This window comes from Manihot esculenta, chromosome 12, assembly GCF_001659605.2.
Source record: "Manihot esculenta cultivar AM560-2 chromosome 12, M.esculenta_v8, whole genome shotgun sequence".
NCBI lineage: Eukaryota > Viridiplantae > Streptophyta > Magnoliopsida > Malpighiales > Euphorbiaceae > Manihot > Manihot esculenta.
This window is the reverse complement of record NC_035172.2, coordinates 35,621,314-35,688,989: the sequence shown is the minus strand read 5'-3', so window position 1 is coordinate 35,688,989 and position 67,676 is coordinate 35,621,314. Positions and strand designations below refer to the sequence as shown.

The following is a 67,676-nucleotide window of genomic DNA, read 5'->3' as shown; positions in this document are numbered from 1 at the left end:
ACACCTGGTCTTTCCATCTCATGCCATATCATCTCATATCATGTCATCTCATCTCATATTGAGGGCTAAGGATCATCCAATATCCATCCACATCAACAACATATTATGCAATGCATCATATTCGTGGATTCTAATGCAAAACAACCTAATCATGGCATTCATGATGCATGAACATGCTTAAAACATTTACTTTACTTTGAAACAAAAAGTTCAGTCCTACTCACCTCTGGCTAGCCTTGGACTAACTCTGAAGCAGCTAATTTACTGCTGAACACCTCGGTTCCTCGGGTCCGATCCTACACAGGTGGACTCAAATGAGGGACCAAACACACTCTAAACAACTCCCCAAAAACCCCCTAAAACATCACCAAAGCATGCATAGAAAATACCCAAGAAAAGGCTGGACAGGGCACTTTCGGCGGCAGGTTCGGCGGCCGAAAATCCCTCCAGAGTCGAAACTCAGCCACTTTCGGCGGCACCTTCGGCGGCCGAAAGTCCTTCCCAGAGACGAAACTCATGCATGTTCGGCGGCACCTTCGGCGGCCGAATCTCCCCTCCAGAGCCGAAAGTCCAACTTTCAGGGGTAAGGTTCGGTAGCCAAAAGTTGCCTCCACAGGCAGGTTCGGCGGCCGAAAGTCCCTTCGGCTGCCGAACCTGAGTTCATCCAGAACTCAACCTCATGCACAAACAAGTCTCCAACCATCCTAAACATGCATTCAACTTCCCACATGCATATAGGACATAAACACTAGTCCAAGCCCCCAACAATCAGCATATAAACATACATTGGGCACAAAACCCACAAAAACCTTAACATGCATATCTACCTATACTCAACCATTCAAACCTCTTAAAACTTCATTAAACACAAAGGGAAGCAAGGATCTACACTTACCTCTTGAAGATCGAGGGTTGGTGCGATCCCTAACTCGGAGGTATGGAGGATCCAAGCTCCAAAAGCCTCCAAGCTCCAAAACTTCTATTTAAGCTTCAAAACTTCAAAACAAGGGTAGAACTCATGAAAACTTGAGGGATGGGTAGGAAAAGCATGAAAACGACCAAAGGAGGACAAAAACTCACCTGAGCTCGATAATGGGGAGAAAACTCGCCCATTTCCGATCTGAGGGCTCTTTATAGGTGGCCTGGTCAACCACCTTCGGCAGCCTAACGTGCCCCCCTAAACGCATACATGTTCGGCGGCCGAACCTTGGTTCGTTCAAACAAAGCTTTCGGAGGCCAAAAGTGCTCCCGAAACCTTCCCATGTTCGGCGGCCGAACTTCACTTTCGGCGGCCGAACCTGGCAAATGCCTCATTGGCCTAATCTTTTAAAAACTCATTTCTTTTCCATTAAAAACCATAAAATCGTGTGAAAACATTTTAGAAACACCTTTTACCCCTCTAGAAGACTCTGGCATCGTCAGAATTCCAGATTCCAATGGAGATTCCGCCGGAAGGCAGGGATTCCGATGCCGGAATCTAGCCGGGTATTACAATAGCTCAGATGAAAAGTTACAAGGAGCGAAAGGCAAGAAAGTCCAAGGCAAAGGCCTATTTGTTTGATATAGTTTCACCTACAATTTTTACCAGAATCATGACCTTGAAGACAATCTTTGAGATATAGAATTTTTTTAAAGAGAAGTATGAAAGAAATTTTAAAATCAAAGGAATGCAAGTGATGAACCTAGTCAGAGAATTTGAAATGTAGAAGATGAAGGAATCTAAAACTATCAAAGAGTATTCAGATAGACTTCTCAATATTGTAAACAAGGTATGATTGCTTGGCATTAAGCTTACTGATGATATAAGAATAGTTCAAAAAATTCTTATTACTATACTTGAAAGGTTTAAGGCTACTATTTCCTCCTTGGAGAATGCTAAAGATCTCTCAAAAATCAGCTTAGCATAATTGATACATGCCTTGTAGGCACAAGAACAGAGAAGGCTTATGAGGTCTAAAGGATCTGTTGAGGGTGCACTACCTGTAATATTTCAATCAAATTAGAGAGTTAAAGGAAAGAAGAAAAAGAAGAGCAAGAAGGACAAGTCAAGTTTTGATTCTCCTAGGATCAATGGGGAATCAAAATATGATTTTCCTCCTTGCAAGCATTATGAAAAGAGAAGGCCAGATCAATAGTGTGAGAAATGTCAAAAGATGGGACATCATCAAAAGATTTGCAAAAACAACAGTCAGCAAAAAAATATTGCACAGATAGCTGACCAAGAAGAGGAGGAACTCTTTGTAGCAACTTGTTTTGCAATTAGTAGCTCAAGTGACAAGTGACTTATTGATAATGGTTGCACTAACCACATGACATTTTATTGTGATGTCTTTAAGGAGCTGGACACAATAGTGACTTCCAAAGTAAAGATTGGTAATAGAGAGTACATTGTTGTGAATGGCAAAGGCACAGTTGTAGTTGAAAGCTTCTCAAGTACAAAACTTATTAGAGAATTATTTATACTTAATATCAGCTAAAATCTATTGAATGTTGGCTAGTTGCTTGAAAATGAATTCAAAGTAATCTTTGAGGGCAATCAATGCTTAATTAAGGACTCAAAAGATGAAGATGTGTTCAGAGTGAAGATGAAGGGAAAGAGCTTTGCACTGGATCCTTTGGAGGAGGAGCAAACAACTTTTTCTGCAACAAAAGTTAATACAGAAATCTAGCACAAGAGGCTTGGTCACTTCCACCATAAAGTTGTGTTGAATATGCAGAAGAAAGGGTTAGTTCAAGGCTTACCTGACCTTGAAGTTGATCTACCAGATTTCAAAACTTGTTAGTATGGAAAACAAATTAGACTTTTCTTCAAGCAAGCAACCTGGAAAGCAACTGAGAAGCTGAAATTAATTCACAAAGACTTGGCTGAACCTCACAGAACTCCATCTCTAAATGGGAGTAAGTATTATTTGCTTTTCATTGATGATTACAATAGAATATGTTGGATTTATTTTTTCAGGTTCAAGTCAGAAGTGGCTTGTGTGTTTTGAAAGTTTAAGAAATAGATTGAAACACAAAGTGGCTGCAAAATTCAAACTCTAAGGTTTGACAATGGGAAGGAAGATACACAAAAAACATTTAACCAGTTTTGTGAAGAAGTTGGAATTGATCATCAACTACTGCTCCATACACTCCTCAACAAAATGGAGTTAGTAAAAGAAAGAATCATACTATAATGGAGATGGTTAGATATTTGCTCCATGAAAAAGACTTGCCAAAAGAGTATTGGGTAGAGGCTGCAAACACATTAGTGTTTTTGCTTAATAGACTTCCCACTAAATCAATAGATGGAAAGACTCCTTTTGAAGTTTGGTATGAATACAAATCTTCCTTAAAAAATCTTAAAGTGTTTGGTTGTCTATATTTCACTTATGTGCCACAAATCAAAAGAGACAAGCTAGACAGACGAGCTGAAACTAGAATCTTTATGGGATACAACTTAGTTTCAAAAGCTTATAGAGTTTTCCAACCACATTCAAGCAAAATTCTGATAAGTAGGGATGTGTACTTTATGGAGAATGACAAATGGAACCGAAAACGAGAACATTTAGTTTTGTTTCCAGATCAAACTTCAAAATTGCAGTAGAAGGAGCCAACAGAAGATGATATGGTTGATGATGCACTTATTAGAGGCACATACCAAGCTCTTAGAGCTTGTTTCAGCACATATAAGGCCTTATGAGTCTTTAAAACTCGATCACCTTCAACTTTGGTGGGAAAACCTAGAGGAATTTCAACATACATATCCTTTTTTAAATCACCATTTAGAAATGCAGATTTAACATTTAAATGGTATAGTTTCCAAATAAACTTTGCTGACAATGCCACGAGCAACCTGACTGTGTCTTGTCTTACTATAGGAGCAAATGTTTCACCATAGTCCAAGCCAACTATTTAAGCATAACCTTTGATGACCAGCCTAGCTTTTAGCTTGTTAATAGAACCATCAGGATTTCTTTTTACCTTGTAAACTCATTTTAGACTGATAGGTTTTCTTTATTTAGGTCTATTAATAATACTCCAAGTTTTGTTCTCGTTAATCAGGAAGAATTTCTCCTCCATAGCTTGAATCCAATTTGGATCTTGAGATGCCTCGTCATATGAATTTGGTTCAGATTCAACCAAATTACAATTTTTATATATATCAACAAGACTTTTAAACCTTGGATTCAAAGGTTCATCCTAATCTTCATCATTCACATCTTCATCTTGTAATTGATCATGTACGTCCTAAATGGGTTTAACAAAAACACTGTTTTGCTGCATCAATTTACCCTCATCAAAATTCTAATAAGAACCTTCATCAATTGCCACAATCCTGTTAATAAGGATCTTCCCTTGTTGCACATCATAGACTTTATAACCCTTGGTCATTGCAGCATATCCTAGAAAAATTTCAGGTTGAGATTTATAATCCAACTTGAATATTTTGGCTGCTAGAATATGCACATAACATCCAGAACTAAAAATCCTAATATGCTTTGCTGAAGGTTTATGACCTGTCCATGCTTCAATGGGAGTTAATTCTTTCAAGGCTAAAGTAAGAAGCCTATTTAAAAGATAGACAACAGTGTTAGTCGCTTCTGCCCAAAAAATATTAGGTAGCTTCTTCTCAGCCAACACGCATCTAATCATTTCCATGACTACTTTGTTCTTCCTTTCCCCAACACCATTTTATTGAGGTGTGTATGGAGATAAAAGTTGATGAAAAATTTCATGCTTGTCACAAAAAACTTTTAATTCTGTAGAATTGAACTCAGACCATTATCCGTCATGAGACTTTTGATTCTACTTCATGTTTGTTCTTCAACTATATTTTTAAAACTCTTACAAATAGAGAAAACTTATGACTTACTTTTGATGAAATAGATCCAAGTCATCCTTGTATGATCATCTACAAACAGAGCAAAGTATTTGTTCTTATTTAAAGATTCTTCTTTCATAGGTCCACATGAATCACTGTGAATGAGTTCAAGCCTACTTTTAGCTCTCCATGATGCTTCAAATGGAAATGAAAGTCGATGTTACTTCCCGATTTGACATACCCCACATACTTCATTTGGAATCATCATTTTGGGCATATTTCTTGCCATATCTTCCTTACATAGTTTAGACAAGGCATTCTAGTGATAAATACCAAATCTAAAATGCCACAATTTAGAGTCATTAAGATTTGCAACAAAAATATTTTCATTTTTAGCATCAACCTTTAACACAAAGGAGTTATTATGCATAGGTACCTTTGCTGTTAAAGTTCTTCTATTATCTATATGAAATATGAATTTCCTTTAAAGAAAATAGAATAATCATTCAACATCATCTGTGGCATAATTAGAAGATTATGAGAAAGAGAAGGAATATAGAGAACCTGATCAATAAGCCTTGGTCCAATCTTGGTTTGAACTAAAACAGATCCTCTACCACCAGCTTCAACCACATGACCATTTCCAAGTCTGACCTTGATCTTTACATATTTATCAAGTGTTTGAAATAAGCTTTTCTCCTTAGCCATATGACAAGTGCATCTACTATCAATCAGCCACGAATGTGAATCATTTTTCAGGCAAATGATAGGCAAGAAATACTCTTTCTTCGGGCTCCTTTTCTTTCTCTTCTTCAATGATATTTGCTTGTTGAATATTTATACCATTCTCTTGAGCATTTTTCTGCTTGAAATTTCTTTTAAAATGGCCCATATTTTTACAGAATTTGCATTAAATGGGAGGCTTACCTTTATATCTACAATCATCTTCCTTATGTTTTGTTCTGGTGCAATGTTTGCATGGTGGAAAAGTTTATTTCTGTCCAGAATTTTCAAAAAATTGCACAACTTTTTCTTTGGTCGAGTCTTCCTTTGTAGCCTTCTTTCCAACTCTGTTGTTCTTCTTATTCTTATGTCTTGCATGAAATGCTCCTTCAATATCTTCTTCATCTCTAATGTTGAGCTTTTTTTCAAATAAATAAAGCCTACTAGTCAATTCTGAAATTCCAAGAGTCCTAAGATCAACATACTCTTCAATGGCTGAAATTTTTTATTCATACTTTGATGGTAGACTAGTAAAGACCTCCTCAATAATATTTTCATCAGAAAATTCTTGATCCAAAAATCTAATCTTTTTAGCCACATCTAGAAGTCTCGAAGTGTAGTCTTTGACACTTTCTCCATCCTTCATCTTCATGAGATCAAACTCTCGTTTTAGAGTTCTTAAATTTACAGACTTGACCTTATTATTGCCTTCAATTTCCAGCTTTAATTTGTCCCACACCTCTTTTGGAGACTTGATATTGATAATCCTGGAGAAGACAGCTTTCGTGACAACTTGGTGAATAGAGGTCAAGGTTTTAGGCTTCTTTTGCTTTACTTCTTCATGAATTTTAATTTAATTGAGTGTAGGATTTGCAGGTAGAGGAGGATGATCCATATCCTTCTTAGTTACTTCCCACAAACCTAGAGCTTCAAGATAGGCTTGCATCTTGAAAGCCCATACATGATAATTACTTCCATTAAACTTTGGAGGACCAGAACCGAATTACCCATTTGAAGACATGATTGGTGAAGGCCACCAACAGATATCATGGGCCAATATTTATTGTATTTCTTAGCTTATAGATGTTTGTGTAGTTCCTGAAATGTTTCATGTTCTGAAAAAAAAAATTCATGAGAATGAAATTAAAAACATGTTCGTGTTCTAAAAGAAAATTTCATGAGGAGGAGATTAAAAACATCTTGGCAATTCCTTTGAATCTCTGGGGGAGAACAAAATATCTTGGCGATTCTCGGCTTTCAATTTTCATTGGTGCGCTGTATGGCAATGATTTATCAATGAAGCAAAACCAGTTTCTGCCTACTCATTTAAAAAGTGATACTTTAGTAAAAAAAAAACTTGCGGCACAAGTCCTGCCCCATTTGCTATTAAAATGATATTAAATCTTAAAATTTCTCCATTCATTATAAATTTAATCACCAAATAATAATTAGTGATTTACATTATAAATATTTTTTGATGAAATAAAAGAGACTATTTTTAATTATTTTTTCTCTATTTGAATCATAAGTATTTTTCTTGCTATTAAATCCATTAATTAAGAATTTATGAGAATGATATACAATTATGATTTACCCTTCTAGCAAAAAATAAAAATTTCCAAATAGAAATAGAGATAACTAAAGAACAACAGCCAATTCCTTTATGACAGTGACAAATACATTATAGTTAAAGTTATAAGAAGGAAAACATTTCCATCTAGACAACCTTGTTTAGACAGGGAATAGGTTGAACAAGTAGTGATAAAACTCGGTCCTTAGTCTCACGGTCTTCGATTCAATGACCGTCTCCATGTTGGTACATGCATTGCGCCATTCTAGCTAAGTTAAATGCTATACTAATAAAAGTTTCTGAAAATGGAGAATATGTGGATTTTTCTTCATTCATTTCCTTCCATGTCTCGCTAATTAGAAAGCGTATGTGGTCCCGAGCTTCTTTTTCTGAAGCTCCAGTTTCATGCATGTAGCATTGAATTGATTTTGGAACATCACCTCTCTTTAATTCATCCTACATAAGAATGAGATAAAAAAAATAAAGATCCATAAATAAGTGAATGAGACATTTTTTTTTTCAGAAAAAAAGGGATAAAGATAAAGGAGTGCATACCGATGATGTTCCAAGATCATCTGCAAGTCTTAAAATCATCGATGAACATCTAATTATGCTGGAATACTCTTCCAAGCATTTTAAGGCATCATTCGAAATTGGAGAATTTACGAGAAAGAAAGCATGGACTAGGATTACAGGACCTGCTATAGAGATCCATGCATTATCAATATATTCTTGTAAACTTGGTGTATATCCATTGTAATACCATCTCGCTTCCAGTAAATATGATTTGCACAGATTTGCCCACTGGAAAAATTTAAAATGGAATCAGCAAATTATATGAATTGTTATTAATATCATTTCATTTTTAATTAACATGTAAGTGAATAGACAAATTGATATTATGAAAAATTCAAAACCATCATTAAAACTTACAGCTCTTTTCAAGTAGGGGATGATGTGAACTCCTTGTTCCCTAAGGAAATCAAAAGCTATTTCATTTATGGAGTTATGGAGAGAAAGGTAACATATCTTCATGTAGTCTGGAAGTTGCTCCACTGCATTGACATCCCATCTAAAATTGAAAAAAAAAATGATGCAATTTATTCCTATATCAAATAAAATACATTTAAGAATTGATACGTAGTATTGAAGATGACAGTGACATTTTTGCTGCTGTCAGAAAATTATGTCCTTTCTTTTTGGCTTAATATTTTTGCTTTACTTGTAATCTTAGCATGGCATGGTGAAGTATGGCCTAAGTGTTGTTTAGGTGAAATTGTACTAGCTAAGTATGGGAATGTTAATCTTAGCAGCTTTTTGCTTTTGTTTAAATATCTGTAATGTTACAGCAATGAATAAGATTTTCTCTTCACTTCTTTGTCCAAAAACCAACAAATGGTATCAAAGCTCTCTTGTTCTTAGAGGGACAGTGGAGTTGAGAGAAAACAAGTGAGAAAACCCCACCAAAAAACCTGTTTTGAACAGAAAATGGCTTCAAGCAATGCTGGAGCACTTTCACCACCAGTCTTCAATGGTGACAACTATCAACTTTGGGCTGTGAGAATGAAAGCCTTGTTGAAAGGCTTAGATTTATGGGAAGCAGTAGAAACAGGAGCTGATCCTCCTCCATTGAGGACCAATCCCACAGTCACACAAATGAAGCACCATGCTGAAGAAGTGGCAAAGAAATTCAAAGCACTCTCTTATATACACTCAGCTGTGTCTGAGTCAATATTCACACGCATTATGGCATGTGAAACAGGAAAAGAAGCTTAGGACAGACTCAAAGAGGAGTTTCAAGGCAGTGAAAAAACAAGACAAATGCAGGTCTTGAACCTAAGAAGAGAGTTTGAAGCTTTGAAGATGAAAGAAACAGAGAATGTGAAGGAATTCTCTGACAAAGTTTTGAGGGTTGTGAACCAGATCAGGGTCCTTGGTGAAGATCTTCCAGACAAGAGAGTTGTAGAGAAGGTTCTTGTAAGTCTTCCTGAGAGGTTTGATGTAACGCCCCGGAAATCCGGACCGCTACCGGCGCTGGGCAATAGCTCCGATCTACGAAGTCCTGTGGTGCCCATAATAGGGCCGGGCAATACGAAGTCCTGTGGTGCCCATAATAGGGCCGGGCATGGAGCTGAGGGATTTTTGGGTCAGTCCGTCCATGATGTGAAATGTTTGTGCAGTGATGCATTCCATGATAACATGTTTTAAATATTCTTTTCACAGTTCTACTCACTGGGCATCTAGCTCACCCCTCTCCCCTAACCCCCCAGGTTTGCAGGTACGGGATAGATAGAGAAGACAAGAAGAGAAAAAGTCATTTATGTAATAGATAGATTTGTGGACATGACAAATTTGTAAAATGATGTATAGTTGAATTAGTCTTTTTATGTATTAATGTTATTGAGGATAGAGCTGTGCTTGACCATAGTATGTGATAATCCCAATTGTATCTTTACATGATCTTTATGTTATGATGTTTAAGTAAACCAACTCTCCATATGTTGTATAGCCCTTCGAGGCTTGTTGAGATCCCACAGAGGGACTTTATTTATGTAAATGTTCAGAGTATGCACAGGTTGAGTTGGTGATTGATAGCATGTATGCAAGAAGAAGTTTTAATTTTTCTGTATGATGTTGATCATGTATGGGATTATACAGGTATACAGGTTATATGTCAGGCTTGCTACGGGTCCCGGCGGCCTTAAGTCGACCCGGATCCTAGCGCCGGTAGCGGTCCGGATTTCCGGGGCGTTACATTTGAAGCCAAAATTTCATCTCTTGAAGACTCAAAGGATCTTTCACAAATTTCACTAGTAGAGCTTGTTAATGCACTACAAGCAACAGAACAAAGAAGGAATTTGAGGCAAGAAGACAATAATGAGGCAGCTCTTGTCATGAAAAGCAAAGAGAAAGTTCAGTTCAACTCAAAAGGAAAAAAGTTTAATGATAGAAGGAATAAAAAAGAAGGTGACAGCAGAAAGAATGCAGAAAGAAAAGGGAAGTTTCCTCCATGTCCAAATTGCAAACAAACTAATCATTTGGAGAAATTTTGCTGGTACAAACCTGGTGTTCAATGCAGGTCTTGTAAAAAATTTAGACACATTGAAAAAGTTTGCAAGTCAAAGCCAAGCCAAGAAGAATATCAAGCTCAAACTGTAGAAAGTCAAGAGCAAGATGAGGCAAAGCTCTTTGTTGCAACTTGTTGTGCAGCTGGAACCAGCAGTGATTCCTGGCTCATTGACAGTGGCTGCACTCATCATATGACATCTGAGATTGCGACATTCAAGAAGCTTGACAAGTCCTACAATTCTAGAGTAAAGATAGAAAGTGGAGAATTTCTGGAAGTCAAGGGCAAAGGTGAAATCTCAGTTGAAACTCCAGCAGGTACAAAACTAATTTCTGAAGTCTTGTATGTACCTGATATAGACCAGAACTTACTGAGTGTTGGTCAGATGCTTGAGAAATAATATTCCTTATTGTTCAAAAATAAGACATGCACAATCATGGATCCTGCTGGAAATGAATTGATGCAAGTTAAAATGAAAGATAGAAGCTTTTCCTTAAGGTGGAATAAGTTAAATGCACATGCATTCTCTAGTTCTGTTGATGAATCTGCACTTTGGAATAGAAGATTTGGACACTTCAACTTTGATGCACTTAAACACATGTATGACAAGTGTTTAGTTCAAAACATGCCTGTTGTGCTTTCCCCAATTGAAGTGTGTGATGTGTGTCAATTTGGAAAGCAAACCAGAATTCCTTTTCCTATTAATCAATCATGGAGGGCAGTAGAGAAGTTGCAGCTTGTTCACAGTGATGTTTGTGGTCCCATGAGTTCTCCTTCACTCAATGGGAGCAAGTACTTTGTCCTTTTCATTGATGATTTTTCCAGGTTCTGTTGGGTGTATTTCTTGCAACAAAAATCAGAAGTGCTACGGATGTTTCAAAAGTTCAAAGCTGCAGCTGAGAATCAATGCAACTCAAAAATCAAAATACTCAGAACTGATAATGGAACTGAGTATGCTAACAAGAATTTCAGCAAGGTTTATGAAGAGGCAGGAATTCAGCATCAATTTACAACTAGTTACACTCCACAGCAGAATGGAGTAAGTGAGAGAAAAAACAGGACAGTTATGGAGATGGCTAGATGCTTAATGTTTGAGAAAAAATTACCAAAAAAATTATGGGCTGAGGCAGTAAATACATCAGTCTATCTATTGAATAGACTACCAATGAAGGCTTTAAAAGAACAAACTCCTTTTGAAGCCTGGTTTGGAGTTAAACCTTGCATTGAACATTTAAAAGTCTTTGGGAGCATATGCTATGCTCATATTCCAGCTGTGAAAAGAGATAAGTTGGATCACAAGTCTCAGGTTGGGATTTTTCTGGGCTATGGCAGCAATGTAAAAGGATATAGGGTGTTCAACATGGAGACAAAGAGTGTAATAGTTTGTAGAGATCTGAAAGTGGATGAAGAAGCTTACTGGGATTGGGAAAAGGCACAAGTGGAACTTATGAACAATAATCAAATTCAGAGAGTTGATTGTCTCAATCAAGAACCAGCTCATGAACAAGAAGGTGCAGATTATGGAAGTGACTCAGATTCAGATTTTGCAGTCAGAGGTACCAGGTCTCTAGAAGAAATTTATGAGAGGTCTAATATAGCCTTGTTGGAGCCAACAAGTCTAGAAGAGGCAATGCAATCTCCAAATTGGATGAATGCAATGCAAGAAGAGCTGAAAATGATAAATAAAAATGAAACGTGGAACTTGGTTGACAGACCAAAAAACAAGAAGGTAATTGGTGTAAAGTGGGTTTATAGAACCAAACTCAACTCTGATGGTTCTATAAATAAGCACAAAGCAAGATTAGTTGTGAAAGGCTATTCACAACAGTTTGGAGTGGATTACACAGATACCTTTGCTCCAGTAGCAAGGTATGATACAATAAGGCTTCTCATTGCCTTGGCTGCTCAAAAATGTTGGAAGATTTATCAGCTTGATGTGAAATCTGCATTTCTAAATGGTCATCTACAAGAGGAGATTTTTGTGGAGCAACCACCTGGTTTCATTAAGAAGGGACAAGAAGATAAAGTTTTCATCCTCAAGAAAGCTTTATATGGGTTGAAACAGGCCCCTAGAGCCTGGTACAGCAGAATGGATGATCATTTGTTGAAATTGGGTTTTACAAGAAGTCCTAGTGAAGCTACTTTGTATGTTAAAGCTGAGAATGAAGATTTGGTAATTGTTTCCTTGTATGTGGATGACCTTTTGATCACAGGAAGTAGCAATGAGTTGGTACAACAATTCAAGAATGAAATGCAGTCTGTATTTGAGATGACTGATCTTGGAGAAATGACCTTCTTCCTTGGATTGGAGGTTCATCAAACAAGTCATGGAACCTTCATTTGTCAAGAAAAATATGCAAATGAAGTACTCAAGAAGTTTGGGATGGAAAATTGCAGTAGTATCAGCACTCCTTTAGCCCAAAATGAGAAATTGAGCAAGGAAGATGATTTAGAAAAAATAGATTCAGCAATTTACAGAAGTGTAATTGGATGTCTATTGTATTTAGCAACTTCCAGACCTGATATTATGTTTGTAACCAGCCTGCTATCCAGGTTCATGCATAATCCTAGCCAAAGGCACTTCAAGGCTGCAAAAAGGGTTCTCAGGTATGTGAAGGGAACCAGTAATTTGGGCATTTGGTTCAAGGCTGGTCAAGAAGTGAAGATGATTGGGTATACAGACAGTGATTAGGGAGGCTCAGTTGATGACATGAAGAGCACCTCAGGATTCATGTTCTCTATTGGTTCAGGAGCTGTTAGCTGGAGTTCAAGAAAGCAGGAAGTGGTAGCTCAGTCTACAGCAGAAGCAAAATACATTTCTGCTGCTGCTGCTGTGAATCAGGCCATTTGGCTTAGAAAAATTATGAAAGATTTGAAGCAGGAACAAAGGGAAGCAACTGTGATCTTCTGTTATAATCAGTCAGCTATAGCAATGGCAAAAAACCCAGTTTTTCATGGCAGAACCAAGCATATCAAGATCAAATTTCATTTTATTAGAGAAGCAGAGAAAGAAGAAGAAGTGAAGCTCATTCATTGTGATTCTGAAGTTCAAGTTGCTGATCTCTTAACCAAAGGATTGCCTAAAGTCAGATTTGAAACATTGAGGAGGAGCCTTGGTGTTTCCAGCAAAAATGTCAAGGAGGAGTGAAGATGATAGTGACATTTTTGCTGCTGTCAGAAAATTATGTCCTTTCTTTTTGGCTTAATATTTTTGCTTTACTTGTAATCTTAGCATGGCATGGTGAAGTATGGCCTAAGTGTTGTTTAGGTGAAATTGTACTAGCTAAGTATGGGAAAGTTAATCTTAGCAGCTTTTTGCTTTTGTTTAAATATCTGTAATGTTACAGCAATGAATAAGATTTTCTCTTCACTTCTTTGTCCAAAAACCAACAAGTATGTCCATATAAAAATTTGAGGATAAGATATCACCAACACCAACCTTTGAACAGCATCAGTGAAAAGCTCAAGCTCATCCAAGGTTCCATACACATCATATATATCATCAATGGTTGTTATTAGTGCAATGACCTTTGTCAACATTCTCCTACAATAGCTGAACTGTGGCTTGAATATCACCCCAATGGTCCAAAAGAAGTTCTCCATTAGCCTATCTCTCGCAAAGCTCAACTTTTCCCCTAAACCTGTACTCCTCCACCACCTTTATTCAGACCAAAACAAGCCAATAAGGAGCAGCCAGCTGTAAACTATTGACATGAATGAGAAATTATGTGCTTAGTCAACCAGATCAACCATAAATTATACATACCTTGACATGTGTTTTAGATCGTTTTGGTGTATCATCTGCACGTTGTTGAAGTCCAATTTAGCAAGTTCTAGCAGAAGAGGATTCATGCCTTGTTTTCTTTCATATGCATCTATAAACCATCTGGTATCCAACCTTTGCATTCTCCAATGCAATGGGATCTCCAGTGCATGACTTATTAACTTGGATAGGTTTTGGTCTTGGCTCTGTTGAACCAACTTCCTCAGACAAGTGGTTGTAAAATCTCTTGCATTTTGCAAGATATTTTCACCTTCCTCCGAAAGGAATGATGCCTCATACAAAGACAGAATTGCCTCCCAATCCTCACATAGGCACTCTTTGAAGCTTCCCATCTCATCTAGAAAACTATGGAAGATCTCTGGATTTCACTTTCTCGAGTTAAATATTGTTATCGACCTTGAATAAAAATGTTATATCTGGCAAAGGGTGATTACCTTGAGGTATTTTATATCCATGTTGTCTAAGGAGTCTAAATTCAAGAGCTGTAGCATATAAATCCTCCCTCATCCCTGTATTATTATGGCTGTAAATGCTCATCAAGATACTCTTTATTTCATCTTCAAAGTGATAAGCTAATCCAAGTCTTTGCAAGGTGTCAATTAGTTGGAGCTGATCCAGAGGATCCACAGCTTGCTTAAGCAATATCAGCCTCACCTCTTCCTTCAGCTTACTGATTCGGTTAGTGTAAACCTCTCCCTATATCACAGTAATCATGAGCATGAAAATAAAAGGAAAACAAGTAATTTGGAATAATTATAAACATATATGTACCCCATATTCACTCTTCAGTGACTGCACAAAATTAAAATCCCAAATGGGAGGTTGGTAATTTGCAGATCTTCTCACAATAGTTTTCTTGGCAAGTTTTGGAGACACCAAGCATCCAAGAGGACTGAACATATTGCCAATTTTGAGTAATCTAAAGGAACAAGTTCTTGATGGCTGTTTAGTGAAAGAGCAAATAGGATATGAAGCAAATAAATGAAGGGCCATTAGAGGATCTATTTGGTGTGTGTGCATAGTTTTCCAAAAACTTCAAGTCCTTATATAGATGTGCAAACTCCAAAGAGGATATTACCCTTAAAAATTCTTGATTTTAGTAAATTAATAATTTGACCACTTAAGTTTTTTTTTTTTTTGAAATTAAAATTACTTCAATTTTAATTCGAGGGTCATTAAAGTAGTCATGTTTTAAATAAATATAAATGAAAAAAAAATATTTTTATCCTCCTCTTCCTTTTAATATAAATTTCTTTTTTGTTATTTATATTTTAATTATTGTATATATTAAAAACTTTAATTATTAATTTATTATTTTTTTTAGTATTTATTGATAAAGTACTATTTAGAATCCGTCAGAAATTTTAATCAATACCGTTTGGTTAAAACGAAATACGAGAAAAAATAGGTTAAAAAACTAAAAGTCTGAATGAAATTCCTGAAAAATTAAAATTTGAGTTTCTAATAGATAAGAAAGGTTATTTATAATAAAAACAAAATCCTAATAAGTAAAATTATGAAAATATTCAAAATATCTAAAAAAGTAATTAAAATGTAAAATTGAGTCCTAAATGATAGGATTTTTATATTGAACTTTGTGACTAGACCTATGGCCCTCATCACACTTTTGAAAGTCATATATCTTAAAATTTTTTTTCTGAAAAATTATCATATATCTTTATTGGACGTCAACAGTAAAAATTAGTAAAATTAGATACGATTTAAGTTTACCGTAAAATTCAAATTTAATTATTTCGTATTATTCACCTATTTTTATTTAATTTAAAAATTAAATATTAATTAAATGGTAATAATTATGCAAAAAATATTTTTTAATACTATTAATTATTATAAACCACTATTTTGAAAACAATATTAAATTTTTTATCTAATTAAATTTGTTTTAATATTATTTAAATTAGGAATTGCCTTTACATTTTTATAGGCACGTGTCAAATTATTATGAGGCCACAAAGTGACTAAGTTTTCATCAAGAATTGTGGGTACAAGTTGTTTCTTTGCCATTTGTTTTCCTACCTGCAATTTTTGTCGACCACAAATTCCTTATAATTTCTTTCACGTGTTAATTATTTCTCTATCAAGCAAACAGTAATTCAATAAAATTTCCAACAATGCATTATTAAAAACCCTGATTCGATTCAGATCACATTAAATCTCTTTATATATTGACATTTAAATTGCATAAATAATTAATAAAATTTATCAAAACAATCAATATATTTAAAATTTATTAATTTAATTAATTTAAATATATTCAAATCAATTAATTAAGTGATCAAATCAATTAATTAAGTGGATGAAACACTACCACGCTAAATGAAAAAGACAAAATCGTAATGAAGAGATTGTTGATATACATAATGAATCTACTACATGGTTCATATCTTTCAAGGAATTGGTTGAATAAGTAATGATACAACTCTTTCCTTAGTCTCACAATTTCCAATCCCATGCCCATCTCCATGTTGGTACATACATTGTGCCATTCTAGCTAAATTAAATGCTATATTAATAAAAGTTTCTGAAAATGAAGAATTTGAGGTCCTTTCTTTATTCATTTCCTTCCATATCTCATTAATTCGAAATTGAACGTGATTACGAGCACTGATTTTGGGACATCACCTTTTTTCAATTCGCCATGAGTAATAAGATAACAATATCACAAGTTAACGAGATAATTCATAAGAAAAAGAAGATAAAGAAGGAGGTACATACTGATGAAGTTCCAAGATCATTTGCAAGTCTAAGAACCATGGATGCACATCGAATTATATTGGAATACTCTTTCAAGCATTTCGAGGCATCATTCGCAATTGGAGAGTTTATAAGAAAATATGCATGGACTAGCATCACAGGACCTGATATAGAGATCCATGCATTGTCAATATATTCTTGTAAACTTGGTGTATAACCAGTGTGCTACCATCTAGCTTCCACTAAGTATGCTTTGCATAGATCTGCCCACTGGAAATTATATAATTTCGTCTTTTAATTAACATGGAAGTGAATAAACAAATTGGTAGCATCATCAATACTTACAGCTTTCTTCAAGCAGGGGAGAATGTAATCTCCTTGTTGCCTAAGGATATCAAAAGCTATTTCATTTATGGAGTTATGGAGAGAAAGATAACATATCTTCATGTAGTGTGGAAGTTGCTCCATTGCATTCACATCCCATCTGAAATCGCAACATAAAAATTATGCATGTCAGTTATTGATTTAAAAGCTTTATCATACAGATTTATAAGATATTAATTAATAAATATTTAAGAGTTAATTGATGCAGTAAGTCCATGTAAAAAAACTTGTAGGATGTTGATAAATCTGGTCTTCCTCCTGCTCCATTTGATAGATCTGGTTTTCTTTTTGGTCCATCGTATGGGTCCCTCAATACTTGATTCAAAGAGAAAATCTGCAAAATGAAGAAAGATGGTCAGGGGTCTACTGGGATGCCCCGGTGGAGACCCTCCGACGTTCAAGTCAGATTTTATAAACTGGGGCTAGTGCAATCACCCTACTAGAATTATCATGATGCATGAGGCATGCTAAAAGATTCAATAATGAAAACATAGATTAGTTCCACTCACCTCTGGCTCACTCTGAACTGACTCTGAAGCAGTGCTTACTGCTAGTCTCTTTGGTTCATCTGGTCTGTGCCTACACAGATGGACTCAAATTAGGGACCAAACTAATTCAAGAACAACTCTATTCACCTTCCCAAAATCCCCCCTAAAGACCTTCAAACAATCACATAAAGCATGCAAAAGAAGGCTGAACAGGGCACTTTCGGCGGCAGGTTCGGCGGCCGAAAGTCCCTTCCAGAGACGAAACTCAAGCACCTTCGGCGGCCGAACTCCTACCTTCGGCAGCCGAACCCTTTCGGGGGCAAGGTTCGAGGGCCAAAGGACACTCCAGAGACGAAAGTCCCTAACCTTCGGCAGCACCTTCGGCGGCCGAAATCCGCTCCAGAGCCGAAAGTCCAAACTTTCGGGGGCAAGCTTGAGCAAGCTTAGGCAGCCGAAACCACCTCCTTAACATGTTCGGCGGCCGAGACTGGATTTTCCAATTAGGCAGAAACTTGTTCTGCTTCATGCAAACTTCTCTCAAACACACTCCACATGCAACCAACCAAACTACAACTTGCATATACTCATGTACATGCACAAAGGGGTCCCAAACTAACTTAAAACCCCAAACAACAATATCAACACAACACATAAGCATAGTTTTACACAAAACTCACAAAAACCATACTTAACCTAAACACGCATATCTATCCAAACAACTCCATAAAACCTTCAAAAATCAAGAAAGGAAGTTCAGGATCTTTACTTACCTCTTCCAAACAAGAGAATAAACGATCCCAACGTGGAGATATGGAGAAATCCTCTCTCAAATTCTCCAAGCTTCCAAACTTTGCTCTTTTGCTCAAAAACTTCAAAATCACATGAAAATCCATCAAAACCATGAAAGGTGTGAGAAAACACATAAATCACTCAAGGAAGATCAAGTCTCACCTCAGCTCGTGCAAATGGAAAGAAAATCTTATCCATTTGACCGATCTAGGGCCATTTATAGGTGGCTAGCCAGACCACCTTCGGCGGCCAAACGTGAAACCCGAAAGCCATGCAAGTTCGGCGGCCGAAAATCACCTTCGGCGGCCGAACCTTGGCTTTTCTACCTTGATGCTTTTCTTTCAAAACTCATTTTCCTTTCTCCTTAAAACATTAAAACAAGTTAAAATACTTTAGAAAACACGTATAGTACCCTTCTAGAAGGTTCCGACACCCGAGATTCCATCGGACTACAGGAATTCCGATGCCGGACTCTAGCCGGGTATTACAGTATGGATAAGCCAGAATTGCAGAGAAAAAAACAAAGAAAAAATGGAGTCCGGGCATAAGAAAGACCCCCCACAAGTCTATAGTGCTATCTGTCTATGTCACTCAGGCCCGTAAGTACGGACGTGTCAGACCCCTTCTCCACACCAGGTGGCCATTTAATTCTCCCTGTCACGCATGCGAATAGGGTTGGTGAGTGATTGGGCATGCTTCCCTATTGGGCCTGTGCTCGTATCTGATCCGAATTGCCCTGGGTTGCTGGTCCCGGGCTCGTGAAATCGGACCGTCTTTCGAGCGTATGGTCTGACGGGCTTTGGACCTGTGGCCTTCTTTTGGATCCGTCCTTATTCCTGGGCTAGGAAAGCCAGGCGGTTATCAATTGCCCCTTTACCTCCTCGACAGTTATTTCATGACTGGTGAGGGGGTAAATCCTTAAACTCTATTTATGACCGTGTGGCCCGAGAACTACTCTTGTCAAAAGTATCCCTTCCTTGCCTTTTTATTTTTTTGTCTCTCTACTTTGATGTTTGAATGTATGGCGATATGGAGACGTGTATTTGATGATGAATGATATTTCACCTCGGCATGCACCTCATCATTATTTTTAACTTAGACAGTCTTCTGGCTTTATCAATTTTACTTAATTGATGGACCAGGCTAGCTCTACTGAGACTTTGCTAGTCAAACTGATACGGGCTAAGAGCTCGGAGTCTGGTTAAACTTCTGACTTGCCAGTTTTTCTTATTCTTATGAGGGCATTTCTGTTTTTGACTCACGATCCTGTCAGTATTGCGAGCTCGGATATATAATATCTAGAGAAATGTCTTATTTGTATGAGTGCTCCACTTTATACGATTTTAAACCTTGTTCTTGTTACGAGCTCGGACACCTTGTCCCTCTTGAGGTAACCTTCCGGCAGTCAGTGCGGTTTGAGCTGTGTGCTCCACGGGGATAGAGAGCTCGGTCTTTTATCATTTTCCTCTTCCTGGGTTATCCTTGTTAAATGTTTATTTATTGTGAGTTAATCCGAGCTGTGAGCACGGTCCTTCGCCTTCGTTTATCCTTTTATGCATTCCTGCATTTGCGGGCCTTTTCATAGAGGGAGCTCGGTTCTCTATTATTTCTTCTATACTTAACTTTATTCTACTTGAGTGCTTTCATGTCGCGAGTTCACCCGAGCTGGGAGTTCGGTTCTTTGCTTTTTGCTTAGACTTTTATTCTTATAGCCTGTGACGCTGCCTGTATCATGAGCTCAGGAGTTCGAAATTTCACTTTCTTAACTTTGGTGCCCCAAGATCTTTGGTGCCCCAAGCTCTTTTGTGAAGTCGGACTTAATTTCTTGTTTTCTTGTCAATCCTTATATGGGCTATGTCTCAGTCTGACTGCTTGTTTGTTCGGCTTTAACTTTTCTTTTATAGACTTATAGCCTTGCCGGTCCAGATATGAGGCCCCTCCAAGCTTCTGGGTAGATCGACCCTGGATTGAAGAGATTGGACTATCTGTTTTGGATTTGACCATACTATGGTTCGATTCTTTTGTATCCTAATGAGTCAGGGCTTTCTACTGCCCCATTCGGTCGTTCAGAATGGTTTATTTGGCTTTTTACGTTGCTCCTGTCTCCTTGATTCTTTATCTGAGCATTTGGCTCTCGTGTATGTATTGGTCAGTTGGATTTTTTGCCCCCGAGTGTTTTCTGGGCTGTCTACCCTAGAGCGTTTTGCGGGCTCTTTGCTGCTTAGACCTCTCTCTAAGCTAGTTGAGCTGGTTTAGTGCTAGCGGTCAATTCTGAGGTCAATGCCTCTTATGATTGCCCCTGATTCTTTGTTTGGTTCTGTATTTTGGTATGCATTTTGCTTAGGATTCGCCTCGCCTTAATTCGGTCTGCTTATTGGATTTACCAGTATCGAGCTCATTTTCTTGAGATCAATATGGTGCTTTGGCGCTTTGGCGCCGTGAACCTTGCATTGGCCTTTAATAGGTCATATTGCTACATGATACAGGCATTGGGGTGCCTTAGTTTAATTTTGTTATATGCTGGCTATTTTGCGAGATCAGAGTCTTATTAGCTTGTAATCCGAGCTCTTTTGAGAGGCCGAATTCAGATTTTTCATTTCTGTTCCAGTACCCTCTTGAGGTCAGCATGACGCTTTGGCGCTTTTGGCTGTTGTGTGAGATCAAAGTCTCTTTACCTTTTGACTCGAGCTCCTTTGAGAGGTCGGATGTAACGACCCGGAAATCAGACCGCTACCGGCGCTAGGATCCAGATCGGCTTAAGACCGCCGGGACCCATAGCAAGCCTATCCTGAACTCTGTGTACCTGATAAACCCCATACATGATCAAACATAAACATAAAAACTGAAAACTTTTCTTCTATGTACCAAGCTTGACCTGCATGCACTATGTCTGAACACATAGAACCCCTAGGGTCAGCATAACATATATCAGGTTTGGTTCAACACATTTCTCATCAAGAAACGTAAAACATGATCCATGTACAAAGGGATTAATCACACACCAGGGCAAAGCACAACTCTATCCATTACATGACATTACATATCTATACATTCATTACTTTACATAACATTCCTTTAATTTACATCATGTCCACTACTCTATTACATAACCAAAACCATAGCCAACTCATACTCATAACTCTGCGGACTCTGACTTCCCATAGCTAACTCTGGCCCTACAAAATTGGGAATTTGGAAAAGGGATGAGGTACTAAAGCCCAGTGAGTAGAAACAATGAAAACAGTTCATTAATTACATGCTTTCATGAAATGCGTCACAGCACAAACATTTCACATCTCGGATTGGACATGACCTCAAAACTCCCTCTGTCGGCGCCCGGCCCCCTAAAGGAGCTCACACAGGTCTTTCCTTACCTAACAGATCGTGGGCTATTGAGGTCGCCTTGGTCCATCCACATCAACAATACATAATGCAATGCATCATATTCGTGACTACTAATGCAATCACCCTATTGCATACTCATGGTGCATGAAACATGCTAAAAGCATTTAATTTCTCAATTTAAAACATTAAGTTTAGTTCTACTCACCTCTGGCAGACACTGGACTGACTTTGCAACAGCTAACACTGATGGCTTCCTCGGTCCCTCGGGTCCGATCCTACACAGGTGGACTCGAATGAGGTGCCAAACACACTCTAAACAACTCATAAACAACTCCCCAAAAACCCCCTAAAACATCCTCAAGCATGCATGGAAAACAAGCAAAGAAAAGCTGGACAGGGCACCTTCGGCGGCCGAACCCCCTCTCTAGAGACGAAACTCGGGCACTTTCGGCTGCACCTTTGGCGGCTAAACCCCCTTTCCAGATCTGAAAGTCCAAACTTTCGGGGGCAAGGTTCGGGGGCTGAAAGACCTTCCAGAGCCGAAAGTCACCAACCTTCGGCGGCATGTTCGGCGGCCGAACCTTCCCTCCAGAGACGAAAGTCTCAACTTTCGGGAGCAAGGTTAGGCGGCCAAAATAGCCATCCTAAGGGGTTCGGCGGTCGAACCTTGCTTCGGCGGCCGAACCTGAGTTCATCCAAAACTCAGGTTCATGCACAAACAAGCCTCCCAAACCTTCCAAACACCCAAAACATGTCTCCAACCTCACAAAAACATGCATAACTCACACAATAAGCATATAGGAGCTTAAAACAAGCTTAAACTCCAACAAACAACAACATAAAGCATACATAGGCATAAAGGGTCCATAAACCCTCACATGCACAACCATGCAACTCATGCATCAAAACCCCCATAACCCTTCATAAAACTTACTTAAAACTTCATAAAAGATAGGGATCTACACTTACCTCTTGAAGAACAAGAGTTGGTGCAACCTCAAACTTGAAGATATGGAGAATCCAAGCTCCAAAGTCTTCAAACTTCAAAACCTTGCTCAAAGCTCACAACTCTTCAAAACAAGGAGAAAACTTATAAAAACCTTGAAAGATTTGAAGAAACATCATGAAAACAACCAAAGGAGAGCATGAACCTACCCTTGCACGAAAAGAGAGTGAAAACTCACTCCATTGTTGGTCAACGGGGCTTTTATAGATGGCCAACCGCCTCTCCTTCGACGGCCAAAACTGCATGCAAAACCATGCAACGTTCGGCGGCCGAACTTCACTTTCAGCGGCCGAACCTGGCATTTGTCCCCTTGGTCTTTTCCTTTTCAAAACTCAATTCCTTTCTTTTAAAACCTTAAAACACTTAAAAACCTTTTAGAAAACCTTTCTTTTACCCTTCTAGGAACCTCCGACATCCTCGAATTCCATATTCCAACGAAGATTCCACTGGAAAATAAGAAATCCGATGCCGATGTCGAGCCGGGTATTACATCGGAGTTTAACTTTTCATTTATGGTCCAGTGCCCCAATCTTTTTTGAGGTCAGAGCTGTGTTCTTATGAGTTGTTTCCACATGTTGTCATCGCATGCCACTGTTTGTTGTGAGCATACAGTATTTTTTAATAAAAGGCGAAAGAGTAGCTCCCTTCATCCCTTCAGCTCAGTTTTGTGGCGCTGGGAGATCTTGGGATCCCGGTCTTGTGACACCAGGAGATCTTGGGGATCCCGGTCTTGTGGCACCGGAAGATCTTAGGGATCCCGGTCTTGAGGCGCCGGGAGATCTTGGGGATTCCGGTCTTGAGGCGCCGGGAGATCTTAGGGATTCTAGTCTTGAGGCACCGGGAGATCTTGGGGATCCCGGTCTTGTGGTGCCGGGAGATCTTGGGGGTCCCGGTCTTGTGGCGCCGAGAGTCGGGAGATCTTGGGAATCCCGATCTTGAGGCGTCGGGAGATCTTAGAGATCCCGGTCTTGTGGCGCCGGGAGATCTTAGGGATCCCGGTCTTATGGTGCCGGGAGATCTTGGAAATTCCAATTTTGTGCCTGCTTGAGATCTTAAACGAGATTCAGGATTTTACTGCAAAATAAGAGCTTGCACAGAGCGTATATAACGAGGATGCTCGTTGTTAATTCAATAATATTCATCAATAAATAATATGTCGCACGTGTCACTTAGTTTCATATTTCAGATGAACATAAATATTAGCTCTAACTAACAATATTAACTCATGCAATTCAAAAGTTCAATAAACAATATTTGCATGCGTAAATTTCTCAAAATTTTACTTTATAAAAGTAATATGTTTAAATACATAATCCTTTCATTAGAATATTCATGCTATTCTTAACTAGCAACGAAAACTTTCCTGCTAAGCTAGTATATTATTGGGCATATACTTGTGTACTCATGAAAATTTTATTCTAAGATTTAAATTTTATAATTAGGCATGACATTCTAAGATATTTGCATTTAAAATAATAATAATAATTAGAAACATGATGTTACTGATAGCATCTGACGTTTGCTAATTATAAAAAATATATAACTTAATTGAGTGTATAAATGTTACTTAAAATATGGACTAGTTAATTTTATTTATTTATTTACTCAGTTATATATTAATTATTTTTCATTTATCTTATTTTATTTTTAACTAAACATTATTAATTTAAAAACTGAAATAGTAATTCTTCTTTCTTTAATAATAGAAAACTCAAGCATTGATGTGAGGGCATTCAGGATAATACTGACGCAACACTTATTGTTATTATTATCAACATTATCATTATTATTATTATTTGAAGAGTACGGATGCTTACCTTCCAATGGTTGAGACCCATTTAGCAGACTTTGTATGCATTAAAATAACTCGTGTTGCCAGCTCCTTGTTATACCCTTTCTTGCGGTTATTAAGTTTGACATGTAACCTTGCATGTCTTGTGGACAACATCAGAACTCAGCGCCCACCCTAATGTTGATCCTCAGCAAGCTTAAGACTGTTTGTCGAGATAGAGTTGTTCCCAGATTTGCTAATTGTCAATTTGGCCGACCTGGTCAATCGGCTGTCGTGCTCCACTAAACCCAAGTTCGAGACTTGCACTCGTCTTCAAGCTGGCCAACAGGGCCGAGCTCTTTTCAGTCTTGCTACTCCGATCGGCCGACCGACCCGTTTTCCCCAACTCATTTAATGAAGGGACAGAAGGAATAAACAGAACAGGAAAGAAGGAGACTTGTATCATCCACTTGAACCTCCACATTCAAATACGGACGAAATGTCAAATCATAATTCTTATTGGAATTCACAACAATTTGCGGACAGAGTAAAGAAAACGTTGAAGAGAGTGATGTGCTTGATTTCTTCATCCTCGAAAGGCGTGCGCTAAGAATTTGCTATTTGTGTGTGCAATATCCAAAAAGCAATTGTGACCCACAATCAACTTTTGTGCAGAAGAAATAAGGTCAATAACATGGCGAAACCCAATTGCAGCTCTGATTCACACTGAGCTAAGAAATCCATGGACGTCGTCTGGCACAGAAACTCATTGGAGGGGCCACTTGCTGCTAGCTCTCGGTAAGGAAATATGAAGAAATTGTGCGGATGAGCAATGAAGGAGTGGCGGTGGTCATCCCTGCGGAAAGGACAGACGCCGAACTGAACGATGGCGAACTTCTCGGCGGAATCTTTGGCCTTGAGGTACCGAACATCGAATCGGTTGAATTCGAAGGACTCGCGCCATGGAGCGCTGGTGACGCCGGTCATCTCAAGATCGATGGCGACGAAATCGGTAGCGCCGACATGGCTTTTCAGCTCAGAGAATGCAGACTCGAAGTTTGATTTGGTCACGTGCTTCAGAGGAACGTCAAAGAATAGGATGAGGAGATGTATGCATTCAAATCTTAAGGGCAATCTGGCCATTCGACTAGAAATGAGAGACCGACTACTTCTTCTGATCTGTTGAGCTTGATCTGCTGGAGACTTCCCACCCAAAAGTTGATCATCGGGTGGTGTCTGCTTTAATTCTTCAAGGTTGTGGTTTCTTCGTTTGCAGACGTGGTGTTGGCTCCATCATATCTACATATCTGGCCCATTCCCGCGTCGCGCCGACCTCATTTATTGGAGCTTGACCAGACCAACAACTTCCTCCTCAGGTCGGCGCGTCTTTGGCACCATCATATCTGTCTATCTGGCCCATTCTCGCGTCACGTCGACCTCATTTGTTGGAGCTTGACTAGACCAGCAACTTCCTCCTCAGGTCGGTGCGTCTTTAGCACCATCCGCTGACCTATTTTCCGACCTCGCCTGAGCTGTCCCATCTATCCAACCTGCTTTTTTCTCGCGGACTCCTCTCTTTCTTTCGCTCTTTTTTTTTTTATTAGTTTTCTCTCTATCTTGCTAACCTGGGACCTTATAGCCAACCTGTCCATCTTTTTTTTCCTCTTACAAAAAATATTAAAATTTATACTCATAGACAAGTGCTTTATCCTGAAATTTTGCTTCACCAGGTTTCAAAGAAAAAATCAGCCGTAATAAAATCTAATAAATATTAAAACAAACTATCTGGAATACTATCAAAATATTCTTTAACACAATGAACCTTTCTTTTCCGCTGAGTTATTCGCTCAAACTTTCATACCTTATGTGGATCTCAATGGGTGGATGATCAAGCATAATTTAGCCACATTTTTATTATCTTTATTATTGTTTATTTACACATTATTTAGCTTAATTTATGGTTTTTACCTTATTTTTACAGAAAAGGAAGAAATTGGAAAAATGGAGAAAAAAGTGCAGAAAATGACAGAAAAGTGATTGGGCCAGTGATTTGCCCAAATCACTCGCAGAAACTGCCCAAATCACTCGTAGAGACAGAAAATTGAAACTGGACAGACTTGCTGAAAGCGATCGGGGCAGATAGACCAAGTGATTTGCCCAAATCACCGCCCCAATCTCCTTGACAGCAGAAATTGATAGCAGAGCGGGAAATTGTGCAGAAAACAGAAATCCAAATTTTTGAGAAGTCCAAATCCAACTCAATCACTATTAACACAGATCCAAGAGCCACGAAAGAGCTTCTAGCCTAAGGAATTCCAATTGCAATTAAATTCAACATCAAAAGAGGAATCAAACACCAAATCAAAAAGGGATTTCAAAACCCTAGATGGATGGAATTCTTCAGCTATATAAGAGCAGCCTCCAAACCAGCAAGGCGGATCTTCTGATCAGCTACTCAGCATCTTCTCTCCTCGCCAGAAACTCTACAGCCTCTTTCCTTTTTCCTTTCTTTTCATCTTTTTGTATTTAGTCCACCATGAGTGGCTAAATTCCTTCTTTTCTAGTTGAACTTGAGGAAATTCAGTTTTGTGATGAATTGGGGGATTTAAAACTCCATTGTTAAACTCTTATTTACTTTCAATATTTATGCAATTTGAGCTTTCCATAATTATTACTTTGCTTTTAGAATCAATAAGGGTCCATTGCTTTTAAATTGCTTAAGTAATATTGTTTGAATGATTTAGGTCTGTAATTGCTTAGGTTGTTCAAATACACATTTAATCAAATTGCATAATCTAAACTTGACCATGCGGTTGGCAAGGATAGAATTGGGTTTCTCTAAGTCTTAATGCAGTCAGCAGTTGTTCGATGCTACAATGCCCCAAGGACGTTCCTTGGCAACTTGTTGATTAGTGTTTGATTAGCGAACGTTTCCTAATCAAACTAGAACTAAGGAGGAATTTGGTTGTGAGAAGCGTCTTCCATAACCAAAACCAATTTATTGAAATAAAATAGGAGTCCTAAATAATCAATGATCAATTCTGAACAAACTGAATAGATTCATACTTCAACTAGAATCCTTTTCCCATTGAAATTCTCATCTCTTTAAATTATTGCTTTCTTTTACTATTTAGTTTTAATTCATCAAATCAAACCCCCCTCTTTTATTTACTTGTTATTTACTTGACCTAGTCATTACTAGGAAAATCATTGGTGTCAATTCTCTGTGGTTCGACCCTATTGCCACTATCTACAAGTTTATTATTGATTGTTTAATAGGTTTATTTTTGACGGCTTCGACAACCGCTTATCAAAAATTGGCGCCGTTGCCGGGGAATTGATTTAAACTAACGTGTTTTCCCTTTATGACCAGGTTTGGCTGTAAAGACAATCTTCTTTACGATCCGAAGATAGAACGCACCGCCAAGAGCCTAAGGAAGCAAGCAAACTTGAGGAACCAAGCCTCCAAAGCATCCTCATCAGCACCAGTAAAATCACCTACAACACCTGCTGCATTTGAACCAGATACCCGAATCCAGGTTACTGCAGAAGATCACACAATGGCAGAACAACCTACTGTCCGTGAAGAAGCTGAAATTCAAGCTAAGAACCTGTCTGTCCCTGTCCAAGCACCACAGCCACAGCCACGGGAACGAACTCTCGGAGAGCTAGCTGAAACAGCAGGAGACCTAGCACCCTTATGCATTGATTACCCCCCATTGACAGCACCTTTTGAGCTTAAGACAGGTCTGATCCATCTCCTTCCCAAATTCAGAGGCCTAGAAAATGAAGACCCTCACAAGCATTTGAAGGCATTCCACGTTGTGTGCTCAACCATGAGACCCCAAGGTATTCCCGAAGATGATATCAAACTTAAAGCCTTCCCTTTTTCCCTTGATGACTATGCCAAGGAATGGCTATTCTACTTACCACCCGGATCCATCACATCATGGGCTGGTATGGTGAGAGCATTCTTGAGAAAATTCTTTCCTACCTCAAAAGTCATAGGCATCCATCGAGAGATAAGTGGCATAAGGCAAAAGCACTCTGAAGGCTTGTATGAGTACTGGGAGAGGTTCAAAAAGTTGTGCACAAGCTGCCCCCAGCATGATATTTCTGACCAATCTCTCATTGATTATTTCTATGGAGGTCTGCTACCCTCAGAGAGAAAATTTATTGATGCAGCTTGTGGAGGAATAATTGAAAGAAAATCACCTCGAGAGATGAGGGAATTAATTTCCACCATGGCTGCAGCTTCTCAGCAATTTGGAGACCAAGAGCTGCCACCAAGGAGTATAAATGAGGTGAGTACATCCATTTTAGCATCCCAAATTTCTGATCTCACCAATGCTGTCCGTAGCCTTGTTGTGGGTCAAACCCAACAAGTTCAGCAGATTCAGCAGCCCAAGCCATGTGGAATATGTGCCAACAACCACCCAACTGATCTATGTCCTTCCCTTCAAGAAGAGGACCAGCAAGTCTGTAATACCCGGCTAGATTCTGGCATCGGAATCCCTATCTTCCGGCGGAATCTCCGTTGAAATCTAGAATTTCTGAAGATGCCAGAAGCTTCTAGAGGGGTAAAATGTGTTTTCTGAAATGTTTTTACATGATTTTATGGTTTTAAATGGGAAAGAATTGGGTTTTGGAAAGGAAAGACCAAGGAGGCATTTGCCAGGTTCGGCCGCCGAACATAGAAAGGCTTCGGGAGTGCTTTTGGCCTCCGAAAGTCTTGTTTGAACGAGCCAAGGTTCGGCCGCCGAAACTCATGTTCGGCCGCCGAACATGCATGAGTTTAGGGGGCACGTTAGGCCGCCGAAAGTCTTCGACCAGGCCACCTATAAAGGGCCCTCAGATCGGAAATGGGCGAGTTTTCTCCCCATTCTCGAGCTCAGGTGAGTTTTTGTCCTCCCTTGGTCATTTTCATGATTTTTCTTCATCTCTTTCATGTTTTTATGAGTCTCTTGGTTGTTTTGAAGAGTTTTGAAGCTTGGATCAAGGTTTTGAGAGCTTGGAGGCTCTAAGAGCGTGGGTTCTCCATATCTCAAGCTTTGGGTCACACCAACCCTCGATCTTCAAGAGGTAAGTGTAGATCCTTGCTTTCCTTTATGTTTTAATGGTTGAGTATGGGTAGATATGCATGTTAGGATTTATGTGGGTTTTATGCCCAATGTATGCTTATGCTTATTTATGTGATGTTATGTTGAGGGTTTAAGTTAGTTTATGCATGTGGGAGTGAGTATGCATGATGGGGAGAGAGTATGTGAGGATTTGGGTTGTTTTGATGGTTTTGGCCTATGTGGGTCATAAACTATCTATGTATGTTTTTGATGTTCTTTGTTGGAGTTTAAGCTTGTTTAAGCTCCTTTGTGCATGGTTTAAGGTTTATGCATGTTTTGGTTAAGTTGGGTGCTTGTGTCGGGGTGTTTGGAAGGTTTGGCAGGCTTGAATGCATGAGAAGCTGAGTTCTGCCCTTCTGGGAAGAACTCAGGTTCGGCCGCCGAAAGTGGCTTCGACCGCCGAACCTGCCTATGGATGCATGGTTTGGCCGCCTAACCTTGCCCCCGAAAGTTTGAGTTTGGCTTGAAAGCAGACTTTCGGCCGCCGAAGGTAATGTTCGGCCGCCGAAAGTGCCTGACTTTCGTCTCTGGAGTGGGACTTTCGGCCGCCGAAGGTGCCGCCGAAAGTGCCCGAGTTTCGTCTCTGGAGGGAGGGTTCGGCCGCCGAAAGTGCCCTGTCCAGCCTTTTCAGGGTTGTTTTCTATGCATGTTTAAGTGATGTTTTAGGGGGTTTTTGGGCAGTTGTCTATGAGTTGTTTAGAGTGTGTTTGGCACCTCATTCGAGTCCACCTGTGTAGGATCGGACCCGAGGGAACGAGGAGGCCATCAGTGTTAGCTGTTGCCGAGTCAGTCAGCATCGGCCAGAGGTGAGTAGAACTAAACTTAATCTCTTATTTTACAAAATCAAATGCCTAAAGCATGTTCATGCATCATGTTTATATGTAATAGGTTGATTGCACTAGTTTCACGAATATGACGCATTGCATTATTTTACTGTTGATGGAGATTGGACCAAGGACGACCCCACTAGCCCGAGAGATGTTGTGAGACCTGGCTGGGCCAGGCATACATTTACAGTTGTTGTAAGACCTGGCTGGGCCAGGCATACGAAGGTTGTGAGACCCGGCTGGGCCGGGCATACTGAGACTGGAAGGGATGTTTTGGGGTTGGGTCCAATCCGTGATATGATTTGTTTGTGCTATGACGCATTTCATGAAAGCATGTAATTAATGAACTGTTTTTCTTTGTTTCTACTCACTGGGCTTTTTAGCTCACCCCTCTCCCCTAACCCCAGTGTTGCAGGTTTGAGGCTGATCGGAAAGTCTCAAGAGCAGAGGTTTTGCTTTTGTAATAGTATTAGCTTAGTACTTTTAGTGTGGACATGTATTATAATTTGATAATGATTTGTAAGAGTATGTTATGTAAAGTAAGTGGAGTTATGTTTATGGTTTAGTACTGTGCTTGGCCCTGAGACTTGGTTAGTCCCTGTTTAATACATGATATATGTATGCTAGAGGTTATAGTTGTGTTTGAACTAATCTTGTGGCATGTGTTGTTTACCACGCTATGTTATTTGTTGAGGACCTTGGTGGAGGTCTTATGTTTGTGGTTTGATGCATGCACAGGTTAGGTTCTAGTTCTTTGGATGTGACTCCGGCTTGATGTATGTTATGTTGACCCAGCTAGAGTTATGATGAGGACTCTAGTAGGGGATTCTTTTATGTTTTCAGTTATGTCGCGTACAGGTCAAGCTCGGTTTTTACATCAGATGTTTTCAGTTTTTATATTAAAGTTTTGATCATGCATGGGATTTTACGAGGTAATAGTATGTATGTTGGCTTGCTACGGGTCCCGGCGGCCTTAAGCCGATCTGGATCCTAGCGCCGGTGGCGGTTCGGGCCGTTACAATAGGGTACCGGTTTCCGGGCTGTTACAAAGTCAATGCTGTTGGAGGTTTCAATGGGCAAAGAAGGTATAATCCCTATGCAAATACTTATAATCCAGGTTGGAGGGACCATCCAAATTTCAGTTATGCAAGGGGAAATCAATACCCAAGCTACCAGCAAAGGAATCAAGCTCAAGTTGCACCTCAAAACCCCAATGCACCTCTTAAAGAGATTGTGAAGAATTTAGCAAATTAATACTGTGCAAAGTCTTGAGAAACAAGTGAGCCAAATGGCCACTTCAATGAGCAAATTTGAGTCTCAAGAGAAGCTACCCTCCCAAACTGAGATAAATCCAAGATAAAATGTTAGTGCTATCACATTGAGGAGTGGAAAAGAGCTGCAAGACAGCAAGGCTGAGAAATTGAAGAAACAGGCCATGGAGGAGAATCTGCCAGAAAGTGATCAGGGTAGTCGATTTGCCCAAATCACTGACCCAATCGCCAGGCAGACTGAGCTGCCCAGTAGTGATCTGCCCAAATCACCAGAGAAGGCAGAAAGTGATCTGCCCAAATCAACAGATCAGACAGAATCCAGTCAAAGGCAGAAACAACAACCAGGCAGTTATCAGATGTGATATCAGCACAACCAACCTTTGGACAACATTAGTGAACAAATGAAGCTCATCCAAGGTGCCATACACATCATATACATCGTGAATTACTGTTATTAGTGAATTGACCTTTGTCGACATTCTCCTACAATAGCTGAATCCCGGTGGTCCAAAAGAAGCACTCCAATTTAATTTCAGGTCAAATTCAAAAGAAAAATAAAATATCTCATCAATGAAAATGAAATTCAATAATTTTCTTCTACTACTGCCATGATACACGGAAGATTATATACATATAAGGACAGCCTAGAGGGCCCTGCATGTAAAGAAGAAGCATAATGATAAAGTGTAAATTATACCGTATTCTCTTTGTTTCATAATTTTTATTATTTATTTTTTAGATTATAATAACATATAAATTAACTATTATAATTTTATTTTATTTTATTTTATTTTTAAAAAATTTTTAAAATATCTTTTAATATTTAATAAATTTTAATATATTTAAAATGAAAATAATTGAAAAGTTAATAAAAAAATTATATTTTTTCATACATACGGAAAAATAAAACAAATAAAAATTATGAGATGGAGAATAATATTTAATTTTTAGCGTAATTAATAAATCAGTTGGTTCTACATGTGAAGAATAAGCATAATGATGAGCGTAAATTACAGTGTAGTCTTTAATTTTTAGCCTAATTAATAAATTAATTTTTTATTTTTAAAATTAAATATTTAAATTATTTTATAATTAATCTTGTCCAAATTAAAAATCTTTTCTATCTATAATTCTATTAATTAATAGATCAAGAAGTGACTAAATATTCAAATACCTAAAATATCCTTATGGGTATTTAAATTCCTTCCAAATGGGTGAGGTGTTTCATCTTAAATAAAATACATTTTAATTTTTAAATTTAAGCGTAATTTATGGATTAATTCTTCCATCTTTTAAAGTCAACTTTTAAATCTCTTTATGTTTGTTCAAAACCACAGTCTCTATTTTGTATAAACATTAGTTTAAAATTAGTGGTAATCAAATTTTTAAAAAATATAATTTTTCTTGAAATACTCTGCAGTTTTTTTTTTTTTTTGAATTGTATTTCAGTATATGACATTTTTAAAACTATTTAATACCGCTTAAAAATAACTGAAGTAGAAATTTATTTTTAAAAATTAAATAAAAAGCTATTTCTTGAAGTTTTTAAATTATCAAATATTGAAATATTTTAATAAATAAAAATTAAAAAAATAAAAATACTAAAAATTAATTGATTGTATTAATGTGCACAAAAATTACTAGGAATTTAAGTGTTTTTTTAAATGAAAAGTGAAATATCAAGCGTTGAAATTTTAATAGATAACAAAAAATAAATGGCCCTCTAATTTTTTAATATTTATAATTTAGAAAGGAGTAACAAGGACATGTCCATACTTTTAATAAGGAAAAATAAATGGAAGAATTGGAATTTGAACAAACCGATTATAAAAAAATTTAAGTATCAATTTATTAATTATATTAAATTTAGAGCTTACAATATAATTTACCTTAAATTTAGTGTACAAAATTGGAAGAAAGTGGCTAATTTTCAATCACACACCCTTAAGTAAAGGATATCCACAGACTTCAGTATCAGACTTCATTATTGCTGAAGCAAAGACATGTCAAAACAGGATTCATTAAAAATTCTGAGGCCAAACTAATTAAGAATCGTGGGTACTGTTTGCTTCTTTGCCATTGTTTTCCCAATAACCAAAGATTGCTTATGATTCTTTTCACTTGTTAATTATTTTTCTACAAAGCAAACAATAATTCAATTAAGATTTTTCAACAATAAATTAATTGAAAATATTGATTCTATTGAGATCACATTAAAGTTTTATATATATATATATATTTTAATTTAAATCATCAAAATGATGGATAATAATTAATTTTAAATCATCAAAACAATAGGTAGTGTATCTCAATTTATTGTTTTGATTAATTTTAAATTCATATATATCTATTAAAAGAATAAAATGATTACTTTTAAGTTTTAGAAATACTTCTAACTCGAAATCTCTAGTTAAGAAAAAAAAATTATACTATTTCATTTCTCTTCTAAAAGTAAAGTAAATAATTAATTTATACTAAACTATTCTTGTATTCTTGATGATAAAAAACTCGAAACTTCTTTCTTATAGAGATTATGGCTAAATCTCCTTGATCCCTAAATATAAAAGAGTGCAGAGCATGAAGGATTTTAGACCGATTAGCTACATACAATATTGTGTATAAGATCATTTTAAAAATTCTTATTGGGTGTCTATAACCTTATATGGATGATATTATTGGCAACAATGTTTTTATCAAATATAGGTTGATATTGAACAATATTCTCTAAAACCATGAGGTAAGCATATTATGAAATTGCGAAAACTGGAAAGAAATTTCATAATTGCTCTTAATTTGTACATTAGTGACGCATATAAATGTGTAGAATGAGACCTTTTAGAGTACATGATGAGATGTTTTGGTTTCCATAAACATTGAATCATATGTGTTATGTGGTGTATACCTTCAATTTCATATTCCATCCTGATTAATGGGCACAAGACAGGCCGTTGAAGAATTACTTAATTGTTGAAATAGGACCTGATCAAATATTTCTATTGGAATTTTTTTTTTGTTTCAGGTTTTTAGCTGATTATGGATTCATACTGTTAGTGGCTGGGTTTTAGGAATTTGTTAAACATGTAAACATGCTCCATTATGTTGTTTAATTTCTTGATGCATTAACTAAATTTTTTATGTATATAAGCAGCATTCAATTTAATAAAAATATGAATTTCCACCACAGATTTGTTTTTGCTATTTTTACTTTTCATCTCTATTTGTTTATTTTTGTTTGAGAGTTCTAACAATTGGTATCAGAAATTTCTTCTTGAGGGACTTGTGAGACATTTGTGAGAACCCACTAAAAGAGATGGAAACTGGATTACCAAGTTTAGAAACTTCTTTCACTGCCCAACCACCTGTGTTTGATGGTGAAAATTATCACGTTTGAACTATAAGAATGGAGGCTTACCTAGATGAGAATAATCTTTGGGAGGTTGTTCAGGAAGTTTACGAAATTCTTTCATTACCAAACAATCCTACAATAGCTCAGATGAAAAGTCACAAGGAGCAAAAGGCAAGAAAGTCCAAGGCAAAGACCTGTTTGTTTGCTATAGTTTCACTTACAATTTCTACTAGAATCATGACCTTGAAGACAGTCTTTGAGATCTATAATTTTTTTTAAAGAGGAGTATGAAAGAAATTTTAAAATCAAAGGAATGCAAGTGATGAACTTAGTCAGAGAATTTGAAATGTAGAAGATGAAGGAATCTAAAACTATCAAAGAATATTCAGATAGACTTCTCAATATTGTAAACAAGGTACTATTGCTTAGCATTGAGCTTATTAATGATACAAGAATAGTTCAAAAATTCTTATTACTATACTTGAAAGGTTTAAGGCTACTATTTCCTCCTTGGAGAATGCTAAAGATCTCTCAAAAATCAGCTTAGCAGAATTGATACATGCCTTGTAGGCACAAGAACACAGAAGGCTTATGAGGTCTAAAGGATCTGTTGAGGGTGCACTACCTGCAATATTTCAATCAAATTAGAGAGTCAAAAGGAAAGAAGAAAAAAAAAGAGCAAGAAGGACAACTCAGGTACTGATTCTCCTAGGATCAATGGGGAATTGAAATATGATTTTCCTCCTTGCAAGCATTATGGAAAGAGAATGCCAGATCAACAATGTGAGAAATATCAAAAGATGGGACATCATCAAAAGATTTACAAAAATAACAGTCAGCAGAAAAATGTTGCACAGATAGCTGACCAAGAAGAGGAGGAACTCTTTGTAGCAGCCTGTTTTGTAACTAGTAGCTCAAGTGACAAGTGACTTATTGATAATGGTTGCACTAACCGCATAACATTTGATTGTGTTGTCTTCAAGGAGCTGGATACAATAGTGACTTCCAAAGTGAAAATTGATAATGGAGAGTACATTGTTGTGAATGGCAAAGGCACAGTTGTAGTTGAAAGCTTCTCAAGTACAAAACTTATTAGAGAATTATTTGTACTAATATCAGCCAAAATCTATTGAATGTTGGCTAGTTGCTTGAAAATGGATTCAAAGTGATCTTTGAGGGCAATCAATGCTTGATTAAAGACTCAAAAGATGAAGATGTGTTCAAAGTGAAGATGAAGGGAAAGAGCTTTGCACTGGATCCTTTGGAGGAGGAGCAAACAACTTTTTATGCAACAAAAGTTAATACAGAAATCTAGCACAAGAGGCTTGGTCACTTCCACCGTAAAGTTGTGTTGAATATGCAGAAGAAAGGGTTAGTTCAAGGCTTGCTTGACCTTGAAGCTGATCTACCAGATTTCAAAACTTGTTAGTATGGAAAACAAATTAGACTTTCCTTCAAGCAAGCAACCTGGAGAACAACTAAGAAGCTGAAACTAATTCACAAAGACTTGGCTGGACCTCATAGAATTCCATCTCTAAATGGGAGTAAGTATTATTTGCTTTTCATTGATGATTACAACAGAATATGTTGGATTTATTTTTTCAGGTTCAAGTCAGAAGTGGCTGGTGTGTTTTGGAAGTTTAAAAAATAGATTCAAACACAAAGTGTCTGCAAAATTCAAACTCTAAGGTTTGACAATGGGAAGGAATATACATAAAAAATATTCAACTAGTTTTGTGAAGAAGTTGGAATTGAACATCAACTCACTGCTCCATATACTCCTCAACAAAATGAAGTTAGTAAAAGAAAGAATCATACTATAATGGAGATGGTTATATATTTGCTCCATGAAAAAGACTTGCCAAAAGAGTATTGGGCAGAGGCTGCAAACACATCAGTGTTTTTGCTTAATAGACTTGCCAAGCTCTTAGAGCTTGTTTCAGCACATACAAGGCCTTATGAATCTTTAAAACTTGATCACCTTCAACTTTGGTTGGGAAACCTGGAGGAATTTCAACATAAATATCTTTTTTTAAATCACCATTTAGAAATGCAGATTTAACATCTAAATAGTATAGTTTCTAGCCAAATTTTGCTGACAACGCCACGAGCAACCTGACTGTGTCATGTCTTACTATAGGAGCAAATGTTTCCCCATAGTCCAAGCCAGCTATTTAAGCATAACCTTTGATGACCAGCCTAGCTTTTAGCTTGTTAATAGAACCATCGGTATTTCTTTTTACCTTGTAAACTCATTTTAGACCGATAGGTTTTCTTCCTTTAGGTCTATTAACAATACTCAAAGTTTTGTTCTTGTTAATCATGAAGAATTTCTCCTCCATAACTTGAATCCAATTTGGATCTTGAGATGCCTCGTCATATGAATTTGGTTTAGATTCAACCAAATTACAATTTTCATATATATCAACAAGACTTTTAAACCTTGGATTCAAAGGTTCATCCTAATCTTCATCATTCACATCTTCATCTTGTAATTGATCATGTACTTCCTAAATAGGTTTAACAAAAACACTATTTTGTTGCATCAATTTACCATCATCAAAATTCCAATAAGAACCTTCATCATTTGCCACAACCCTGTAATAAGAATTTTCCCTTGTTGCACATCATAGACTTTATTACCCTTGATCATTGCAGCATATCCTAGAAAAATTCCAGGTTGAGATTTATAATTCAACTTGAATCTTTTGGCTGCTGGAATATGCACATAACATCCAAAACCAAAAATCCTAATATGCTTTGCTGAAGGTTTATGACCTGTTCATGCTTCAATTGGAGTTACTTCTTTCAAGGCTAAAATAGGAAGCCTATTTAAAAGATAGACAGCAGTGTTAGTCGCTTCTACCAAAAAAATATTAGGTAGCTTCTTCTTAGCCAACATGCATCTAACTATTTCCATGACTACTCTGTTCTTCCTTTCCATAACACCATTTTATTGAGGTGTGTATGGAGATAAAAGTTGATAAATGTAGAAATATAATATTTTATTATAGTTCACAATAGAGATTACAATTTATTTATACATGAGAGGCAATATCTGTAACGATCCGGAAACCAGACCGCTACCGACGCTAGGATCCAGATCGGCTTAAGGCCGCCGAGACCCGTAGCAAGCCAAACATACATCCTGTACACCTGTTAAATCCCATACATGATCAAACATAAACATACAAATTTTGAACTTTCTCATTCACTTACCAAACTTAACCTGTGCATGCACAACTCATAAGTATAACCATCAACCCCACACTGGAGTCCTCATCAATGCTCCAATGGGGTAACATAACTTATAATAAGTTTGGTTTACATAAACAGTGATAAACATTTTATAGACCAAGTAAAAAGGGATTTACCAACATACTAGGGTCAAGCACAACTCTAAACCTCAATAAATATCATTACATTACATGACTGGTCAATACTATTCATTACATCGTTTTCATGTCCACATCTAACTATTGCATAAAACATGACTCCTTATTCTTACTGACCTCCTGATTCTATCCCGTACCTGCAACCTGGGATATTAAGGGAATGGGGTGAGCTACTAGAGCCCAGTGAGCAGAATAATAAAACATCATATTAAAATTCATGCTTTCATGAAATGCATCACATCACAGACAAATCACATTAAGGATGAACTTGTCACCATTTAGCCCTCTACACAATCCAATCATGCCAGGGGCATAGTGCAAGCCACACCTGGTCTTTCTCTTATACATAACATATCATACATATCCATTCGTGCCGGGGGCATAGTACAGGCCACACTCGGACTTTCTTTTATATTGTGCCAGGGGCGTAGTGCAGGCCACACTTGGTCTTCCATATCATATCATCATCATATCGTAACATAACGACCCGAAAATCAGACGGCTACCGGCGCTAGGATCCAGGTCGGCTTAAGGCCGCCAGGACCCGTAGCAAGCCTGACATGCAACCTGTAATCCTGTTCAATCCCATACATGATCAACAACATACACAAAAAAATTAAAACTTTTCTTTTATTCAAACACCAAACTCAACCTGTACATGAGCTGAACATAGACATAGTCATAAACATCGACCCCTCTGTGGGATCTCACTAATGCCCCAAAGGAAATTATAACATAAGTTGAGTTGGTTTACATAAACATCGTAAAAGATCTAAGATCATGCATTTAGAGGGATACTTTAAAACATAGGTCAAGCACAACCTCTAATCCTCGATAACATTACATTACATAATCATTCATAACTTTACAGTTTTATCATGTCCACATTCTATCTATTACATAAAAAAGAGACTTCAGTACTCTTGCTGACCTCCTGGTCTACCTTGTACCTGCAAACCTGGAGAATTTGGGAGAGGGGTGAGCTACTAGAGCCCAGTGAGCAGAATATTAAAGCATTTAAAACACATGCTATCATGAAATGCATCACATCACAACTAATCATATCAAGGATGAACTTGTCACCATTTAGCCCTCTACATAATCCAATCATGCTAGGGGCGTAGTGCAGGCCACACCTGGTCTTTCTCTTATACATAACATAACATACATAACCAATAGTACCGGGGGCGTAGTGCAGGCCACACCCGGTCTTTCTCTTACATAGTGACAGGGGCGTAGTGCAGGCCACACCTGGACTTCCATATCATATCATCACGACATAACATATGAGGGTTAATGGATCATTCAACATTCATCCACATCAACAACATATTATGCAATGCAACATATTCATGATTTCTAATGCAAACAACCTAAAATATCACATGGTAGCCGTGATGCATGAACATGCTCAAAACTGATTTATTTCTTGAAATATAAAGAGTTATTCCACTCACCTCTGGCTGAAGCTCTACTGACTCAGAAGCAGCTGAACTCACTGCTGAGGTCCTCGGTTCCTCGGGTCCGAACCTACACAGGTGGACTCAAATGAGGGACCAACATACTATAACATGATTCTAAAAACATCCCCCAAAAACCCTCTAAAACACCTCATAACATTCATACAAAAACATGCAAAGAAAGGCTGAACAGGGCACTTTCGGCGGCAGGTTCGGCGGTCGAAAGTCCCTCCAGAGCCGAAAGTCAGGCAGGTTCGGCGGCACCTTCGGCGGCCGAAACTCCTAGACAGAGACAAAACTCATGCATGTTCGGCGGCACTTTCGGTGGCTGAAACTCCCAGACAGAGGCGAAAGTCCTCTTTCGGGGGCAAGCTTCGGCAGCCGAATGCTGCCTCCACTAGAGGGTTCGGCGGCCAAAAATTCCTTCGGCGGCCGAACCTGGTTTCTCCCAGAATGGCAGAAACTTGGTCCAACATGCATAATTTCCTCCAAAACTTCCAATCATGCATTTAGCTCAACCAAAACATGCATACAAGCTCCTAGGGGTCTCAAACTACCTAAAACCCCAACTACAACACATCAAACAACACAAATCCAAGCCACATTGTTCATAAACACACATATATACCCATAAACATAACTATGACCTAAACATGCATTCTACCCCATAGATCTTGCATAAAACTAGTTTAAAACATGAAAAGATTTAAGATCGGCCCTTACCTCTTGAAGATCGAGGGAGAGACGACCTAAACTTGGAGTTGGGAGAGATTTAACTTCCTTGGTCTCCAAGCTCAAAACTTTCTCAAATCTCTTCAAAACGACATAAACCTTGTTAAAGCATGAAGGATCGAAGGAAAATCATAAAAAACGAACCATGGAGGAGCAAGAACTCACCGTGGTCGAAAATGGGGAGAAAACTCTCCTGTTTCGGCCACGGAGCTCTTATATAGGAGCTGGCCAGTTCACGTTCGGGGGCCGAACGTGCCCCCACATCTCATGCATGTTCGGCGGCCGAACATGGGGTTCGGCGGCCGAACCTGGCTTTTTCAAACAAGACTTTCGGAGGCCAAAAGCGCTCCCAAAACCTACCCACGTTCGGCGGCCGAACCTGGTAAATTTCCATGGTCTTTTTCATTTAAAAACTCAAATTCATTCTTACTTAAAAATCATTAAAACATGAAAACATTTGTGAAAACATGATTTTACCCTTCTAGAGGTCTTCGACATCCGAGATTCCACCGGACGGTAGGAATTCCGATACCGGAGTCTAGCCGGGTATTAGATTCTCCCCCCTTAAGAACATTCGTCCCCGAATGTTCCTCAACTAGCACATAGCATGGCATACACATAAAAACACATAAAACTAACCTTAGAAAAGATGAGGGTACTGCTGGAGCATGGACTCCCGTGTCTCCCAAGTGCATTCTTCCATATTATGGTGGTTCCACAGGACTTTCACCATCGGGATTTCCTTGTTTCTCAGCTTCCTGATCTGAGTGTCTATGATCCGCACTGGCTGCTCAACATAGGTGAGATCTTCTTAGATCTCCACATCAGGCTCACTAAGAACCTTGCCCGGATCTGACACAAACTTTCTTAACATGGAAACATGGAAAACCGGATGTATTCTTGCCATTGAAGCAGGTAAATCCAGCTTGTACGATACATTCCCAATCCTTTGCAGGACTTCGAAGGGTCCGATGTACCGTGGAGCCAGCTTACCCTTCTTCCCGAACCGAACCACTCCTTTCATTGGAGACACCTTGAGCAATACCAGATCCCCCTCCTGAAATTCTACCTGCCGTCTGCGGATGTCTGCATAACTCTTCTGTCTGCTTGCAGCCATCTTGATCCTTCCTCTGATTATGGGTACCACCCTGCTGGTGATCTCTACTAGCTCAGGCCCTGCCAAGGCCTTTTCTCCAACTTCCTCCCAGCAAACAGGTGATCTGCACTTCCTCCTATACAAAGCTTCATATGGGGCCATCCCGATGCTAGCATGATGGCTGTTATTGTAGGCAAACTCCACCAAAGGTAGATGCTGCCTCCAAGAACCGCCAAAGTCCAGCACACACATTTTGAGCATATCTTCTATGGTCTGGATGGTCCTCTCTGACTGTCCGTCTGTCTGTGGATGGAAAGCAGTGCTAAAATCCAACCTAGTACCCATGGCATTCTGCAGACTCCGCCAAAACCTGGAGGTGAACTGGGGCCCTCTATCGGACACTATTGAAACGGGAACCCCATGCAGCCTGATGATCTCATCAACATACACCTGCGCCAACTTGTCCACAGAATAGCCACTCCTGACAGGGATGAAGTGAGCAGATTTGGTGAGTCTGTCCACAATCACCCATATGGAGTCCAATCTGTTGGACGTCGCCGGTAACCCCACTACGAAGTCCATAGCTATATTCTCCCATTTCCACTCTGGAATAGGTAGCGGGTTAAGCATTCCAGCCGGCTTCTGATGTTCCAGCTTCACCCTCTGACACACTTCGCAGGCTGACACAAATTGTGCCACTTCTTTCTTCATCGCTGGCCACCAATACACTTTCTTCAAATCTTGATACATCTTGGTGGCTCCGGGGTGAACGCTGTATCTCGCATTATGAGCCTCCCTCATAATGTCTCCTTTTAGCCCTATGTCATCTGGTACACACAGTCGACTCCCATAGCGGAGGATCCCCTTGCTGTCAAACCTGAACTCACTATCCTTGCCTGACTGAACAGTCCTGGCAATCTTCACTAGCTCTGGGTCCTCATGCTATTTCTGAGCCACTTGCTCCAGAAACACAGGTGTCACTCTCATCTGGGCCACTAAAGCACCTATACCAGACAACTCCAACTGTAGACCTTCCTCAATGAGCTTGTAAAACTCCTTCACCGCTGGTCTCCTCTCTGCCGTGATGTGGGATAGACTGCCTAGTGATTTCCGGCTTAGGGCGTCTGCCACGACATTCGCCTTACCCGGATGATACTGAATCTTGCAATCATAATCATTCAGCAGTTCTACCCATCTCCTCTATCTCAAGTTCAAATCTCTTTGACTCAGGATGTACTGCAGGCTTTTATGATCTGTGAAGATCTCACATTTTACCCCATAGAGGTAGTGCCTCCACATCTTGAGTGCAAAGATTACTGCTGCCATCTCAAGGTCATGTGTGGGGTAATTCAACTCATGCTTCTTTAGCTGCCTAGAAGCATAAGCAATCACCCTTTCATTCTGCATAAGCACACAACCCAATCCCACTCGGGATGCATCACAGAATACCGTGAAGTCCTCATTGCTAGCTGGCAGAGCCAACACTGGTGCTGAAGTTAACCTCTTCTTAAGCTCCTCAAAACTCTCTTCGCACTGGTCGGTCCACACAAATTTCTGATTCTTCCTGGTCAACCTGGTCAGAGGAGCTGTAATCTTTGAGAAGTCCTGGACGAACCTTCTGTAGTAACCTGCCAGACCCAAGAAACTCCTGATTTCTGTCACTGAAGTGGGTCTAGGCCAGTTAGCCACAGCTTCTATCTTCTTGGGGTCCACCTCTATCCCGTTCTCTGACACTACATGCCCCAAGAATGAAATATTCCTCAGCCAGAACTCACACTTAGAGAACTTGGCATACAAGCCATGTTCCCTCAAGGTCTGCAGAACCAACCTCAGATGATGGGCATGCTCCTCTGCATTTCTGGAATACACTAAGATATCATCTATGAAGACAATAACAAAGTGATCCAGGTACTGGCTAAACACTCTGTTCATGAGGTCCATGAATGCTGCAGGGGCATTGGTTAACCCGAACGGCATTACAAGGAACTCAAAATGCCCATATCTGGTCCTGAAAGCTGTCTTTGGCACATCTTCTTCTCTGATCCTTAGCTGATGATACCCAGATCTCAAATCTATTTTGGAGAAACAACCCGCTCCTGCTAGCTGGTCGAATAGATCGTCGATCCTTGGCAATGGGTATCGGTTCTTGGTAGTGACTTTGTTCAACTGCCTGTAGTCGATACAAAGTCTAAGGGATCCATCCTTCTTTCTGACAAACAAGACTGGAGCACCCCAGGGTGAGGTACTCGGTCGGATGAAACCCTTGTCTACCAGCTCTTGCAACTGTTCTCTCAACTCTTTCAACTCGGCTGGAGCCATCCTGTAGAGAGGAATAGAGATCGGTCGGGTTCCAGGCATCAGTTCTATCTTGAACTCTATCTCCCTAGCAGGTGGTAAACCTGGCAGCTCATCTGGAAACACATCTAAGAACTCTCTAACCACTGGCACCGAGGCGGGCTCTCTAACCTGACTGTTAAGCTCTCTCACATGAGCCAAATACCCCTGACATCCCTTCCTAAGCAACCTACGAGCCTGAAGAGCTGATACCAGACCTCTAGGTGTACCCCTCCTGTCTCCCCTAAAGACAACCTCTGACCCATCCTAACCTCTGAACCTGACTACCTTGTCCCTGCAGTCCAAGGTAGCACCATGGGTAGATAACCAGTCCATCCCTAGAATGACGTCAAAGTCTGTCAAATCTAGAACCACCAGGTCTGTAATACCCGGCTAGACTCCGGTATCGGAATTCCTACCGTCCGGTGGAATCTCGGATGTCGGAGATCTCTAGAAGGGTAGAACCATGTTTTATAAAAATGTTTTAATGTGTTTTATAATTTTAGCATGAAAGAAAATGAGTTTTTGCATGAAAATAGCATTGGAGGAAAACTCAGGTTCGGCCGCCGAACCTCAAGTTCGGCCGCCGAACATGCATGCCTTTCGGGTGAGCCTTAGGCCCCCGAAGGCATAAGTGAGGGAAGCCAAGGTTCGGCCGCCAAACCTCAAGTTCGGCCGCCGAACATGGCATGCATGCGGAGGCACGTTCGGCCCCCGAACGTGGCTTGGCCAGCCACTATAAAAGGGTCCCTTAGCCGAAAACGGGCGGACTTTTTCCCCTGTCGTCGGCCAAGGTGAGCTCTCCGCCCTCCCTCGCCGATCTTGAGTCCTTTTCCATCAAATCTTCCACAATTTTCATTTGTTTTAACTTTGTTTTGAAGATTTGAGCTTTTGAGCAAAGTTTTGGAGCTTTGAGGTTCAAAAACCCAAATCCCTCCCAACTCCAAGTTTGATCGCCTCTACTCTCGATCTTCAAGAGGTAAGAGTCGATCTCTAGCTTACATTATGTTTTTAACAAGTTTTAAGTTGATTCTTGAAGTAGAAATGCATGTATAGGGTTTTTATGAGTTTATGGGTTTTTGATGAGTTTTGGACAATGTAGCTTGGATTGTGTTGTTGTTGTGTGTTGTAGTTGGGGTTTAAGTTAGTTTGAAGCCCCTAGGAGCCAATTTATGTATATTTGCATGATTTGAATGAGTTATATGCATGATGGTTTGAGAAGGGAGATTTTTGTGCAAAGGGAACCAAGTTTCTGCCCTTTGGCAGAAACCAGGTTCGGCCGCCGAAGGATTTTTCGGCCGCCGAACCTGCCTGGGAGGCAGGCCTTTCGGCTGCCGAAGTTGCCCCCGAAAAGAGACTTTCGTCTCTGTCTGGGACTTTCGGCCGCCGAAGGTGCCGCTGAACCTGCCTGGGTTTCGGCTCTGGAAGGACTTTCGACTGCCGAAGGTGCCGCCGAACCTGCCCTGTCCAGCCTTCCTTTGCATGTTTTTGCATGATTGTTTTGAGGTGTTTTAGGGGGTTTTTGGGGGATGTTTTTAGAGTTATGTTCATGTATGTTTGGTCCCTCATTTGAGTCCGCCTATGTAGGTTCGGACCCGAGGAACCGAGGACCCCAGCAGTAGGTTCAGCTGCTTCTGAGTCAGTAGAGCTTCAACTAGAGGTGAGTGGAATAACTTTTATGCTTTTTAATAAAGAAATCAGTTTTAGCATGATTCACACATCATGAATGCCATGAGATATAATAGGGTGTTTGCATTAGACTCATGAATATGTTGCATTGCATAATATGTTTGATGATGTGGATGAATGTTGAATGATCCTTTAGTCCCCCTATGCTATGATGATGATTATGATACGGTACGGAAGACCAGTGAGGCCCATTCTACGCCCCTGGCACAGTTGGACCATGTTATGCTATGTTATGTAAGAGAAAGACCAGTGAGGCCCATTCTACGCCCCTGTCACAGTTGGACCATGTAGGGGACTATAGGTGACAAATTCATCCTTGATGTGATTAGCTGTGATGTGATGCATTTCATGTTATCATATGTTTTAAATTGTTTTATTATTCTGCTCACTGGGCTCTTGTAGCTCACCCCTCTCCCTTAACCCCCAGGTTTGCAGGTACAGGGTAGACCAGGAAGTCAATAAGAGTAATGAAGTCCTGTGTATGTAATAGCTAGAATGTGGACATGACAAATTGTGTAATGATGTATGGACATGTAATGTAATGATATTGAGGTTAGAAGTGTGCTTGACCTTGGTATATTGTAATCCCTTTTAATACATGATCTTAATGCTTATTGATGTTTATGTTTAACCAACTCAACACATGTTATGCCACCCATAGGGGGCATTGATGAGGTCCCACAGAGGGACCAATGTTTATAGTTATGCTTATGTTCAGTGCATGTACAGGTTGAGTTGGTGTATGAGGAAATGAATGAAAGAAAAGTTTTAATTTTTATGTATGTTGTTGATCATGTATGGGATTAAACAGGTTTTCAGGTTATATGTCAGGCTTGCTACGGGTCCCGGCGGCCTTAAGCCAATCTGGATCCTAGCGCCGGTAGCGGACCGATTTTCGGGTCGTTACAGAGTGGTATCAGAGCCCTAGGTTCATATGGTCGGACCTAGAGTGTCGGGCTCATAGATGTTATAGAAGGTCAAGCACATTAGGAAAGGTCATGTCCACTAGGATAGGATGTGGAGTCCTGTCTTACATGATGATGTGAAATGCCATGATTATATACATGTGCATTAATGCTATGATATGAATGATATGTATGTGATGCGGGTTCATGTGTGCCCACATGAACCATATGATGCTAATGTTTGCTTGCTATGTGCTGTTTTTCAGAAAACAGGATGAGGGGAACTCGTCGATCAGCAAGATTGACTGGAGTACCACCTGAGGATGAGGGCATGAGCGCCCGTCCTCCAGCATTGCCTAGGGCAATGTCTAGTAGGTCTGGCAGAGAAAGAGCAGTAAGAGACCCTAGAAGGTCTTTGGATCTGGGAAGAAGCAGATCAGTGAGGGGGAAAGTACAGGGCGGAGTGTCAGATGATATGGATGTGGAGGAAAGGAGGGATGGCAGTCTGGGAGTTAGCATGTCAGAAGAGGGAATGGGAGAGTCCTAAGGAGGCACTCAGGCCTCGGGATTTGTTCAGCCACCCCACTACCCACACTTCTCACAACACCATGGGTATTCGATGGGAGGCACATCGGATTACCATAGTTTTAGCCCTTATCCCACACAGATGCCATACCCACCTTACTACCCACCATACTCACAGTACCTGATGTATCCACCTCCACCCTACTATCCAAATCTAGCAAACCCTACCCCAGGGGATGCTGCATGTAATACCCGGCTAGACTCCGGTATCAGAATTCCTACCGTCCGGTGGAATTTCGGATGTCGAAAACCTCTAGAAGGGTAGAACTATATTTTATAAAAATGTTTTAATGTGTTTTATGATTTTAGCATGAAAGAAAATGAGTTTTTGCATGAAAATAGTATTGGAGGCGTTTCGGGCGTGCCTTAGGCCCCCGAAGGCATAAGTGAGGGAAGCCCAGGTTCGGCCGCCGAACCTCAAGTTCGGCCGCCGAACATGGCATGCATGCGAAGGCACGTTCGGCCCCCGAACGTGGCCTGGCTAGCCACTATAAAAGGGTCCCTTAGCCGAAAACGAGCGAGTTTTCTCCCCCGTCGTCGGCCAAGGTGAGTTTCCGCCCTCCCTCGCCGATCTTGAGTCCTTTCCTTCAAATCTTTCACATTTTTCATTTGTTTTAACTTTATTTTGAAGATTTGAGCTTTTGAACGAAGTTTTGGAGCTTGGAGGTTTAAGAACCCATTTTCTCCCACCTCCAAGTTTGATCGCCTCTACTCTCGATCTTCAAGAGGTAAGAGTCGATCTCTAGCTTATATTATGTTTTAAACAAGTTTTATGCAAGTTTATGGGAGTAGAATGCATGTTTAGGTTATGGTTATGTTTATGGGTATAAATGTGTGTTCTTGAGCAATGTGGCTTGGTTTATGTTGTTTGATGTGTTGTAGTTGGGGTTTAAGGTAGTTTGAGACCCCTAGGAACTTGTATGCATGTTTTGGTTGAGTTATATGCATGATAGTTTAAGTTGGGAGGAATTTATGTATGTTGAACCAAGTTTCTGCCCTTTGGCAGAAACCAGGTTCGGCGGCCGAAGGAACTTTCGACCGCCGAACATGACTTGGGAGGCAGGCCTTTCGGCTGCCGAAGTTGCCCCCGAAAAGAGACTTTCGTCTCTGTCTGAGACTTTCGGCCGCCGAAGGTGCCGCCGAACCTGCCCTGTCTAGCCTTCCTTTGCATGTTTTTGCATGATTGTTTTGAGGTGTTTTAGGGGGTTTTTGGGGGATGTTTTTAGAGTTATGTTTTAGTTGTTTGGTCCCTCATTTGAGCCCACCTGTGTAGGTTCGGACCCGAGGATCCCAGCAGTGAGTCAGCTGCTTCAGTCAGCGTCAGAGCTAGCCAGAGGTGAGTAGAATAAACCTTATGTTTTAAAGCAAATGAATTATACAGTTGAGCATGTTCATGCATCATGAATGCCATGTGATGAAATAGGTTGTTTGCATTAGAACCCACGAATATGTTGCATTGCATTTATGTTGTTGATGTGGATTGGTGATTGGATGACCCTTTAGTCCTCATATGATATGATGATGCTATGGCATGAGATGGTATGGAAGTCCAGGTTGTACCCATTCTACGTCCCTGGCACAGTTGGACTGTATGATATGTTATGTTAAGAGAAAGACCGGTTGTACCCATTCTACGTCCCGGCACAGTTGGTCTATGTAGAGGACTAATGGTGACAATACCATCCGAGATATGATTTACTTGTGATGTGTTGCATTACATGATGGCATGATATTTTAAATATTGTTTTCTATTATTCTGCTCACTGGGCTCTAGTAGCTCACCCCTTTCCCTAATCCCCCAGGATTGCAGGTACGGGCTAGACAGAGAAGTCAAGAAGAGTAAAGTCTTGTGATTGTAATAGTTAGAAAGTGGACATGATAAATTGTAAGATAAATGTAAAGTTGAATAGTCATGTTATGTATAATGATATTGAGGATTAGAATATGTGCTTGACCCTATAGATGTTGTAATCCCTTTTATTACATGATCTTGTGTTTATTGATGACTATGTTAGCCAACTCAACACATGTGATGTCACCCATTGGGGGCATTGATGAGACCCCACGGAGGGGTCAAGTTTATGATGATGATTATGTTCAGTGCATGCACAGGTTGAGTTTGGCGTATGACAGAATGTATGAAAGAAAAGTTTTAGTTATTATGTATGTTGTTGATCATGTATGGGATTAAACAGGTTTACAGGTTACATGTTGGGCTTGCTACGGGTCTCGGCGGCCTTAAGCCGATCTGGATCCTAGCGCCGGTAGCGGTCCGATTTTCGGGTCGTTACAGAATGGTATCAGAGCCCTAGGTTCATATGGTCGGACCTAGAGTGTCGGGCTCATAGAGGTTATAGAAGGTCAAGCACAATAGGAAGATCATGTCCACTAGGATAGGATGTGGAGTCCTGTCTTATATGATGATGTGAAATGTCATGAATATGTACATGTGCATTAATACTATGATATGTGATGTATGTGATGAGGGTTCATGTGTGCCCACATGAACCATATGATGCTAATGTTTGTGCTATGTGTGCTGTTTTTCAGAAAACAGGATGAGAGGAACTCGTCGATCTGCACGATTGACTAGAGTACCATCTGAGGATGAGGGCATGAGCGCCCGTCCTCCAGCATTGCCTCGGACAATGTCTAGTAGATCTGACAGAGAAAGAGCAGTGAGAGACCCTAGAAGGTCTCTGGATCTGGGTAGAAGCAGATCAGTGAGGGGAACAGTTCAGGGAGGATTGTCAGAAGACATGGGGGATGATATGGATGTAGAGCAAAGAAGGGATGGCAGTTTGGGAGTCAGCTTGTCAGAAGAGGGAATGGGAGAGTCCCAAGGAGGCACTCAGGCCTCGGGATTTGTTCAGCCACCCCACTACCCACACTTCTCACAACATCCCGGGTATTCGATGGGAGGTACATCGGATTACCCTAGCTTCACCCCTTATCCCACATAGATGCCATACCCACCATACTACGCACCATACTCACAGTACCCAATGTATCCACCTCCACCCTACTATCCAAATCCAGAAAACCCTACCACAGAAAATGTTGCCCCACCTCCACCACCTACAGAACTAGCAGCCCCAGTTACTCAACCTCCGAGGTCTAGCTCAGCCAGTGGGAGCAAGGTCAAAATGACCGACTACATGAAGTTGGGTGCTCCTCAGTATGAAAAAGGGGATGACCCGTTTGTGTACCTTGAGAGGGTGAAAGTGATCACAGATAAGATTGGGGCAAATGATAGTAGAGCCATTCAAATGGCCGGGTTCACACTCAAGTGCAAAAAGGCACGAGAATGGTTCAAGAATTATGTGAACCCGAGAGTGGATAGCATGACTTGGGAGGAGTTTGCAAACAAGTTTGCAGGATGGGCTTTTCCCGATAGCTCAAGGGAGCTAAAGATGATAGAGTTTGAGCAGTTGAGGCAGACGGATGAGATGGGTGTAGAGGAGTTCACAGACAGGTTCTTGGAGCTGTTGCCATTTGCAGGGCAAAATCTTGACACAGACCAGAAGAAGTCAAGGAGGTATATCATGAAACTCCACTCCAGATATTCCTCCTTGATCCAGTCAGCAGATAGGGAGAGCTTCCATGCCATAGTGGATATGGCCCGGAAAATGGAGGCCAGTGCCATCGTTCAGGGGACAGTTAGACAGTCAGTGGCACAGCCTTCTGGTTCTAAGACCCCAGGCTCTTCTTCTTTCAGTGCAGCAGCTTCAGGTAGCAAAAAGTGGAGTAATACCACCAGGAAGCCCAAGAAGAATAAGTTTTGGAACAAGGTCAAGTCTAGTCTGGGACTAGGGAGTGGCTCAAGCTCTGGCGCGGATAATGCAGTTTGTGCAAAGTGTGGTAGGCTACACAGGGGAGTTTGCCGGGCTGGGACAGCAGCTTGCTTCAGATGCGGGCAAGAGGGACACATGGCTCGGGAGTGTCCTAGGGCAGCTTTTGGTGCACAGTCTCAGCAGATAGCTTCTGGTAGTGTGGCTCAGCCAGCAGCTCCAGCCAGCCATGACTCAGGCCAGTGGCAGAGGTAGAGGGAGAGGAGCAGCCTCTTCTTCAGCGGGTTTCAGAGGTGAAGGTCCATCAGTTCCAGCACGGATCTTCACAATGACACAGCAGGAGGCAAATGCATCTAACACCGTGGTGGCAAGTAACTTAGTCATTGGTTGTTCAGATGTGTATGCCTTGATGGACCCTGGTGCATCTCATTCTTTTATTGCACCGAGAGCCGTTGAGAGGTTGGGGTTGATGATCTCTGGGTTGGAGTGTCCTCTCTGGGTCAGTGGACCCAAGTGTCATCCATCAGTGGCAGAGTCAGTCTGCCAGTGCAGTCCCGTATTTGTTGAGGGAAGATGCCTTTCCGCCGACCTTGTGGTTCTAGATTTGACAGATTTTGACGTCATTCTAGGGATGGACTGGTTATCTACCCATAGTGCTACCTTGGACTGCAGGGACAAGGTAGTCAGGTTCAGAGGTCAGGATGGGTCAGAGGTTGTCTTCAGGGGAGACAGGAGGGGTACACCTAGAGGTCTGATATCAGCTCTTCAGGCTCGTAGGTTGCTTAGGAAGGGATGTCAGGGGTATTTGGCTCATGTGAGAGAGCTTAGTAGTCAGGTTAGAGAGCCCGCCTCGGTGCCAGTGGTTAGAGAGTTTCTAGACGTCTTCCCAGACGAACTGCCAGGTTTACCACCTGCTAGGGAGATAGAGTTCGAGATAGAATTGATGCCTGGAACCCGACCGATCTCTATCCCTCCCTACAGGATGGCTCCAGCCGAGTTAAAGGAATTGAAAGAACAGTTGCAAGAGTTGGTAGACAAGGGCTTCATCCGACCGAGTACCTCACCCTGGGGTGCTCCAGTTTTGTTTGTCAGAAAGAAGGATGGGTCCCTCAGACTTTGTATCGACTACAGGCAGTTGAACAAAGTCACTACCAAGAACAAGTACCCATTGCCAAGGATCGACGATCTATTCGACCAGCTAGCAGGAGCGGGTTGTTTCTCCAAAATAGATCTGAGATCGGGGTACCATCAGCTGAGGATCAGAGAGGAAGATGTACCAAAGACAGCTTTCAGGACCAGATATGGGAATTTTGAGTTCCTTGTAATGTCGTTCGGGTTAACCAACGCCCCTGCAGCATTCATGGACCTCATGAACAGAGTATTTAGCCAATACCTGGATCACTTTGTTATTTTCTTCATAGATGATATCTTAGTGTATTCCAGGAATGCAGAGGAGCATGCCCATCATCTGAGGTTGGTTCTGCAGACCTTGAGGGAGCATGGCTTGTATGCCAAGTTCTCCAAGTGTGAGTTCTGGCTGAGGAGCATTTCATTCTTGGGGCATGTGGTGTCAGAAAATGGAATAGAGGTAGACCCCAAGAAGGTAGAAGCTGTGGCTAACTGGCCTAGACCCACATCAGTGACGGAGATCAGGAGTTTCTTGGGTTTGGCAGGTTACTACAGGAGGTTCGTTCAGGACTTCTCAAAGATTGCAGCTCCTCTGACCAGATTAACCAGGAAGAATCAGAAGTTTGTGTGGACCGACCAGTGCGAAGAGAGTTTTGAAGAGCTTAAGAAGAGGTTGACGTCAGCACCAGTGTTAGCTTTGCCAGCTAGCAATGAGGACTTCACGGTTTTCTGTGATGCGTCCCGAGTGGGACTGGGTTGTGTGCTTATGCAGAATGAAAGGGTGATTGCTTATGCTTCTAGGCAACTAAAGAAGCATGAGTTGAATTACCCCACACATGACCTGGAAATGGCAGCAGTTATCTTTGCACTCAAGATGTGGAGGCACTACCTTTATGGGGTAAAATGTGAGATCTTCACCGATCATAAGAGCCTGCAGTACATCTTGAGTCAGAGAGATCTGAATTTGAGACAGAGGAGATGGGTAGAACTGCTGAGTGATTACGATTGCAAGATTCAGTATCATCCGGGTACGGCGAATGTTGTGGCAAATGCCCTAAGCCGGAAGTCACTAGGCAGTCTATCCCACATCACGGCAGAGAGGAGACTAGTGGTGAAGGAGTTTTACAAGCTCATTGATGAAGGTCTACAGTTGGAGTTGACTGGTACAGGTGCTTTGGTTGCTCAGATGAGAGTGACACCCGTGTTTCTGGAGCAGGTGGCTCAGAAACAGCATGAGGACCCAGAGTTAGTAAAGATTGCCAGGACTGTTCAGTCAGGCAAAGACAGCGAGTTCAGATTCGACAACAAGGGGATCCTTCGCTATGAGAGTCGACTTTGTGTACCAGATGACCTAGGGCTAAAAGGAGACATTATGAGAGAGGCTCATAATGCAAGATACAACGTTCACCCCGGAGCCACCAAGATGTATCAAGATTTGAAGAAGGTGTATTGGTGGCCCGCTATGAAGAGGGAAGTGGCACAGTTCGTGTCAGCCTGCGAGGTGTGTCAGAGGGTGAAGCTGGAACATTAGAAGCCGGCTGGAATGCTTAACCCGCTACCTATTCCAGAGTGGAAATGGGAGAATATAGCTATGGACTTCGTAGTGGGGTTACCGGCGACGTCCAACAGATTGGACTCCATATGGGTGATTGTGGACAGACTCACCAAATCTGCTCACTTCATCCCTGTCAGGAGCGGCTATTCTGTGGACAAGTTGGCACAGGTGTATATAGATGAGATTGTCAGGCTGCATGGGGTTCCTGTTTCAATAGTGTCAGATAGAGGACCCCAGTTCACCTCCAGATTTTGGCGGAGTCTGCAGAATGCCATGGGTACCAGGTTGGATTTCAGTACTGCCTTCCACCCCCAGACGGACGGACAGTCCGAAAGGACCATCCAGACTATCGAGGATATGCTTAGAATGTGTGTGCTGGACTTTGGCGGTTCTTGGAGGCAGCATCTACCTTTGGTGGAGTTTGCCTACAATAACAGTCATCATTCTAGCATCGGGATGGCCCCATATGAAGCTTTATATGGAAGGAAGTGTAGATCACCTGTTTGCTGGGAGGAAGTTGGAGAAAAGGCCTTGGCAGGGCCTGAGCTCGTAGAGATCACCAGCAGGGTGGTACCCATAATCAGAGAAAGGATCAAGACAGCTGCAAGCAGACAGAAGAGTTATGCAGACATCCGCAGACGGCAAGTAGAGTTTCAGGAGGGGGATCTGGTATTGCTTAAGGTGTCTCCAATGAAAGGAGTGGTTCGGTTCGGGAAGAAAGGTAAGCTGGCTCCACGGTACATCGGACCCTTTGAAGTCCTGCAAAAGATTGGGAGTGTATCGTACAAGCTGGATTTACCTGCTTCAATGGCAAGAATCCATCCGGTTTTCCATGTTTCCATGTTAAGAAAGTTTGTGTCAGATCCGGGCAAGGTTCTTAGTGAGCCAGATGTGGAGATCCAAGAGGATCTCACCTATGTTGAGCAACCAGTGCGGATCATAGACACCCAGATCAGAAAGCTAAGAAACAAGGAAATCCCGATGGTGAAAGTCCTGTGGAACCACCACAATTTGGAGGAATGCAATTGGGAGACACGTGAGTCCATGCTCCAGCAATACCCTTATCTTTTCTAAGGTTAGTTCTTATGTGTTTTATGTGTATGTTATGTGTGTGCTATGCATGTGCTAGTTGAGGAACATTCGAGGACGAATGTTCATAAGGGGGGGAGAATGTAATACCCGGCTAGACTCCGGTATCGGAATTCCTACCGTCCGGTGGAATTTCGGATGTCGGAAACCTCTAGAAGGGTAGAACTATGTTTTATAAAAATGTTTTAATGTGTTTTATGATTTTAGCATGAAAGAAAATGAGTTTTTGCATGAAAATAGTATTGGAGAAAAACTCAGGTTCGGCCGCCGAACATGCAGGCGTTTCATGCGTGCCTTAGGCCCCCGAAGGCATAAGTGAGGGAAGCCCAGGTTCGGCCGCCGAACCTCAAGTTCGGCCGCCGAACATGGCTTGCATGCGGAGGCACGTTCGGCCCCCGAACGTGGCCTGGCCAGCCACTATAAAAGGGTCCCTTAGCCGAAAATGGGCGAGTTTTCTCCCCCGTCGTCGGCCAAGGTGAGTTTTCGCCCTCCCTCGCTGATCTTGAGTCCTTTCCTTCAAATCTTTCACATTTTTCATTTGTTTTAACTTTATTTTGAAGATTTGAGCTTTTGATCGAAGTTTTGGAGCTTGGAGGTTCAAGAACCCATTTTCTCCCACCTCCAAGTTTGATCGCCTCTACTCTCGATCTTCAAGAGGTAAGAGTCAATCTCTAGCTTATATTATGTTTTAAACAAGTTTTATGCAAGTTTATGGGAGTAGAATGCATGTTTAGGTTATGGTTATGTTTATGGGTATAAATGTGTGTTCTTGAGCAATGTGGCTTGGTTTATGTTGTTTGATGTGTTGTAGTTGGGGTTTAAGGTAGTTTGAGACCCCTAGGAACTTGTATGCATGTTTTGGTTGATTTATATGCATGATAGTTTAAGTTGGGAGGAATTTATGTATGTTGAACCATGTTTCTGCCCTTTGGCAGAAACCAGGTTCGGCGGCCGAAGGAACTTTCGGCCGCCGAACATGACTTGGGAGGCAGGCCTTTCGGCTGCCGAAGTTGCCCCCGAAAAGAGACTTTCGTCTCTGTCTGGGACTTTCGGCAGCCGAAGGTGCCGCCGAACCTGCCCTGTCCAGCCTTCCTTTGCATGTTTTTGCATGATTGTTTTGAGGTGTTTTAGGGGGTTTTTGGGGGATGTTTTTAGAGTTATGTTTTAGTTGTTTGGTCCCTCATTTGAGCCCACCCGTGTAGGTTCGGACCCGAGGAACCGAGGACCCCAGCAGTGAGTCAGCTGCTTCAGTCAGTGTCAGAGCTAGCCAGAGGTGAGTAGAATAAACCTTATGTTTTAAAGCAAATGAATTATACAGTTGAGCATGTTCATGCATCATGAATGCCATGTGATGAAATAGGTTGTTTGCATTAGAACCCACGAATATGTTGCATTGCATTTATGTTGTTGATGTGGATTGGTGATTGGATGACCCTTTAGTCCTCATATGATATGATGATGCTATGGCATGAGATGGTATGGAAGTCCAGGTTGTACCCATTCTACGTTCCTGGCACAGTTGGACTGTATGATATGTTATGTTAAGAGAAAGACCGGTTGTACCCATTCTACGTCCCGGCACAGTTGGACTATGTAGAGGACTAATGGTGACAATACCATCCGAGATATGATTTACTTGTGATGTGTTGCATTACATGATGGCATGATATTTTAAATATTGTTTTCTATTATTCTGCTCACTGGGCTCTAGTAGCTCACCCCTTTCCCTAACCCCCCAGGATTGCAGGTACGGGCTAGACAGAGAAGTCAAGAAGAGTAAAGTCTTGTGATTGTAATAGTTAGAAAGTGGACATGATAAATTGTAAGATAAATGTAAAGTTGAATAGTCATGTTATGTATAATGATATTGAGGATTAGAATATGTGCTTGACCCTATAGATGTTGTAATCCCTTTTATTACATGATCTTGTGTTTATTGATGACTATGTTAGCCAACTCAACACATGTGATGTCACCCATTGGGGGCATTGATGAGACCCCACGGAGGGGTCAAGTTTATGATGATGATTATGTTCAGTGCATGCACAGGTTGAGTTTGGCGTATGACAGAATGTATGAAAGAAAAGTTTTAGTTATTATGTATGTTGTTGATCATGTATGAGTTTAAACAGGTTTACAGGTTACATGTTGGGCTTGCTACGGGTCTCGGCGGCCTTAAGCCGATCTGGATCCTAGCGCCGGTAGTGGTCCGATTTTCGGGTCGTTACACTGCACCTCCACCTCCACCAACAGAACCCACAGTTCCAGAAAACCCAGTACCTAAGCCTAGCTCATTTGGAGGTAGCAAGGTCAAAATGACCGACTACATGAAGCTGGGAGCTCCCCAGTATGATAAGGGGGATGACCCGTTTGTGTATCTTGAGAGGGTAAAGATGATCACAGATGAGATTGGGGCTGACGACAGTAGAGCCATACAGATGGCCGGGTTCACGCTTAAGTGCAAGAAGGCACGAGAGTGGTTCAAGAATTATGTGAACCCGAGAGTAGACGGCATGACTTGGGAGGAGTTTGCAAACGAGTTTGCAGGATGGGCTTTTCCCGATAGTTCAAGGGAGCTGAAGATGATAGAGTTTGAGCAGTTGAGGCAGACGGATGATATGGGTGTAGAGGAGTTCACAGACAGATTCTTGGAGCTGTTGTCATTTGCAGGACAAAACCTTGACACAGACCAGAAGAAGTCAAGGAGGTATATCATGAAACTCCACTCCAGATATTCCTCCTTGATCCAGTCAGCAGATAGGGAGAGCCTCCATGCCATAGTGGATATGGCCCGGAAAATGGAGGCCAGTGCCATCATTCAGGGGACAGTTAAGCAGTCAGTGGCACAGCCTTCTGGTTCTAAGACCCCAGGCTCTTCTTCTTTTAGTGCAGCAGCTTCAGGCAGCAAGAGGTGGAGCAGTACCACCAAGAAGCAGAAGAAGAACAAGTTTTGGAACAAAGTCAAGTCCAGTCTGGGACTAGGGAGTGGCTCAAGCTCTGGTGCGGACAATGCAGTTTGTGCGAGGTGTGGTAGGCCACACAGGGGAGTATGTCGGTTTGGGACGAACGCCTGCTTCAGATGTGGTCAGGAGGGGCATATGGCTCGAGATTGTCCAAGAGCAGTCCCGATGGCTCAGTCCCAGCAGACAGCTTCAGGGAGTGTAGCGCAGCCAGCAGCTCCAACCACGACTCAGGCCAGTGGCAGAGGCAGAGGGAGAGGGGTAGCCTCTTCTTCAGCGGGGTTCAGAGGTGAAGGTCCATCAGTACCAACACGGATCTTCACGATGACTTAGCAGGAGGCAGATGCATCTAACACCGTGGTGGCAGGTAACTTAGTCATTGGGTGTTCTGATGTGTATGCATTGATGGACCCTGGTGCATCCCATTCTTTTATTGCTCCAAGAGCCGTCCAGAGGTTGGGGTTGATGATCTCTGAGTTAGAGTGTCCTCTCTGGGTCAGTGGACCCAAGTGTGATCCATCAGTGGCAGAGTCAGTCTGCCAGTGCAGTCCAGTCTTTGTTGAGGGAAGATGCCTTTCCGCCGACCTTGTGGTTCTAGACTTGACAGACTTTGACGTCATTCTAGGGATGGACTGGTTATCTACCCATGGTGCTACCTTGGACTGCAGGGACAAGGTAGTCAGGTTCAGAGGTCAGGATGGGTCAGAGGTTGTCTTCAGGGGAGACAGGAGGGGTACACCTAGAGGTCTGATATCAGCTCTTCAGGCTCATAGGTTGCTTAGGAAGGGATGTCATGGGTATTTGGCTCATGTGAGAGAGCTTAGCAGTCAGGTTAGAGAGCCCGCCTCGGTGCCAGTGGTTAGAGAGTTTCTAGACGTCTTCCCAGACGAGCTGCCAGGTTTACCACCTGCTAGGGAGATAGAGTTCGAGATAGAATTGATGCCTGGAACCAGACCGATCTCTATCCCTCCCTACAGGATGGCTCCAGCCGAGTTGAAAGAGTTGAAAGAACAGTTGCAAGAGCTAGTAGACAAGGGCTTCATCCAACCGAGTACCTCACCTTGGGGTGCTCCAGTTTTGTTTGTAAGAAAGAAGGATGGATCCCTTAGACTTTGTATCGACTACAGGAAGTTGAACAAAGTCACTACCAAGAATAAATACCCATTGCCAAGGATCGACGATCTATTCGACCAGCTAGCAGGAGCGGGTTGTTTCTCCAAAATAGATCTGAGATCTGGGTATCATCAGCTAAGGATCAGAGAAGAAGATGTGCCAAAGACAGCTTTCAGGACCAGATATGGGCATTTTGAGTTCCTTGTGATGCCGTTCGGGTTAACCAACGCCCCTGCAGCATTCATGGATCTCATGAATAGGGTGTTTAGCCAGTACCTGGATCACTTTGTTATTTTCTTCATAGATGATATCTTAGTGTATTCCAGGAATGCAGAGGAGCATGCCCATCATCTGAGGTTGGTTCTACAGACCTTGAGGGAGCATGGCTTATATGCCAAGTTCTCCAAGTGTGAGTTCTGGCTGAGGAGCATTTCATTCTTGGGGCATGTAGTGTCAGAGAGTGGAATAGAGGTAGACCCCAAGAAGGTAGAAGCTGTGGCTAACTGGCCTAGACCCACTTTAGTGACGGAAATCAGGAGTTTCTTGGGTCTAGCAGGTTACTACAGGAGGTTCGTTCAGGACTTCTCAAAAATTGCAGCTCCTCTGACCAGGTTAACCAGGAAGAATCAGAAGTTTGTATGGACCGACCAGTGCGAAGAGAGTTTTGAAGAGCTTAAGAATAGGTTGACTTCAGCACCAGTGTTAGCTCTGCCAGCTAGCAATGAGGACTTCACAGTATTCTGTGATGCATCCCGAGTGGGATTGGGTTGTGTGCTTATGCAGAATGAAAGGGTGATTGCTTATGCTTCTAGGCAGCTAAAGAAGCATGAGTTGAATTACCCCACACATGACCTTGAGATGGCAGCAGTAATCTTTGCACTCAAGATGTGGAGGCACTACCTCTATGGGGTAAAATGTGAGATCTTCACAGATCATAAAAGCCTGCAGTACATCCTGAGTCAAAGAGATTTGAACTTGAGACAGAGAAGATGGGTAGAGCTACTAAGTGATTATGATTGCAAAATTCAGTATCATCCGGGTAAGGCGAATGTCGTGGCAGACGCCCTAAGCCGGAAATCACTAGGCAGTCTATCCCATATCACGGCAGAGAGGAGACCGGTTGTGAAGGAGTTTTACAAGCTCATTGATGAAGGTCTACAGTTGGAGTTGTCTGGTACAGGTGCTTTAGTAGCCCAGATGAGAGTGACACCTGTGTTTCTGGAGCAAGTGGCTCAGAAACAGCATAAGGACCCAGAGCTAGTGAAGATTGCCAGGACTGTTCAGTCAGGCAAGGATAGTGAGTTCAGGTTTGACAGCAAAGGGATCCTCCGCTATAGGAGTCGTTTGTGTGTACCAGATGACATAGGGCTTAAAGGAGACATTATGAGAGAGGCTCATAATGCAAGATACAGCGTTCACCCCGGAGCCACCAAGATGTATCAAGACCTGAAGAAAGTGTATTGGTGGCCAGCTATGAAGAAAGAAGTGGCACAGTTTGTGTCAGCCTGCGAAGTGTGTCAGAGGGTGAAGCTGGAACATCAGAAGCCGGCTGGAATGCTTAACCCGCTACCTATTCCAGAGTGGAAATGGGAGAACATAGCTATGGACTTCGTAGTGGGGTTACCGGCGATGTCCAACAGATTGGACTCCATATGGGTGATTGTGGACAGACTCACCAAATCTGCTCACTTCATCCCTGTCAGGAGTGGCTATTCTGTGGACAAGTTAGCGCAGGTGTATGTAGATGAGATAGTCAGGCTGCATGGGGCTCGTGTTTCAATAGTGTCTGATAGAGGGCCCCAGTTCACCTCCAGGTTTTGGCGGAGTTTGCAGAATGCCATGGGTACTAGGTTGGATTTCAGTACTGCCTTCCATCCACAGACAGACGAACAGTCAGAGAGGACCATCCAGACCATAGAAGATATGGTCAGAATATGTGTACTGGACTTTGGCAGTTCTTGGAGGCAGCATCTACCTCTGGTGGAGTTTGGCTATAATAACAGCCATCATGCTAGCATCGGGATGGCTCCATATGAAGCTTTATATGGGAGGAGGTGCAGATCACCTGTTTGCTAGGAGGAAGTTGGAGAAAAGGCCTTGGCAGGGCCTGAGCTAGTAGAGATCACCAGCAGGGTGGTACCCATAATCAGAGAAAGGATCAAGACTGCTGCAAGCAGACAGAAGAGTTATGCAGACATCCGCAGAAGGCAGGTAGAGTTTCAGGAGGGGGATCTGGTATTGCTCAAGGTGTCTCCAATGAAAGGAGTGGTTCGGTTTGGGAAGAAAGGTAAGCTGGCTCCACGGTACATCGGACCCTTTGAAATCTTGCAAAAGACTGGGAATGTGTCGTACAAGCTGGATTTACCTGCTTCAATGGAAAGAATCCATCCGGTTTTCCATGTTTCCATGTTGAGAAAGTTTGTGTCAGATCCGAGCAAGGTTCTTAGTGAGCCTGATGTGGAGATCCAAGAGGATCTCACCTATGTTGAGCAGCCAGTACGGATCCTAGACACCCAGATCAGAAAGCTGAGAAACAAGGAAATCCCGATGGTGAAGGTCCTTTGGAACCACCACAATCTGGAAGAGTGCACTTGGGAGACACGGGAGTCTATGCTCCAGCAATATCCTCATCTCTTTTAAGGTTAGTCTCTATGTGCTTTATGTGTATGATATGTGGTATGCTTGCATGTGCTAGTTGAGGAACATTCGGGGACGAATGTTCTTAAGAGGGGGAGAATGTAATACCCGGCTAGACTCTGGTATCGGAATTCCTACCGTCCGGTGGAATCTCGGATGTCGGAGATCTCTAGAAGGGTAGAACCATGTTTTATAAAAATGTTTTAATGTGTTTTATAATTTTAGCATGAAAGAAAATGAGTTTTTGCATGAAAATAGCATTGGAGGAAAACTCAGGTTCGGCCGCCGAACCTCAAGTTCGGCCGCCGAACATGCATGCCTTTCGGGTGAGCCTTAGGCCCCCGAAGGCATAAGTGAGGGAAGCCCAGGTTCGGCTGCCGAACCTCAAGTTCGGCCGCCGAACATGGCATGCATGCGGAGGCACGTTCGGCCCCCGAACGTGGCCTGGCCAGCCACTATAAAAGGGTCCCTTAGCCGAAAACGGGCGGACTTTTTCCCCCGTCGTCGGCCAAGGTGAGCTCTCCGCCCTCCCTCGCCGATCTTGAGTCGTTTTCCTTCAAATCTTCCACATTTTTCATTTGTTTTAACTTTGTTTTGAAGATTTGAGCTTTTGAGCAAAGTTTTGGAGCTTTGAGGTTCAAAAACCCAAATCCCTCCCAACTCCAAGTTTGATCGCCTCTACTCTCGATCTTCAAGAGGTAAGAGTCGATCTCTAGCTTACATTATGTTTTTAACAAGTTTTAAGTTGATTCTTGAAGTAGAAATGCATGTATAGGGTTTTTATGAGTTTATGGGTTTTTGATGAGTTTTGGACAATGTAGCTTGGATTGTGTTGTTGTTGTGTGTTGTAGTTGGGGTTTAAGTTAGTTTGAAGCCCCTAGGAGCCAATGTATGTATATTTGCATGATTTGAATGAGTTATATGCATGATTGTTTGAGAAGGGAGATTTTTGTGCAAAGGGAACCAAGTTTCTGCCCTTTGGCAGAAACCAGGTTCGGCCGCCGAACCTGCCTGGGAGGCAGGCCTTTCGGCTGCCGAAGTTGCCCCCGAAAGGAGACTTTCGTCTCTGTCTGGGACTTTCGGCCACCGAAGGTGCCGCCGAACCTGCCTGGGTTTCGGCTCTGGAAGGACTTTCGGCCGCCGAAGGTGCCGCCGAACCTGCCCTGTCCAGCCTTCCTTTGCATGTTTTTGCATGATTGTTTTGAGGTGTTTTAGGGGGTTTTTGGGGGATGTTTTTAGAGTTATGTTCATTTATGTTTGGTCCCTCATTTGAGTCCGCCTGTGTAGGTTCGGACCCGAGGAACCGAGGACCCCAGCAGTAGGTTCAGCTGCTTCTGAGTCAGTAGAGCTTCAGCTAGAGGTGAGTGGAATAACTTTTATGCTTTTTAATAAAGAAATCAGTTTTAGCATGATTCACGCATCATGAATGCCATGAGATATAATAGGGTGTTTGCATTAGACTCATAAATATGTTGCATTGCATAATATGTTTGATGATGTGGATGAATGTTGAATGATCCTTTAGTCCCCCTATGCTATGATGATGATTATGATACGGTACGGAAGACCAGTGAGGCCCATTCTACGCCCCTGGCACCATGTAAGAGAAAGACCAGTGAGGCCCATTCTACGCCCCTGGCACAGTTGGACCATGTTATGCTATGTTATGTAAGAGAAAGACCAGTGAGGCCCATTCTACGCCCCTGGCACAGTTGGACCATGTAGGGGACTATAGGTGACAAATTCATCCTTGATGTGATTAGCTGTGATGTGGTGCATTTCATGTTATCATATGTTTTAAATTGTTTTATTATTCTGCTCACTGGGCTCTTGTAGCTCACCCCTCTCCCTTAACCCCTAGGTTTGCAGGTACAGGGTAGACCAGGAAGTCAATAAGAGTAATGAAGTCCTGTGTATGTAATAGCTAGAATGTGGACATGACAAATTGTGTAATGATGTATGGACATGTAATGTAATGATATTGAGGTTAGAAGTGTGCTTGACCTTGGTATATTGTAATCCCTTTTAATACATGATCTTAATGCTTATTGATGTTTATGTTTAACCAGCTCAACACATGTTATGCCACCCATAGGGGGCATTGATGAGGTCCCACAGAGGGACCAATGTTTATAGTTATGCTTATGTTCAGTGCATGTACAGGTTGAGTTGGTGTATGAGGAAATGAATGAAAGAAAAGTTTTAATTTTTATGTATGTTGTTGATCATGTATGGGATTAAACAGGTTTTCAGGTTATATGTCAGGCTTGCTACGGGTCCCGGCGGCCTTAAGCCGATCTGGATCCTAGCTCCGGTAGCGGTCCGATTTTCGGGTCGTTACAAGGTCGGCGGACAAGCATCTTCCCTCAACAAACACAGGACTACACTGGCAGACTGACTCTGCCACTGATGGATGACACTTGGGTCCACTGACCCAGAGAGGACACTCCAACCCAGAGATCATCAACCCCAACCTCTCAACGGCTCTCGGTGCAATAAAAGAATGAGATGCACCAGGGTCCATCAAGGCATACACATCTGAACAACCAATGACTAAGTTACCTGCCACCACGGTGTTCGATGCATCTGCCTCATACTGTGTCATTGTGAAGATCCGTGCTGGAGCTGATGGACCTTCACCTCTGAAACCCGCTGAGGAAGAGGCTGCCCCTCTCCCTCTGCCTCTGCCACTGGCCTGAGTCGTGGCTGGAGCTGCTGGCTGTGCTACACTACCTGAGGCTGTCTGCTGGGACTGAGCCATCGGGACTGCTCTTGGACATTATCGAGACATATGCCCCTCCTGACCTCATCGGTAACAGGCTGTCGTCCCAAACCGACATACTCCTCTGTGTGGCTTACCACACCTTGCACAAACTGCATTGTCCGCACCAAAGCTTGAGCCACCTCCAAATCCCAGACTGGACTTAACCTTGTTCCAGAACTTGTTCTTCTTCGACTTCCTGTGGCCTCTGTCCCACTTTTTACTACCTGAAGCTGCTGCACTCAGAGAAGAAGAGCCTGGGGTCTTAGAACCGGAAGGCTGTGCTACTGACTGCTTGACTTTCCCCTCGATGATAGTACTAGCCTCCATCCTCCTAGCCATATCCACTATGGCATGGAAGCTCTCCCTATCTGCGGACTGAATCAAGGAGGAATACCTGGAGTGAAGTTTCATGATATACCTCCTTGACTTCTTCTGGTCTGTGTCAAGAGTTTGCCCTGCAAACGGCAACAGCTCTAAGAATCTGTCGGTGTACTCCTCTACACTCATTTCCTCTGTCTGCCTTAACTGTTCAAACTCAATCATCTTCATCTCTCTTGAACTGTCAGGAAAAGCCCATCCTGCAAATTCATTTGCAAACTCCTCCCACGATAGGCTGCCCAACCTCGGGCTCACATAGTTCTTAAACCACTCATGGGCCTTTTTACATTTCAATGTGAACCCAGCCATCTGAATGGCTCTACTGTCATCTGCCCCTATCTCATCTGTAATTGTCTTGACCCTCTCAAGGTACACAAACGGGTCATCTCCGGTTTCAAACTGGGGAGCACCCAGCTTCATATAGTCGGTCATCTTGACCTTGCTCCCACCAGTTGAGCTAGGCTTAGGTACATGGGTTGCTGGAACTGTGGGTTCTGCTGATGATGGAGGAGGTGCAACATTTTCTGAGGTAGGGTTAGCTGGATTTGGGTAGTAAGGTGGGGGTGGATACATCGGGTACTGTGAATATGGTGGGTAGTAGGGTGGGTATGGCATCTGTGAGGGATAAGGGGTGAAGCTAGGGTAATCCGATGTACCTCCCATTGAATACCCGGGATTTTGTGAGAAGTGTGGGTAGTGGGGTGGCTGAACAAATCCCGAGGCCTGAGTGCCTCCTTGGGACTCTCCCATTCCCTCTTCCGACATGCTAACTCCCAGACTGCCATCCCTCCTCTGCTCTACATCCATATCATCCCCCATGTCCTCTGACATTCCTCCCTGAACTGTTCCCCTTACTGACCTGCTTTTACCCAGATCCAAAGACCTTCTAGGCTCTCTTACTGCTCTTTCTCTGTTAGACCTACTAGACATTGCCCTAGGCAATGCTGGAGGATGGGCGCTCATGCCCTCATCCTCAGGTTGCACTCCAGTCAATCGTGCAGATCGACGAGTTCCTCTCATCCTGTTTTCTGAGAAACAGCACATAACAAGCAAACATTAGCATCAAATGGTTCATGTGTCAACACATGAACCCGCATCACATACACGTCATTCATATCATAGCATTAATGCACATGCACATAATCATGGCATTTCACATCATCATACAAGACAGGACTCCACATCTTATCCTAGTGGACATGATTTTTCCTATTGTGCTTGACCTTCTATAACATCTATGAGCCCGACACTCTAGGTCCGACCATGTGAACCTAGGGCTCTGATACCACTCTGTAACGACCCGAAAATCGGACCGCTACCGGCGCTAGGATCCGGGTCGGCTTAAGGCCGCCAGGACCCGTAGCAAGCCTGACATGCAACCTTTAATCCTGTTCAATCCCATACATGATCAACAACATACACAAAAAAATTAAAACTTTTCTTTTATTCAAACACCAAACTCAACCTGTACATGAGCTGAACATAGACATAGTCATAAACATCGACCCCTCCGTGGGATCTCACTAATGCCCCAAAGGCAATTATAACATAAGTTGAGTTGGTTTACATAAACATCGTAAAAGATCTAAGATCATGCATTTAGAGGGATACTTTAAAACATAGGTCAAGCACAACCTCTAATCCTCGATAACATTACATTACATAACCATTCATAACTTTACAGTTTTATCATGTCCACATTCTATCTATTACATAAAAAAGAGACTTCAGTACTCTTGCTGACCACCTGGTCTACCCTGTACCTGCAAACCTGGGGAATTTGGGAGAGGGGTGAGCTACTAGAACCCAGTGAGCAGAATATTAAAGCATTTAAAACACATGCTATCATGAAATGCATCACATCACAACTAATCATATCAAGGATGAACTTGTCACCATTTAGCCCTCTACATAATCCAATCATGCCAGGGGCGTAGTGCAGGCCACACCTGGTCTTTCTCTTATACATAACATAACATACATAACCAATAGTGCCGGGGGCGTAGTGCAGGCCACACCTAGACTTCCATATCATATCATCACGACATAACATATGAGGGTTAATGGATCATTCAACATTCATCCACATCAACAACATATTATGCAATGCAACATATTCGTGATTTCTAATGCAAACAACCTAAAATATCACATGGTAGCCATGATGCATGAACATGCTCAAAACTGATTTATTTCTTGAAACATAAAGAGTTATTCCACTCACCTCTGGCTGAAGCTCTACTGACTCAGAAGCAGCTGAACTCACTACTGAGGTCCTCGGTTCCTCGGGTCCGAACCTACACAGGTGGACTCAAATGAGGGACCAACATACTATAACATGACTCTAAAAACATCCCCCAAAAACCCTCTAAAACACCTCATAACATTCATACAAAAACATGCAAAGAAAGGCTGAACAGGGCACTTTCGGCGGCAGGTTCGGCGGCCGAAAGTCCCTCCAGAGCCGAAAGTCAGGCAGGTTCGGCGGCACCTTCGGCAGCCGAAACTCCCAGACAGAGACGAAACTCATGCATGTTCGGCGGTACTTTCGGCGGCCGAAACTCCCAGACAGAGGCGAAAGTCCTCTTTCGGGGGCAAGCTTCGGCAGCCGAATGCTGCCTCCACAAGAGGGTTCGGCGGCCGAAAATTCCTTCGGCGGCTGAACCTGGTTTCTCCCAGAATGGCAGAAACTTGGTCCGACATGCATAATTTCCTCCAAAACTTCCAATCATGCATTTAGCTCAACCAAAACATGCATACAAGCTCCTAGGGGTCTCAAACTACCTAAAACCCCAACTACAACACATCAAACAACACAAATCCAAGCCACATTGTTCATAAACACACATATATACCCATAAACATAACTATGACCTAAACATGCATTCTACCCCATAGATCTTGCATAAAACTAGTTTAAAACACGAAAAGGATTTAAGATCGGCCCTTACCTCTTGAAGATCGAGGGAGAGACGACCTAAACTCGGAGTTGGGAGAGATTTAACTTCCTTGGTCTCCAAGCTCAAAACTTGCTCAAATCTCTTCAAAACGACAT

The 67,676-nt window shown here is 41.5% G+C and overlaps 1 protein-coding gene and 1 pseudogene across 1 annotated transcript; both read right to left on the bottom strand.

The window, feature by feature from the left end:
* Positions 1-7,322: 7,322 nt before the first annotated feature.
* LOC110627666 (terpene synthase 10) lies at positions 7,323-14,941 on the bottom strand. Its single transcript, XM_043948620.1, has 7 exons — positions 14,720-14,941; positions 14,383-14,644; positions 13,931-14,306; positions 13,604-13,822; positions 8,031-8,169; positions 7,653-7,901; positions 7,323-7,553 (listed from the first exon to the last, which is right to left on the bottom strand). The coding sequence occupies exons 1-7, from the start codon at positions 14,939-14,941 to the stop codon at positions 7,323-7,325; spliced, it is 1,698 nt and encodes a 565-aa protein (XP_043804555.1).
* Positions 14,941-36,046, bottom strand: LOC110627665 (annotated as a pseudogene).
* Between the last annotated feature and the right edge of the window lie 31,630 nt (positions 36,047-67,676).

Coding starts and splice junctions, on each gene's coding strand:
- LOC110627666 (XM_043948620.1), bottom strand. CDS start 14,941: ATGGCCCTTCATTTATTTGCTTCATATCCTATTTGCTCTTTCACTAAA. Junction 14,307..14,382: donor TGGATATAAAATACCTCAAG/GTAATCACCCTT, acceptor AGTGAAATCCAG/AGATCTTCCATAGTTTTCTA. Junction 13,823..13,930: donor GATCTAAAACACATGTCAAG/GTATGTATAATT, acceptor GTCTGAATAAAG/GTGGTGGAGGAGTACAGGTT.